General features: G+C 48.4%; 2 protein-coding genes across 2 annotated transcripts; one reads left to right on the top strand and one right to left on the bottom strand.

Moving 5' to 3' along the window:
- Positions 1-22,083: 22,083 nt before the first annotated feature.
- NIP7 (nucleolar pre-rRNA processing protein NIP7) lies at positions 22,084-31,968 on the top strand. The gene is made up of 5 exons (XM_082269614.1): positions 22,084-22,204; positions 23,570-23,656; positions 26,246-26,384; positions 29,169-29,309; positions 31,642-31,968. The coding sequence occupies exons 1-5, from the start codon at positions 22,086-22,088 to the stop codon at positions 31,759-31,761; spliced, it is 606 nt and encodes a 201-aa protein (XP_082125740.1). The 5' UTR covers positions 22,084-22,085; the 3' UTR covers positions 31,762-31,968.
- Positions 31,969-36,799: 4,831 nt separating this feature from the next.
- TMED6 (transmembrane p24 trafficking protein 6) lies at positions 36,800-50,260 on the bottom strand. The gene is made up of 4 exons (XM_082269612.1): positions 49,974-50,260; positions 43,195-43,321; positions 40,778-40,929; positions 36,800-37,094 (listed from the first exon to the last, which is right to left on the bottom strand). Exons 1-4 carry the CDS (start codon positions 50,238-50,240, stop codon positions 36,861-36,863), a joined length of 780 nt encoding a protein of 259 aa, XP_082125738.1. The 5' UTR covers positions 50,241-50,260; the 3' UTR covers positions 36,800-36,860.
- Positions 50,261-50,488: the final 228 nt, after the last annotated feature.

Genomic DNA, 50,488 nt, shown 5'->3' with positions numbered 1-50,488 from the left:
GCTGAGACCAGGGGAGGTGGAGATGAGGGGGTGCTGCAGCTGCACAGAGAGGCACAGGATCTGAAGGAGGAGTTCTGTCCTCCTCTCTGCTGCCGACTGCTGAGACAGGGGGTGGTGGAGATGAGGGGAGCGCTGCAGCTGCAGGAGAGGTGTGAGGCGGGAGGTGGAGGCTATCTATCTACCTCATAAAGCCTGACTGAAAAAGGAGAGAACTGAGCTCAGAGTTACTGCCTCAGGGGAGAGAAAGAGAGCACATGAGGGGGACTAAAGTGTCAGCTCTGCTCAAATGTGCATTTGTGTATCCATATACTAATAAGTTAAGTCAATAAATCTTGTGCAATAAATGTCATACAATTAAATCAATAATTCATCAATTATAATAATAAATTACAAAAAATATTAAAAAAATAAATAGTCCAATAAATGTATGATTATTAGTTTATTTATTTAATATTTTTTTGTAATTTATTATTATAATTTATTATTATAATTGATGAATTATTGATTTAATTGTATGACATTTATTGCACAAGATTTATTGACTTAACTTATTAGTATATGGATACACAAATGCACATTTGAGCAGCGCTGACACTTTATTCACTTGCACTTTAAAGGGACACTCCCTTTTTCTCAGCTGCAGCTTATTTATTATAGATCACATATTTAATTATTTATTTACCACATGCGCAGGTACTCACACCATACATGAGGGGGACTGAATCAGTGAAAGAGCGCCCTCCTGTGATGGTGGAGGTGAACACTAACAGCTGGCAGTGTCCTAGCAACGTCCTAGCAACAATGCAGGATGGGATGATGCCATATCTGGGAGTTTTTCAGTCAGGCTCTGTGAGGTGCATGCATAGCTCCCAACCGTCCCTGATTTCGAGGGACTGTCCCTGATTCTGAACAAAGTCCTTCTGTCCCTCTTTCCTCCTTATTTGTCCCTCATTTTGGTCTCATCTTTATATTTGAAAATAAAATGCAATATTTATATTTAAAAAAGTGTTTCCCAGTGCTAAGACCCCGTTCACACTGGGGCGACCTGTCAGGCGACCTGGTCGCCTGACAGGTCGCCATAGGTCACCTGCCATAGAGTAGCTGTGGACCCGTTCTAATAGGAGCAACAAAAAGGGTCCGGAGCTTCTTTGGGGCGACCTGGAGCGACCTGCATTGACTTCAATGATATGAAGTCCGTGCCGGCCGCTCCGAGGTCGCGGTGTGAGCTGCGCACCGCAACCTGTGAGGTCGCCCCGGGAAGTAGCGTCGCCCCAGTGTGAACGGGGTGTTAACCTTTCATCCAATTTCTAAATTGCTGAATTTGTAAATTTCAAAGCCAATATAAAGGAAAAGAAGTGGAAAAAAAGAAAAAGCACCAATCATTTTTTTTTGTATAATTCTTCTTTAAGGGGGGCGTGGCAGGGGGTGTGTCCTATGCCTATATACATTTGCTAATAGGTGTCCCTCCTTCCCATCTCAGATATAGTGGATCATTGTTATAAAGACCCCTGAAGAAGAGCAAACATACGCAATTATTGAAATATCGAAACGCGTTGGGTCTCTTTGTCCCACCAAAGGTCTCCTCCTGTTTCACATGGTCACATTTCCTTTGCATTATTAGTCACTTCACCTTTGTTTAAGACTCCGTTCACACTATGTCGTATTCCGACTTCGGGGCGACCTGTGAAGTCGTGTGCAGCGCGACTTCGTCGCGACTTGCACGGACTTCATAAAATTAATGTCTATGCAAGTCGCTCCGAGGTCGCCTCCAGGTTGCCCCGAAGTAGTACAGGACCCTTTTTCTAAGTCGGAGCGACTTGTGTCGCTCCTATTAGAACCGTTCCTGTACTACACTATGGGACGCGATGGACCGCGACATGTCAGGCTGACCAAGTCGCAGTCCAAGTCGGATCAGTGTGAATGGGCTGTTATATGAGAACCTATATGTGATGTTTGTACTTTTCAATATTTTGTATCAATAAATTATCAATTTTTTACAAATAAGCAGTTGCCCGTTATAGTCCTAATTAGGGGGTTTTTGCTTCTTGTTCCCATCTCAGAAAGTTGGGAGGTGGGTACATAGATGACATACACAGCAAGGGCAATATTTAACCACTTTACGTCTGCCTGCAGTAATATTACTGCGGCAGAGTGGCTCGTTATCGTCTGACGACGTAGACCTACGTCGCTAGACTCCTCCCCCTTCTCGGCGGCGCGCGCGCGCCGCCGGAGGCTCGCTCCCGCTGTTTTCAGTCACAGCGGGAGTCCGGCCAGGGGAGGAGCAGCGGCGATCGCCGCCGCTCTTCCCCGATCGTCTGGGATCTAGTGTGGAGATCCGCCTGCTTGTGTAAACACAAGCGGGCGGATCTCCTAAGTGACAGGCAGGGTCAGATTGCAGGGTTCAGCATAGCTGGACATCCGATCTGTCCCTGTGTCACTCAGTCACCTCCCCCCACACACGTTAGTAAGCACCAGGCATACATTAACCCCTCCCTCTCCAATAAAATTAACCCCTTCCCTGCCAGTGTCATTTTTACAGTAACAGTGCATACATATAGCACTGATTACTGCAGTAATGTCACTGGTACCCCCAAAAGTGTCAAAAATGTCAGTCAAGGGTCCGATCTGTCCGCTGCAATGTCGCAGTCCCGCAAAAAAAATCGCAGATCGCCGCCATTACGCGTTAAAAAAAACCCACCAAAAATGACAGAAATCTTTCCCTTAGTTAGTAAACGCAATAACTTTTGCGCAAACCAATCAAAATACGCTTATTGTGATTTTTTTTACCAAACATAGGTAGCAGAAAACAAATTGGCCAAAAATTTTAAAAAAAATTGGTTTTTACATCTTTTTTGGGGGGAATTTCATATAAAAAAATGTTAAAAATATTGTTATTTTTTCAAAATAAACGCTCTTTTTTTGTTTATAGCGCAAAAAGTAAAAATCGCACAGGTGATCAAATACCACCAAAAGAAAGCTCTGTTTGTGGGAAAAAAAGGACGTAAATTTCGTTTGGGTACGGCGTCGCACGACCGCGCAATTGTCAGTTAAATTCGCACAGCGCCGAATCGCAAAAAGTGGCCTGGACGTAAGACAGCAAAATGCTCCGGTGGTAAAGTGGTTAAAGAAAACCTCCACTTGGAGACATACAATTGCTGACTACAGATTGACTTCAATACTTCGAGTCGCTGACCTGATACAGGAATGCATAAAGGGAAGTCCAAACTCCTGCCCCTCTATTCTCCTTCCAGGTGACTCGGGAAGCCATCAGATCAGCAGACGGCACTTGCAGTAGAAGAGATGAGCGGTGTCAGGCCGCCTTCTTCTCTCAGGTTCCCGATCGTCAGCCCGCCAATCATTGATCTTTGTCAGTAGGCCAGGTCTGTAGACTGGGAAAGCTGAGAGAGATGTTGTATGGCAGATTCCCAAGTAGTTTATCCCGTGTGACCAACTGAAATAATTGATAATGATGGATAGACCCTCCAAGGAGTCTTCCGGAAAGGTAAATAACACCGCCAACCAGCGTTATCTCTTTACGTATTCCTAACGTTCCACAGCACGGTATAGATACCTCCGCTGGTAGGAGCGTTTTTAGTGAGACCATGCCAGGCCAAAGTGTGATTTTAGGGCTTGCCAGACCACTTTTTTTTTTTTTATTTAAAGTAAAAAATTAAATGTTCGTATTTCCTTGTTTCTCCTTCTACTTGCTTTTCCTTTGGGATCAAAGACTGCCATTGTCACATGCTAATTGTCTCATTTTGAGCTGTATTTTGTTTTGCACTAAAAGTTTTTTTTTCTTAATTTTTGTTGTGGTTGCCCTACGTGGCACTGTGCTGTGTACTGTGTTGTCTTCTTCTTCCTGTATCATGTCTGCAGTCTCTGACCATCTCTTGTATCATGTCCGCAGTCTGTGACCATCTCCTGTATCATGTCTGCAGTCTCTGACCATCTCTTGTATCATGTCTGCAGTCTCTGACCATCTCCTGTATCATGTCTGCAGTCTCTGACCATCTCCTGTATCATGTCTGCAGTCTCTGACCATCTCCTGTATCATGTCTGCAGTCTCTGACCATCTCCTGTATCATGTCTGCAGTCTCTGACCATCTCCTGTATCATGTCTGCAGTCTCTGACCATCTCCTGTATCATGTCTGCAGTCTCTGACCATCTCCTTTATCATGTCTGCAGTCTCTGACCATCTCTTGTATCATGTCTGCAGTCTCTGACCATCTCCTGTATCATGTCTGCAGTCTCTGACCATCTCTTGTATCATGTCCGCAGTCTGTGACCATCTCCTGTATCATGTCTGCAGCCTCTGACCATCTCCTGTATCATATCTGCAGTCTCTGACCATCTCCTGTATCATGTCTGCAGTCTCTGACCATCTCCTGTATCATGTCTGCAGCCTCTGACCATCTCCTGTATCATGTCTGCAGTTCTAAATCCTCTGCACTCTATCCATTGCCTTTAGTTGTGCTGTGAGATGTGTGTTGTGTGTCCTGATAGCATGGCTCCTGTTCTGTTGGAGGGTGTCAGTGGTAGATGAAGGCATGCAGTCTATTCTGAGTGGGACAGATGGGCCCATGTCTGCCGCTATCCGCACACGACACGCCACCAGGCCGGGGGTCTCGCAGGTCGCAGCAGAATCAGGAATTTGACCTCCATGTCGCGCAGCACAGCTGATCCCCGCACCGGATGCTCCAACACAATACCAAAGGGGCAATTAGAGTAAATGAAGCAAGTGCACAGCACACCTGTGCTCCGGGCCCCCGGGGGCCATACAGTCAGAGGAAATTTCTAAACATCCATCTGTGAACATCGCACCATCTACAACACCATCCGCCTCATACTCCACTCCCCCCCATACTGTCATTATATAGTCTCCTATCTATTTGTAGCAGTAAAGGGGGTCATTCACACTCACACCTGGGCCAGCACTGGCCTGACACCAGACAAAGGGATTGCGCTTTATTAACCCTCTGCACTCCAAGAAACACTTTGTAACCCATAGAATATATATGTATAGAATATGGTGATTGTGTGGCTTTTCTAGGAACACAATGTAATAAAAGTCAAATCATCGTCCAATAGGGAAGAGATGAGGATCTTTCACATTCACACCTACAGCAATCCTGAGTCACCTTCTACCTGACCGACCCAGGGACCTCTGTGTGTTATACCTCTACTCCTCATACAGTATGTCACAAAAGTAAGTACACCCCTCACATTTTTGTAACCATTTTATTCTATCTTTTCATGTGACAACACTGAAGAAATGACACTTTGCTACAATGTAAAGTAGTGAGTGTACAGCTTGTATAACAGTGATAACAACCCAAAACACATCTCCAAGATGACCACTGCCTTGCTAAAGAAGCTGAGGGTAAAGGTGATGGACTGGCCAAGCATGTCTCCAGACCTAAACCCGATTGAGCATCTGTGGGGAATCCTCAAACAGAAGGTGGTGGAGCGCAAGGTCTCTAACATCCACCAGCTCTGTGATGTCATCATCATGAGCATAGGGGACGGGGGGGACACATCCCCCCCAGGAAATAATGCGGGGGGGGAGACAGGTATGGTGAAATCCCCCCCCAATTTAGTACTTGGAGAGTGCTGATTACGCTGTAAAAATGTCCAGTGCATTCGGCTTCCGAACACCTACTGTTAGGGTGGGGTTTACGACCCAGAAAGGCACAGATTGGCTGCCTTCTGGGGGCGTAACCTGGGCACAGGAAAGAGCGCTTGGCCACCCCCACCTTCGTGATGTCCTGGCTGTGATTGGTCCAGTCTCCAGCCTGGACCAATCATCATCCAGGACATCCGATCGCTGATGTCGCAATGGGGGCGGTGCCGCTGCGTGCGTCAGTCACCGCTGCTCACCTTCCCGCCGGTTCCCGCCGCAGAGAAGAGGAGAGGCCGCCCGCCGGTTCCCGCCGCAGAAGAGGACGAGGGAGAAGCCGCTTACCTTCACGCCGCTGCCGATAGCCGACCCGCCGCCGCCAGGTAAGTGCATTGGGTTGAAGGGAGCACGCACGCTGGTCTCTGCATTGATTGGGGGACAATGCTGTGGCACTCTGCAATCATTGGGGTACAATGCTGTGGCACTCTGCAATCATTGGGGTACAATGCTGTGGGCACTCTGCAATCATTGGGGTACAATGCTGTGGGCACTCTGCAATCATTGGGGTACAATGCTGTGGGCACTCTGCAATCATTGGGGTACAATGCTGTGGCACTTTGCAATCATTGGGGTACAATGCTGTGGGCACTCTGCAATCATTGGGGTACAATGCTGTAGCACTCTGCAATCATTGGTGTACAATGCTGTGGGCACTCTGCAATCATTGGGGTACAATGCTGTGGGCACTCTGCAATCATTGGGGTACAATGCTGTGGCACTTTGCAATCATTGGGGTACAATGCTGTGGGCACTCTGCAATCATTGGGGGACAATGCTGTGGGCACTCGGCAATCATTGGGGTACAATGCTGTAGCACTCTGCAATCATTGGGGGACAATGCTGTGGCACTCTGCAATCATTGGGGGACAATGCTGTGGCACTCTGCAATCATTGGGGTACAATGCTGTGGCAATCTGCAATCATTGAGATTTTTCATGCACACGCACGCACGCACGCACGCACGCACGCACACACACACACACACACTCTCTCTCTCGCAGTTTACTGAAAAAGCATATACCTGGAGAGTAAAAATGCTGTCCCCCCCAGATTTGTGTGGGTTCCTACACCCTTGGTCATCATGGAGGAGTGGATGAGGACTCCAGTGGCAACCTGTGAAGCTCTGGTGAACTCCATGCCCAAGAGGGTTAAGGCAGTGCTGGAAAATAATGGCGGCCACACAAAATATTCACACTTTGGGCCCAATTTGGACATTGTCACTTAGGGGTGTACTCACTTTTGTTGCCAGTGGTTTAGCCATTAATGGCTGTGTGTTGAGTTATTTTGAGGGGACAGTAAATTTACACTGTTATACAAGCTGTACACTCACTACTTTACATTGTAGCAAAGTGTCATTTCTTCAGTGTTGTCACATGAAAAGATAGAATAAAATATTTACAGGAATGTAAGGGGTGTACTTACTTTTGTGAGATACTGTATATGTGGGCTCAAAGTAGAAATCTATCTGCAATACAATATTATAAAAAGGAGATTTAGTGAAATGACAATTTATACTTTCATCTCCTATCATTGTGACGGTCGGAGGAGTTTGCAGGCCAGTTCTTCACATGTAGTTCTGTGTCTCTGCACACATCCTTTGCTCTATCATTAGGCTTGCATGGCGTCATTGGCACTGATTTTTTTTTTCTTACATGTTTCAGGCCTTGTGACCTAGCACATGCAGGAACAAATACAAATATTCAAACTTCTATAAATATTTTCTGGCACAGCCACACCATAAAACAACATCAGAGGGATCTCCCCCTATGTTAGCCTCTATTGCTCTCTATATACAGAGCCTCTGCTGGGTTGTGTTGGTAGGTGGAAGGATTTCCTCCGGGGTGCAGTGCTGGGAATTGGGGTGTCTCTGGGGTGTGCCGGCTCAGCCTTTGTTTGACCTGGCTGTCATGGTGAGCGGTTGTGTCATTCCAGCTGTCACCTGTGTCACCTTCAATGGAAAGTTCCATCTAATGATCCAAAATGACATCACTTTCATACTGGGGATCATTCTGAAGAAGTAGAGAGGGGTAAGTATTGCACCACTTCAACCAATCAGGTTCAGTCTTTCGAATGGCGCTTATTAACCCCCTCCTTCCCAAGCCTATTCTAACACTTCACTCCTGCATGTAAAAATCTACTTTTTTTTTGCTAGAAAATTTCTTAGAACCCCAAAACATTATATCATTTTTGTTCAGCAGGGACGCTAGAGAATAAAATGGTGGGTGTTGAAATTTTTTATGTCACACGGTATTTGCGCAGCAGTTTTTCAAAAGCATTTTGTTTGGAAAATACAAATTCATAAATAAATAAAAAAAAAAACAGTAAAGTTAACACAATATTTTTATATAATGTGAAAGATGATGTTACGCCGAATAATTAGATACCTAACATGTCACGCTTTTTAGTTGCGTCTGCCCGTGGAATAGCGGCAAACTACGGCGCTTAAAATTCTCCACAGGCGGCGCTTTAAATGCCTTCGCAGGTTACCAGTTTAACCACTTCAGCCCCGGAAGATTTTACCCCCTTCCTGACCAGGCCCTATTTTGCGATTCGGCAGTGGGTGATTTTAACGGACAATTGCGCGGTCGTACGACGCTGTGCCAAAATGAAATTGACGTCCTTTTTTTCCCACAAACAGAGCTTTCTTTTGGTGGTATTTGATCACCAGTGCGATTTTTACTTTTTGCGCTATAAACAAAAAAAAAGAGCGAAAATTTTGAAAAAATAATATTTTTCACATTTTTTTATATGAAATTCCCAAAAAAATGTAAAAATCTAAATTTTTTAACATTTTAGGCCAATTTGTTTTCTGCTACATATGTTTGGTAAAAAAAAAAAAATTGCAATAAGCGTATTTTGATTGGTTTGCGCAAAAGTTATTGCGTTTACTAATTAAGGGAAAGATTTAGGTCATTTTTATTGTTTTTTTTTTAACGAGTAATGGCGGCAATCTGCGATTTTTTTCTTTGCGGGACTGCGACATTGCGGCGGACAGATCGGACCCTTGACTGACATTTTTGACACTTTTGGGGGTACCAGTGACATTACTGCAGTAATCAGTGCTATACATATGCACTGTTACTGTAAAAATGATACTGGCAGGGAAGAGGTTAACTTTATTAGAGATGCAGGAGTTAAATGTGTCCCTAGGGGCGTGATTCTAACTGTAGGGGTGTGGGGGCGTGGCTTTTCATGTAACCACAGAGACATATGATCCTACATAGCAGGATCGTACAGTCTCTGCAGTTACACCAGGGAGAATGACAGGCGGCTTTGTTTACATCAGCCACCTGCCTTTCTCCCTCTCTAGCGGGAGATCTCAAGTGGCCGGCGGACATCGGACTCGCTAGTCACACGCGCGGGGATGCAGGGGAACGAGCGGGGGCGGGAGCGCGCCTCCGGCGGCGCGCGCTCGCCCCCTACAGGCTCCTGGGCGAGCGATGTAGTACTAGGTCACTTTTCCCAGGAGGGGCTGACTGCCACAGTAAATATACTTGCGGCGGTCGGCAAGTGGTTAGAGTCGCACAGGAGGACTGGTGATAGAATTATTCCTCTCGCTCCGACGTTCGCGACAATACCTCACATGTGTGGTGCGATCACCGTTTACATATGCGTGCAGGAGTAACTTATGCATTTTATTTTATTATTTATTTTATACAAAAATTATTTTTTTTACACTTTTTTGTACAAACTTTATTGCTATCACAAGGGATGAACAAAATCCCTTATGACAGCATGGGCTGTGACAGGTCCTCTTTTTGGAGAGATTTGGGGTCTATTAGACTCCAAATCTCTCCGCTGGCCCCCCCAAGCAGAGACCGATCCGATCGGCTGCTTCTCTGGCCGCTGGCGGCCAGGTAAACAAAGGGGTGGAGCCGGAGGAGACAAATACTCATCGATCCCGCTTTCCAGGGTTACAGAGAGAGGGGAACACGACGTCAGTTCCTCTCTCTGTCCCAGGCAGCCATCGCCGCGGGCCGCAACGCGATGGGACCAGAGAGCCAGGGAGAGCCGGCGGCAGCGGTGGAAGTGGGGGGGGGTGGGATCCCCTTTCACCACCCGCAGAAGTGATCAAGTGACTAATTAGCCACTCAGATCACTTCTGATTTGCAGAGAATCGCCGGCAGTGAATAACGGTACCGGAATGATGCCTGTAGGTGGACCCACCATCCTGGTATAACTGACACCAAAAGACATGCCCGTACGTCCTTGGGTGGGAAGTGGGTAATTATAGCATGTACATGCACTTTGCAGAGCATAGAGACCATCTGTGCCCCAAGGAGCTTACAATCTAAAACCTCTACTACTGTCAAGCTGACCATTTTCAGCTCTTTGTGCCCCCAAGGAAATTACAATGTAACACCCCGACTACTCTCATATAGATCATTTGTTTCTCTGTGCCCCGAGGAGCTTACAATCTAACAAAGCAAAACGATATGTGTGGGGGAAAATTAACACTGCACATCACCCTGAACACACCATCCCCACTGTGAAACATGGTGGTAGCAGCATCATGTTGTGGGGATGCGTTTCTTCAGCAGGGATAGGGAAGCTGGTCAGAGTTGATGGGAAGATGGATGGAGCCAAATACAGGGAAATCTTAGAAGAAAACCTGTTAGAGTCTGCAAAAGACTTGAGACTGGGGCGGAGGTTCACCTTCCAGCAGGACAACGACCCGAAACATCCAGCCAGAGCTACAATGGAATGGTTTACATCAAATCATATTCATGTGTTAGAATGGCCCAGTCACAGTCCAGACCTAAATCACATTGAGAATCTGTGGCAAGACTTGAAAATTGCTGTTCACAGACGCTCTCCATCCAATCTGACAGAGATGAGATATTCTGCAAAGAAGAATGGGCAGAAATGTCCTCTCTAGATGTGCAAAGCTGGTAGAGACATCCCCAAAAAGACTCCCAGCTGTAATTGCAGGGAAAGGCGGTTCTACAAAGTATTGACTCCGGGGGGTGAATACAAATGCAGCCACACTTTTCACAGATTTATTTGTATCATTTTCCTTCCACTTCACAATTATGGCCAATTTGTGTCGGTCTATCACATAAAATCCCAATAAAATACAAATATGTTTTTGGTTGTAACATGAGAAAATGTGGAAAATTTCAAGGGGTGTGAATACTTTTTCAAAGCACTGTAGGTGTCAGCCTGTCTGGATAGAAAATGACTGATATTGTAGTGCCATCTAGTGTCTACAAGGGTAATTGCACTAGTCATTTTTTTTTCCACCACTTTTCCCTGAACATTTGCGGACGGATTTGTATTTTGAACTCCAAAAAAAATTCTCATAATTAGTTGGGTTTCATTTCCACTTCACTTTCTAATCCTTTCCCCATGACTGAATCACCATGGAACGGCTTCGGTCAAAGAGAAGCCAAGGCCAGTGCAATGTGCCGGGGATCAGGAGCTCCTCCAAAACACAGAAGATCTGTTTTTGAATAAAAATGAATGGATCCGAATCAATTCAGATTATTCCTTATATGATATGGAATACCGCGCTAAATGAATATAAATTCCCTGTCGCTGCCAGCACTACAATAGACAAAGAATTGTGACCAAATATAAATATAAAAAGTGCAGCACTTAAAAAAGTGACATAACAATGATAATCTCAAAAGACCATATATATAGCATATGGATATAAAGTACTCAGCAGAGGTGTAACTAGAACCTTCAGGGCCCCGGTGCAAGAAACCATTAAAGGGCCCCCCTGACCGGGGCCCTTCCCTTCAAGCCTGGGGCTCTTCCCACTGATCCTGGGGCCCTTTACTCTCGTTGCGGGGCCCTTTCACAAGTTCTGCAGTGGCGCCTTCCTACCATCTTGGGGCCCCCCCACGGTGGTGGAAGGCCAGGACCCAGTTGCAAGTGTGACCTTTCTGATCCTGGAAGTTCACCCACTGGTGTCAGTAGTTTTTATTTTTTGGTATTTTAATTGTATTATTTTTTATCATTTTATTTTTTTACAATGTCACTGACTATGACTCTGTCCATTCAGAAAAGGAAGGAGCTGGTAAATTACATATTTACCGACCCCTTCCTGGGTCTCTATTGTGACACATCCCCTGCAGCAGCCAGCAGGAGAGGGGAGGGAGCACAGTGGGGAGGGGGACCAGGGGAGCACACAGGGGCCCAGAGACAGCAGAACACAAGTGAACTGGATAGGAGGGGCGGCGGGGGCAGCATACAGAGGAACCAATCTCCTCCATTTTCCTCCTGCAGCTACAGGAGAAAAAAGGAGGACAGTGATTTCACTACTTGCTGGCCCCGCCGCCCCTCCTATCCAGGTGTACAGAGGAGCCGCACAGGCCCCCTGGAGCATGGGGCCCGGTTGCAATTGCAACCCCTGCAACCCCTGTAGTTACACCCCTGGTGCACAGTGCTAATACTTAGAAAAAAAGAAAAAATGTAAAATATATATATTGACCTTGCACTCCTCCACCTTCCGTTTGAGAATGCCTCACAGATGCTCAATAGGGTTTAGGTCTGGAGACATGCTTGGCCAGTCCATCACCTTTACCCTCAGCTTCTTTAGCAAGGCGGTGGCCATCTTGGAGGGAAAATATATAATTTATATATCTCAAAGAAAGTCCAAAGAGGTTGTAGAAGTTCCAATGTGATCAAAGTAGTTATGGATGGTAATGATAACAGTCCATATAGAAGACTAATAGGTTAGGATCCACCATCACGGGTATTGCGCTTATCGGATCGAATGGACTCAGATATCATAGTACTGAGCCAATAAGGGATTGGTACTCCAAGTATTGATTACAGAGGAATTAGATCTGATAAGCGCAATACCCATGATGGTGGATCCTAACCTATTAGTCTTATATATGGACTGTTATCATTACCACCCATAACTACCATAGGTGTGAGCAGCCTATTACATTAGGGTGTGAACCCCAAAGCTCAAACACACATTTCAAATTGTATTAAAACATGGAAGGTGTCAGCAGAGCAGTGGACGGTGTCAGTAGAGCAGTGGACGGTGTCATTAGAGCAGTGGACGGTGTCAGTAGAGCAGTGGATGGTGTCAGTAGAGCAGTGGACGGTGTCAGTAGGGCAATGGACAGTGTCAGTAGAGCAGTGGATGGTGTCAGTAGAGCAGTGGATGGTGTCAGTAGAGCAGTGGACGGTGTCAGTAGGGCAGTGGATGGTGTCAGTAGAGCAGTGGACGGTGTCAGTAGAGCAGTGGATGGTGTCAGTAGGGCAGTGGATGATGTCAGTAGGGCAGTGGATGATGTCAGTAGAGCAGTGGATGGTGTCAGTAGAGCAGTGGACGGTGTCAGTAGGACAGTGGATGATGTCAGTAGGGCAGTGGATGGTGTCAGTAGAGCAGTGGACGGTGTCAGTAGAGCAGTGGATGGTGTCAGTAGAGCAGTGGATGGTGTCAGTAGGGCAGTGGATGATGTCAGTAGGGCAGTGGATGATGTCAGTAGAGCAGTGGATGGTGTCAGTAGAGCAGTGGACGGTGTCAGTAGGACAGTGGATGATGTCAGTAGGGCAGTGGATAATGTCAGTAGGGCAGTGGATGGTGTCAGTGGGCCGGGATTGGTGTCAGTAGGGCAGTGGATGATGTCAGTAGGGTAGTGGATGGTGTCAGTAGGGCAGGGGGTGGTGTCAGTGGCCCGGGATTGGTGTCAGTAGGGCAGAGGAAGATGTCAGTAGGGCAGTGGATTATGTCAGAAGGGCAGGGGGTGGTGATGTCAGTGGGGCAGAGATTGGTGTCAGTAGGGCAGTGGATGATGTCAGTAGGGCAGTGGATGATGTCAGTAGGGTAGTGGATGAGGTCAGTAGGGCAGGGGGTGGTGTCAGTGGGCAAGGATTGGTGTCAGTAGAGCAGTGGATGGTGTCAGTAGAGCAGTGAACAGTATCATTAGGGCAGTGGATGGTGTCAGTGGGCCAGGATTGGTGTCAGTAGGGTAGTGGATGATGTCAGTAGGGCAGTGGATGGTGTCAGAAGGGCAGGGATTGGTGTCAGTAGGGCAGTGGATGATGTCAGTAGGGCAGGGGCTGGTGTCAGTAGGGCAGGGATTGGTGTCAGAAGGGCAGGGATTGGTGTCAGTAGGGCAGTGGATGATGTCAGTAGGGCAGGGGATGGTGTCAGTGGGCAAGGATTGGTGTCAGTAGGGCAGTGGATGGTGTCAGTAGGTCAGTGGATGGTGTCAGTAGGGCAGGGGGTGGTGTCAGTGGGCCAGGATTGGTGTCAGTAGGGCAGAGATTTTTTAATGAAGATGTTTTTTAAATGAATATTTTTACAATATTATTTTTTTTTTTTTTACAATTTTTTAGGAGCTCTGTTGGGGGCTTTGGTGAAATATCAGGAGTCTAAGCAGACCCCCAATGTCTCACTTTTGGGATAGAGAAAGGGACTGAGGACAGATATTCCCCCGTCCCTTTCTCTGTAGCCTCAGCTGCATTGGTCAGTGAATGAATGGGAAGTGCTCTGTGCTGCGGCCGGCAGGGGGAATCTGCAACACACAGGGTGATTAGGGTGTGCCCAGGCACACCTGGTACCTCCTGTGCGCACGCCTATGATCACATTGGAACTTCAACAAACTCTTTGGACTTTCTTTGTTATATATGAATTATATGCTTTTATATTTTTCCTCCAAGATGACCACTGCCTTGCTATAGAAGTTGAGGGTAAAGGTGATGGACTGGCCAAGCATGTCTCCAGACCTAAACCCTATTGACCATCTGTGGGGCATCCTCCAACAGAAGATGGAGGAGCGCAAGGTCTCTAACATCCACCAGCACTGTGATGTCATCATGGAGGAGGGGAAGAGGACTCCAGTGGCAACCTGTGAAGCTCTGGTGAACTCCATGCCCAAGAGGGTTAAGGCAGTGCTGGAAAATAATGGTGGCCACAAAAAATATTCACATTTTGTGCCCAATTTGGACATTGTCACTTAGGTATGAGAGAGTGAGAGTGATAACACCAAATTTAACACACGGTTCCCCATTGAGACCTTGTAACACTAACGAGTCACATGACACCGGGGGAGGGAAAATGGCTAATTGGGCCCAATTCGGACATTGTCACTTAGGGGTGTACTCACTTTTGTTGCCAGCGGTTTAGACATTAATGGCTGTGTGTTGAGTTATTTTGAGGGGACAGCAAATTTACACTGTTATACAAGCTGTACACTCACTACTTTACATTGTAACAAAGTGTCATTTCTTCAGTGTTGTCACATGAAAAGATAGAATAAAATATTTACAAAAATGTGAGGGGTGTACTTACTTTTGTGAGATACTGTGTATATATATATATATATATATATCCTGTATATACAGGTATATCAGATCATTCCTTATATTGTTACTTCATTTCAGATGCTTCAAACGTTAAATCTCATCCTGTCATCCAAATGAAACAAATTAATACGAATAAATTTGTTGTTTTTGTTATAATTTATTTTGGATTTGTTGAAATTTGTTACGATTGTGATTCTGAGATTCGGATACACCCCAATATCCAAACAATGAAAATTTAATTTCATCTAAATTTGTAAGGAAAGGATTTGCACGTCTATCTGAAACCACCTTCAGCCTTCTCCACCAATGCAGAGCGAAGGACTCTTAAGCCGGACACACATTATACAACTTTTGTTGTTCAATTTCCTTTAGCTTTACCTTCAGCTATGGAGTGCGAGGGCCGGCCTGATGGCATACAAATTAAAAAGTGTTTAGGTTTTCCCTTATAATACACGGTTTAGGAAAATCTAAAGGAAAGCTGTACAAGAAACATAGGCGTAAGTAGAACCTTCAGGGCCCCGGTGCAAGAAACCATGAAAAGGGCCCCCCGGACCCCTGGCCGGGGCCCTTCCCTTCAAGCCTGGAGCTCTTCCCACTGATCCTGGGGCCCTTTACTCTCATTTCGGGGCCCTTTATTACGGTCCAGCAGTGGGACCCTTTCACAAGTTCTGCAGTGGGCCCCCTTCCTGCCATCTTGGGGCCTCCCCACAGTGGTGGAATGCCAGGGACCGGTCGCAAGTGTGACCTTTGTGATCCTGGAAGGTCACCCACTGGTGTCAGCAGTTTTTATTTTTTGTATTTTAACCACTTAAGCCCCGGAGGATTTTCCTGCTAAACGACCAGGGGGTATTTTGCGATTCGGCACTGCGTGACTTTAACAGACAATTGCGCGGTCGTGCGACGCTGTATCTAAACAAATTTGGAGTCTTTTTTTTCCCACAAACAGAGCTTTCTTTTGGTGATATTTGATCACCCGTGCGATTTTTACTTTTTGTGCTATAAACAAAAAAATAGCGTACATTTTGCAAAAATAACAATATTTTTCACATTTTTTTATATGAAATTCCCCAAAAAAAATGTAAAAATCAAAATTTTTTAAAATTTTCGGCCAATTTGTTTTATGCTACCTATGTTTGGTAAAAAAAAATCGCAAAAAGCGTATTTTGATTGGTTTACACAAAAGTTATCGCGTTTACTAACAAAGGGAAAGATTTCTGTCATTTTTTTTTTTAACGTGTAATGGCGGCAATCTGCGATTTTTTTTGTGGTACTGCGACATTGGGGCGGACAGATCGGACCCTTGACTGACATTTTTGACACTTTTGGGGTTACCAGTGACATTTCTACAATAATCAGTGTTATACATATTCACTGTTACTGTAAAAATACACTGGTAGTGAAGGGGTTAACTTTATTTGGGAGGGAGGGGCTGTGTGTGTCCCTAGGGGCGTGCTTTCTACTGTGATTGGCTGTGGCTTGAGCTGTAAGGACACTGATCAACTTATCTACATACTAGATCCTAGTGATCAGTGTCTTTACAGCGAGGAGAATGACAGGTGGCTTGTTTACACAATCTGCCTGACATTCTCCCTCTCCCCCGCCGATCGCCGAGTGACCGGCGGACATCGGGTCCGCTGGTCACACGCGCGGGGGGGGTCCGTGACCGCGCGGGAGCGCGCCTCCGCGGGCGCGCGCTCGCTCCCCAGAGCCTCACAGGCGAGCGACGTAGACCTACGTCACTCTGCCTGTGAGGGGCCGACTGCCGCAGTAAATATACTGTGAGCAGTCGGCAAGCGGTTAATTGTATTTTTTTTTTTTTTTTATAGTGTCACTGACTATGACTCTGTCCATTCAGAAAAGGAAGGAGCTGGTAAATTACATATTTACCAACCCATTACTGGTTCTCTATTGTGACACGTCCCCTGCAGCAGCCGGCAGGAGAGGGGAGGGAGCATAGTGTGGGGGGGGGGGGGGGACCAGGGGAGCACACAGGGGCCCAGAGACAGCAGAACACAAGTGAAGTGGATAGCAGGAGTGGCGGGGGCAGCATACAGAGGAACCAATCTCCTCCATTTTCCTCCTGCAGCTACAGGAGGAAAAAGGAGGACAGTGATTTCACTACATGCTGCCCCCGCTGCCCCTCCTATCCAGGTGTACAGGGGAGCCGCACAGGCCCCCTGGAGCATGGGGCCCGGTTGCAATTGCAACCCCTGCAACCCCTGTAGTTACACCCCTGACAAGAGAATGATATAAAAGTTGTATAGTGTGTAGCCAGCTTTAGCAAGCAGTCAGGATTCATTGTGTAAACATCCAACTTCAGCCAGATGAATTCTGATTGGTTGCTGAGTCTGATTTATTAAAATGTTATACCTTCTATATGCCCGGAACGCGTCACCCACACCCATCACATTCCCCCCATGAGTTGGTATCTGGTCTTTGGGCCGCACAGACTGCAGAGGAGACCGGACCTCCGGAAACAGACAGACATCTGTCTCTGCGTTCAGCAGGTAGGCGCACTGACAATAGGGACCTTAGCAGAGGTGACATGTGACCCGGGCCCCGGGGGGCCCCGCAGGTCTTGGCAGCATCATGAATGTGACCTTGGTGTCTTACTGCACAGCTGCTCCTCACACCGGATTCTCCACCGCAAGGCCAAAGGGGAAATCAGAGCAAATGAAGTGAGTGCATCGCACACCTGTGCTCCGGGCCCCTGGGGGCCCTTTAAAGGCAGGTCTGGGAGAGGAGAGAGGGATCAGCCGGTGAAAGGTTTCCAGAGCCGCCTAAATACCTCCTCTGAGCATTCCACTATTTCCAGTACGTTGTTTCCTCACCCTCCCCCCTCTCATTAGAAGGTCTCATGGCTCGGCACTCAGCGGGTCAATCCCAACACCTCCACCAGGTGTCAGCACAAGGTGACCCGAGCCTGGCCTGGAAGACCTCCGCTGTGATCATGTGATTGGAAGACCTCCGCTCTGATCATGTGATGAGAAGACCTCCGCTCTGATCATGTGATGAGAAGACCTCCGCTCTGATCATGTGATGGGAAGACCTCCGCTCTGATCATGTGATGGGAAGACCTCCGCTCTGATCATGTGATTGGAAGACCTCCGCTCTGATCATGTGATTGGAAGACCTCCGCTCTGATCATGTGATTGGAAGACCTCCGCTCTGATCATGTGATTGGAAGACCTCCGCTCTGATCATGTGATTGGAAGACCTCCACTCTGATCATGTGATGAGAAGACCTCCACTCTGATCATGTGATGAGAAGACCTCCACTCTGATCATGTGATGGGAAGACCTCCGCTCTGATCATGTGATGGGAAGACCTCCGCTCTGATCATGTGATGGGAAGACCTCCGCTCTGATCATGTGATGGGAAGACCTCCGCTCTGATCATGTGATTGGAAGACCTCCGCTCTGATCATGTGATTGGAAGACCTCCGCTCTGATCATGTGATGAGAAGACCTCCACTCTGATCATGTGATGAGAAGACCTCCACTCTGATCATGTGATGGGAAGACCTCCGCTCTGATCATGTGATGGGAAGACCTCCGCTCTGATCATGTGATGGGAAGACTTCTGCCCTGATCATGTGATTGGAAGACCTCCGCTCTGATCATGTGATTGGAAGACCTCCGCTGTGATCATGTGATGGGAAGACCTCCGCTCTGATCATGTGATGGGAAGACCTCCGCTCTGATCATGTGATGGGAAGACCTCCACTCTGATCATGTGATGGGAAGACCTCCGCTCTGATCATGTGATGGGAAGACCTCCGCTCTGATCATGTGATGGGAAGACTTCTGCCCTGATCATGTGATTGGAAGACCTCCGCTCTGATCATGTGATTGGAAGACCTCCGCTCTGATCATGTGATGGGAAGACCTCCGCTGTGATTATGTGATTGGAAGACCTCCGCTCTGATCATGTGATGGGAAGACCTCTGCTCTGATCATGTGATGAGAAGACCTCCACTCTGATCATGTGATGAGAAGACCTCCGCTCTGATCATGTGATGGGAAGACCTCTGCTCTGATCATGTGATGAGAAGACCTCCGCTCTGATCATGTGATGAGAAGACCTCCGCTCTGATCATGTGATGGGAAGACCTCCGCTCTGATCATGTGATGGGAAGACCTCCGCTGTGATTATGTGATTGGAAGACCTCCGCTCTGATCATGTGATGAGAAGACCTCCGCTCTGATCATGTGATGGGAAGACCTCCGCTCTGATCATGTGATGGGAAGACCTCCGCTCTGATCATGTGATGGGAAGACCTCCGCTCTGATCATGTGATGGGAAGACTTCTGCCCTGATCATGTGATTGGAAGACCTCCGCTCTGATCATGTGATTGGAAGACCTCCGCTCTGATCATGTGATGGGAAGACCTCCGCTGTGATTATGTGATTGGAAGACCTCCGCTCTGATCATGTGATGGGAAGACCTCTGCTCTGATCATGTGATGAGAAGACCTCCGCTCTGATCATGTGATGAGAAGACCTCCGCTCTGATCATGTGATGGGAAGACCTCCGCTCTGATCATGTGATGGGAAGACCTCCGCTGTGATTATGTGATTGGAAGACCTCCGCTCTGATCATGTGATGAGAAGACCTCCGCTCTGATCATGTGATGAGAAGACCTCCGCTCTGATCATGTGATGGGAAGACCTCCGCTCTGATCATGTGATTGGAAGACCTCCACTCTGATCATGTGATTGGAAGACCTCCGCTCTGATCATGTGATTGGAAGACCTCCGCTCTGATCATGTGATGAGAAGACCTCCGCTCTGATCATGTGATTGGATAACGAGGCAACTGGAAGCGGAACTGCAACCCGTCTACTTCAAACTTCCTGCCATTGATTCCGGTACATCAGAAAGCCTCAGTCAGGGGGAGTCCAACTCATTGTCATCACACACGGCCCTATCAGCATTATGGCTGTCCTCAAGGGGCCGGCTGTATCTGTAGGACTGGATTTCCAAAGCACCCCCCACCCATTTACATCAGAAGTCAAGAGCCCCCCACCATCAGAAGTAAAGGGCATGCCCCCCCCCACACATACCCCAGTGTTTCCCCCCCCCCCGGCCCCCCACATACCCCAGTGTTACACCCCCACCCCCCATATACCCCAGTGTTACACCCCCCACATACCCTAGTGTTACATTCCCCACTGTTACACCCCCCTCTCCCCACATACTTCAGTGTTACACCCCCCCTACATACCCCAGTGTTACACCTCCCACCTGGCATCTACCTCGGTGTTACATCCCCCGCCCCTTGGGTTACCACCTCATCCCTTTAATCCAGGACACACATTAATTACACAGCTTCTGGGGCTGATAAGGTGCTAATTACACTCAGTGCCCTATCTGCATTATATCAGCCCCAGATCCTGTGTAATTCATATGTGTCCTGGATTAAAGGGATGAGGTGGCAATCCCCCCCCCCCACATACCCCAGTGTTACATCCCCCGCCCCCCCAACACATACCCCAGTGTTACATCCCCCGCCCCCCCCCCCACCACATACCCGTGTTACACCCTGCCCCCTACATACCCCAGTGTTACATCATCTGCCCCCTACATACCCCAGTGTTACATCCCCCCCCACAAACCCCAGTGTTACATCCCCCGCCCCCCCCACCACATACCCCAGTGTTACACCCTGCCCCCACATACCCCAGTGTTTCATCATCTGCCCCCTACATACCCCAGTGTTACATCCCCCGCCCCCCCCACCACATACCCCAGTGTTACACCCTGCCCCCGCATACCCCAGTGTTACATCCCCCGCCCCCCCCCCACCACATACCCCAGTGTTACACCCTGCCCCCGCATACCCCAGTGTTACATCCCCCGCCCCCCCCCCCCCACCACATACCCCAGTGTTACACCCTGCCCCCACATACCCCAGTGTTACATCATCTGCCCCCTACATACCCCAGTGTTACATCCCCCCCCCACAAACCCCAGTGTTACATCCCCCGCCCCCCCACCACATACCCCAGTGTTACACCCTGCCCCCTACATACCCCAGTGTTACATCATCTGCCCCCTACATACCCCAGTGTTACATCCCCCCCCACAAACCCCAGTGTTACATCCCCCGCCCCCCCACCACATACCCCAGTGTTACACCCTGCCCCCTACATACCCCAGTGTTACATCATCTGCCCCCTACATACCCCAGTGTTACACCCTGCCCCCTACATACCCCAGTGTTACATCATCTGCCCCCTACATACCCCAGTGTTACATCCCCCCCCCACAAACCCCAGTGTTACATCCCCCGCCCCCCCACCACATACCCCAGTGTTACACCCTGCCCCCTACATACCCCAGTGTTACATCATCTGCCCCCTACATACCCCAGTGTTACATCCCCCCCCCCACAAACCCCAGTGTTACATCCCCCGCCCCCCCCCCACCACATACCCCAGTGTTACACCCTGCCCCCACATACCCCAGTGTTACATCATCTGCCCCCTACATACCCCAGTGTTACATCCCCCCCCCCCACAAACCCCAGTGTTACATCCCCCGCCCCCCCCCCACCACATACCCCAGTGTTACACCCTGCCCCCGCATACCCCAGTGTTACATCATCTGCCCCCTACATACCCCAGTGTTACATCCCCCCCCCCCCACAAACCCCAGTGTTACATCCCCCGCCCCCCCCCACCACATACCCCAGTGTTACACCCTGCCCCCGCATACCCCAGTGTTACATCCCCCGTCCCCCCCCCCACCACATACCCCAGTGTTACACCCCACCCCCACATATTCCAGTGTTACACCCCCTGTCCCCCTTTAGGGGGGTGGCACTAATACTGCCCTCCTCCCCCCTCATAACCTCACAAAACTGACCTCTCTCTCTCCCTCCCCCACCACCTCCTCCTTCATCATCACACTCCCCTAGAAAGCTGCCACTGCCCCCCTCTACCATGTAATCTCTCACAGACACTGCGCATGCGCCACCTGGAGCGCAGAGAGCACGGAAAATGTGTAAATAAAAGCACGTGACCTCTCTCTCTGCTGCCCTCTGCTGGACATACCGAGGTATGACAGGCTGTAATCCGTACAGCGGAAGACGATTCACGGCTCCTCCCACTAAACAGGACGGTCTCATGGTAGTGACGTCATCAGTAGGAGTCCAAGCACAGTGTGTGAATCACGTGGAGCGAGCAAAGATGAGGCCGCTGACAGATGAGGAGACCAGAACCATGTTCGAGAAATTGTCCAAATAGTGAGTGTGACCCCCAAATACCGGGAGAGAAGAGGGGGGAGACCGAGGAGAGAGAAAAGAGGGAGGGGGGGAGACACTGAGACCGAGGAGAAGGAAGAGAGGGGGGGACACCGAGATGGAGGGAAGAGGGGACACCGAGATGGAGGGGAGAGAGAAGGGGGGGGGGACACCGAAATGGAGGGGAGAGAGAAGAGGGGGGGACACCGAGACGGAGGGGAGAGAGAAGAGGGGGGGACACCGAGACGGAGGGGAGAGAGAAGAGGGGGGACACCGAAACGGAGGGGAGAGAGAAGAGAGGGGGGACACCGAGAAGGAGGGAAGAGGGGACACCTAGATGGAGGGGAGAGAGAAGAGGGGGGGGACACCGAGACTGAGGGGAGAGAGAAGAGGGGGGGACACCGAGATGGAGGGGAGAGAGAAGAGGGGGGGACAGAGACGGAGGGGAGAGAAAAGAAGGGGGGACACCGAGATGGAGGGGAGAGAGAAGAGGGGGGGACACCTAGACGGAGGGGAGAGAGAAGAGGGGGGACACCGAGACGGAGGGGAGAGAGAAGAGGGGGGACACCGAGACGGAGGGGAGAGAGAAGAGGGGGGACACCGAGACGGAGGGGAGAGAGAAGAGGGGGGGACACCGAGACGGAGGGGAGAGAGAAGAGGGGGGGACACCGAGACGGAGGGGAGAGAGAAGAGGGGGGGACACCGAGAAGAAGAGGGGGGACACCGAGACGGAGAGAGAAGAGGGGGGGACACCGAGAAGAAGAGGGGGGACACCGAGACGGAGAGAGAAGAGGGGGGGACACCGAGAAGAAGAGGGGGGACACCGAGACGGAGGGGAGAGAGAAGGGGGGGACACCGAAACGGAGGGGAGAGAGAAGAGGGAAGACACCGAAACGGAGGGGAGAGAGAAGAGGGAAGACACCGAAACGGAGGGGAGAGAGAAGAGGGGGGACACCGAGACGGAGGGGAGAGAGAAGAGGGGGGGACACCGAGACGGAGGGGAGAGAGGGTGACTGTGTGGGGCCCAGGAAGGTTGGATTACTGTGCGGGGCCCCTGGGGGTGTCACTGTGGGGCCCAGGAAGGTTGGGTGACTGTGGGGCCCCTGGGGGGGGTCACTGTGGGGCCCAGGAAGGTTGGGTGACGGTGCGGGGCCCCTGGGGGTGACACTGTGGGGCCCAGGAAGGTTGGGTGACTGTGCGGGGCCCCTGGGGGGGGGTCACTGTGGGGCCCAGGAAGGTTGGGTGACGGTGCGGGGCCCCTGGGGGTGACACTGTGGGGCCCAGGAAGGTTGGGTGACTGTGCGGGGTCACTGTGGGGCCCAGGTAGGTTGGGTGATGTTGGATTATGATCATTTCTCTCTCTCTCAGCATTGGAGAGAATATAAAGCTGCTGGTGGATCGTCCTGACGGCACTTACTGCTTCCGGTTACACAACGATCGGGTGTATTATGTCAGGTAGGCGGGGTCTATAGAAGACCGATTCTTATTTCTTCTACATGGAACTTTCTTCATTCACGGACTTGTATTTGTTTCATCATTCGAGCGATTGGCTCACTTCAATGGAGGCCCCGCCAGCAGCGCTCACCTTCCTTCCCATCCCCCATTATTCATTGGGAGCAAAGAGAGGAAACCGTGTGTGAAGCCGGCCATAGAAGGATCGAAGTTCAGCAGGGACCGACCGACATTCGATCCATCTGTGGGCAGGCTGGTCTCCCGATCCACTTCTGTACAGTCAGCCTGTCAGGTTTTTTTATGTTTGATTCAACGCTGCTGGCAACACTGATCATTGTGTTCTGCTGGTGAGGAATTCTCTCTGGCAGCCAATGATCGCCCAGTGGGCGGGGTTTAACACTCGATGTGGATGGGAAAATCGGATCATTGGTTGAATGAAAAAAAAGAAAATGCATCATCTCTGACCTGCCTAAGGCAAGCTGTAGATGATTGGATTTCTTTCCTTCCGACTTCTCTCGATTCCCACATCAACACTGACTGACCGCCTCCCACTGAGCTATGGGGGAGGGGCGTTCCCAGCCGGCAGAACACAATAGTTACTGCTAGTGACCGTAGCCGCCGGCAGTAATCGCATGTAAAAAAATCCAACAGTCTGGTTGTAGCCAAGTCAATTGGTGATTCAACCCGGGGTACAACCAGCCTGCCCATAGATGGATGGAATCTCGGCCGGTCCCTGCTGAACAGCCTGAGATTCAGTTCACGTATGGCCAACCAGAGCTTACACAAGGCTGAAGACCCTCCCCCTGATCATGTGACAGCACTGGCTGGTGAACAGCCAATCAGCAGTGGTACTGGGATCACCTCCAGCTTCACTTTTTTTCCCTCTTTTGTTCATTGAAGAGGACAGCTCCAGAATATTCTTGACCATTAGGTTATGCTGCCCCCTGCAGGAGTAGGACACTAGGCAGGATTAGGCTTTACCACGCCTATGGGGCCGTCCCAGGGACGGGATACTCCCACTTCCTGCTATAGGCAGGAATAAGGACCGAGTTCCTTGCTGGGATCTCTGATCCTGCCATTGACCGCTTGCTGACCGCCCACCCCAGATTTACTGCAGCAGGGCGACTCGGCTGCGCAAAATCACAAAGATCGACATGATTTTGTGCACCCGGTCCCGCCGCCGGAGCCGCGCTTCCGCTGTGTTTTTTAGACACGACGGGCCGCGGGAGGAGCGGGCGCGATCGCGCCAGGTTCCCGCATTCGTCAGAGAAACTGACAGAAGACCCGCCTGCTTATGTAAACCAAGCAGGCGGATCTTCTGTCAGACAGGCGGGGAGAGATCAGGAGTTTCAGCTAAGCTACAACCCCCGAGCTCTCTGTGTCTCTCACAGAGCCCCCCCCCCCCCCCCACACACACACAGTGAGTAAGCACCGACAGGCACACATTTAACCCCTTTGATCACCCCCCAGTATTCACCCCTTCCCTGCCAGTGTCATTACTATAGTAACAGTGCATATGTATAGCACTGATTACTGTAGTAATGTCACTGGTACCCCCAAAAGTGTCAAAAATGTCAGTTAGGGGTCCGATCTGTCCGCTGCAATGTCGCAGTCCCGCAAAAATCGCAGATCGCCGCCATTACTAGTAAAAAAAAAAGAAAATTTAAAATTTATTTCCCGTAGTTAGTAGACGCGATAACTTTTGCGCAAACCAATCAAAATACACTTATTTTTTTTTTTTTTTTACCAAAAATATGTAGCAGGAAACAAATTGGCCTAAAATGTTAAATTTAGATTTTTAATTTTTTTTTTTTTTTTTTTGAGAATGTTTTATAGCAGAATGTGAAAAATTATGTTTTTTTTTCCCAGAATTGTCGCTCTTTTTTTGTTAATAGCGCAAAAAATAAAAATTGCACAGGGGATCAAATACCACCAAAAGAAAGCTCTGTTTGTGGGAAAAAAAGGACATACATTTTATTTGGGTACAGCGTCGCACAACCGCGCAATTGTCCGTTAAAATAACGCACTGCTTAATCGCAAAATAGGGCCTGGTCATTAAGGGGGCAAATCCTTCCGGTCTTAAAGTGGTTAAGTGTTACCATTTTTTTTTTTTTTGCCACTAAAACTTTATTTATATCACTTAGAGAACAGAATGTCCACTGAGTGACATAAACCCTTTGTGACCGGTTCTCTTTAATGAGACGTGAGGTGGTATAGTACCTCCCTTCCATTGAAGCTAATAGAGGGCAGATCACGCTCCATTAGCTTCCTCCCTGTCCACAGCTGCCAGGGAAAGTGACAACAGGAAGTGATGTCACACACGTTGTTTCTGTTTTTTTTGCAGCTAGTGGGATTCAGAGGTCTCCCTCCCCTCCACCATGCAGGTCCCAGGCATGCATGGGGGGAGAGTGGAGTCTGGGGGGGGGGGCATGAGGTGGGAGTTGTACAGTTCGGGGGGGGGGGGGGGTCACAGAAAGCCAACTTGTGGAAGTGTGACTCCCCGCTCCCACCAACCAATGACATACGGCAGTGAAGGGGTTAAATCTTTCCTTTATTCTGATCCCGGAATTCTCCGATCGTCTCGATTTGCAGTGAGAAGATTTTAAAGTTGGCGACAAACATCGCCCGGGACAAGCTGGTGTCTCTGGGGACGTGTTTCGGGAAGTTCACCAAGACGCAGAAGTTCCGCCTTCATATCACCGCTTTGGATTATCTCGCTCCGTATGCAAAGGTAACGGCTTATTGACCACAGAGCTGGCAATCAGTGAGTGCAGAGTTCACACAGCTCCAGTTAGAACCAACCTTGCCAGAAATCCGCTCCTACACTGCAGGGGGGGGGGGAGGAATCTGTGCTCCTACACTGCATGGGAGGGGGGGAATCTGTGCTCCTACACTGCATGGGGGGGGGGGGAATCTGTGCTCCTACACTGCATGGGAGGGGGGGGGGGAATCTGTGCTCCTACACTGCATGGGGGGGGGGGGGGGAAATCTGTGCTCCTACACTGCATTGGGGGGGGGGGGGGGGGAGAGAATCTGTGCTCCTACACTGCATGGGGGGGGGGGAATCTGTGCTCCTACACTGCATGGGGGGGGGGGAAATCTGTGCTCCTACACTGCATGGGGGGGGGGGAATCTGTGCTCCTACACTGCATGGGGGGGGGGGGAAATCTGTGCTCCTACACTGCATGGGGGGGGGGGAAATCTGTGCTCCTACACTGCATGGGGGGGGGAAATCTGTGCTCCTACTGCATGGGGGGGGGGGAAATCTGTGCTCCTACACTGCACGGGGGGGGGGGGAAATCTGCTCCTACACTGCATGGGGGGGGAAATCTGTGCTCCTACACTGCATTGGGGGGGGGGGAGAATCTGCTCCTACACTGCATGGGGGGGGGGGGGGGCAATCTGTGCTCCTACACTGCATTGGGGGGGGGGAGAGAATCTGTGCTCCTACACTGCATGGGGGGGGGGAATCTGTGCTCCTACACTGCATGGGGGGGGGGGAAATCTGTGCTCCTACACTGCATGGGGGGGGGGGGAATCTGTGCTCCTACACTGCATGGGGGGGGGGGGGGGAAAATCTGTGCTCCTACACTGCATGGGGGGGGGGGAAATCTGTGCTCCTACACTGCATGGGGGGGGGGAAATCTGTGCTCCTACTGCATGGGGGGGGGGGGAATCTGTGCTCCTACACTGCACGGGGGGGGGGGGAAATCTGCTCCTACACTGCATGGGGGGGGAAATCTGTGCTCCTACACTGCATTGGGGGGGGGGGAGAATCTGCTCCTACACTGCATGGGGGGGGGGGGGGGCAATCTGTGCTCCTACACTGCATTGGGGGGGGGGGGAGAGAATCTGTGCTCCTACACTGCATGGGGGGGGGGGGAATTCTGTGCTCTACACTGCATGGGGGGGGGGGGGAAATCTGTGCTCTACACTGCATGGGGGGGGGGGGGAATCTGTGCTCCTACACTGCATTGGGGGGGGGGGGAGAATCTGTGCTCCTACACTGCATGGGAAGGGGGGGGGGGGGGTTCTGTACTCCTACACTGCATTGGGGGGGGATCTGTGCTTGTACACCGCATGGGGGGGGGGGGGGGAGGAACAAGAATCTGTCGGCCACTCCATGGGGTGCCCGCTCTGAATTGGATGATTTGCTGATCTTTTCCTTTTATGCAAATGTGTCTTTTATTTAGTTGATTTAGCAAACCATCTGCACTCAGATGTTGGCGCCTTCTCTTGTTTACTTTTATACTGTATGTACATTAGATTACTCAAGACCTGGTTCAGAGGAGCCGCAACCGTCCAATAGGTGCTGATACACTCACCGCCCTCTTTATTAGGTACACCTTGCTAGTAGCGGGTTGGACCCCTTTTGCCTTCATTCTTGGTGGCATAGATACAACAAGGTTTTGGAAACTTTCCTCAGAGATTTTCCTCCATAGTGACAGGATAGCATCACGCAGTTGCTGCAGATTTGTCGGCTGCACATCCATGATGCCAATCTCCCGTTCCACCACATCCCAAAGGTGCTCTATTGCAGTGGTTCTCAAATCCGGTCCTCGGGACCCACTAACAGGCCAGATTTTAAGTATTACCTTGGGGGATGCAGACTAGAATACTGCAATCACTGAGAAGCAAATGAGATCACCTGTGATGTAATTTAGTTATCTTGCAAACCTGGCCTGTTGGTGGGTCCCGAGGACCGGATTTGAGAACCACTGCTCTATTGGATGAGATGTGGTGAGTGTGGAGGCCATTGGAGGATGGTGACCTCATTGTCATGGTGAAGAAACCAGTGGTGAGATGATTGGAGCTTTGTGACATGGTGCATTATCCTGCTGGGAGGAGCCATCAGAAGATGGGAGGAGCCATCAGAAGATGGGGGCACTGTAGTCATAAAAGGATGGACATGGTCAGCAACAATACTCAGGTAGGGGGTGGGGTTTATACCACTAAAGGGGCCCAAAGTGTGCCAAGAAAATATCCCCCCACACCCCTTTACACCACCACCAGCCTGAAATATTACCCCCGTCCCCCCTTCCCCCACACTATTACACCACCACCAGCCTGAACCATTACCCCCTCCCCCAAACCATTGACACCACCAGCCTGAACCTTTCCCTCCATTTTCTGTAATCCTGAGAGATGGTTGTGTGCGAAAATCCCAGAAATACTCAGAGCAGCCCGTCTGCCACCAACAACCATGCCACGTTCAAAGTCGCCTAAATCCTCTTTCTTCCCCATTCTGATGCTTGGTTTGAACTTCAGCAAGTCGTCTTCACCACGTCTACTTGCCTAAATGCACTGAGTTGCTGCCCTGTGATTGGCTGATTAGCAATTTGTGTTACCAAGCAACTGACCAGGTGTACCTAATAAAGTGGCCGGTGGGTGTATAGTGACTTTTATTTGAATTTTTACCTTTCCTGCACCCATTTTTATATATTGTTTAATATTTCGCCATAGTTTTGTCACCATTCAGGTGTGACTCTGATGACGTATTTCCTATCTCTGACAGTACAAGGTGTGGGTGAAGCCAGGCGCTGAGCAGTCTTTCTTGTATGGAAATCACGTCCTGAAGTCGGGTCTGGGAAGGATAACGGAGAACACGTTCCAATATCAGGGAGTCATCGTCTATTCCATGGCCGATGTGCCGCTGGTGAGTCTTCCTTCTATCTTCTCTGTAGATTCGGGTCATGTGATGAAATGTGAGTGGTGCAGGATTAGGAATTGTGTACCCCTCCCCCTCATTGTGCCATCGCTAAGATGTAGGCTGACACTTCAGAGTTTATATGAATCCTAATGAGGAACTTCTTTCCTCCCCTGTGATGTGACAAATATTCCACTGAAAGCGTTTTGTGATCGGGTCAGAAATTAGAGCTGTCCTATATCAGATCCTCACCCACCTCCTGTCTGATTACCCTCCCCCCTCCTTATTCTGGGATTACAGAATGATTAGCATTATATTGTAGAGATGGAAAAGTAGGAAAGTCTGAGCAGTTTGGCAAACTCTTCCGTCTCCCATATCTACAGTCAACAAGCAGTCCTGTATCATGTCTGCAGTCTCTGACCATCTCTTGTATCATGTCTGCAGTCTCTGACCATCTCCTGTATCATGTCTGCAGTCTCTGACCATCTCCTGTATCATGTCTGCAGTCTCTGACCATCTCACACATTTTTGTAAATATTTTATTCTATCTTTTCATGTGACAACACTGAAGAAATGAGACTTTGCTACAATGTAAAGTAGTGAGTGTACAGCTTGTATAACAGTGTAAATTTACTGTCCCCTCAAAATAACTCAACACACAGCCATTAATGTCTAAACCGCTGGCAACAAAAGTGAGTACACCCCTAAGTGACAATGTCCAAATTGGGAGCAAAGTGTCAATATTTTGTGTGGCCACCATTATTTTCCAGCACTGCCTTAACCCTCTTGGGCATGGAGTTTACCAGAGCTTCACAGGTTGTCACTGGAGTCCTCTTCCCCTCCTCCATGATGACATCACAGAGCTGGTGGATGTTAGGGACCTTGCGCTTCTCCACCTTCTGTTTGAGGATGCCCCACAGATGCTCAATAGGGTTTAGGTCTGGAGACATGCTTGGCCAGTCCATCACCTTTACCCTCAGCTTCTTTAGCAAGGCAGTGGTCATCTTGGAGGTGTTTGGGGTCGTTATGTTGGAATACTGCCCTGTGGCCCAGTCTCTGAAGGGAGGGGATCATGCTCTGCTTCAGTATGTCACAGTACATGTTGGCATTCATGGTTCCCTCAATGAACTGTAGCTCCCCAGTGCCAGTAACACTCATGCAGCCCCAGACCATGACACTCCCACCACCATGCCTGACTGTAGGAAGACACACTTGTCTTTGTACTCCTCACCTGGTTGCCGCCACACACGCCTGACACCATCTGACACCAAATAAGTTTATCTTGGTCTCATCAGACCACAGGAGATGGTTCCAGTAATCCATGTCCTTAGTCTGCTTGTCTTCAGCAAACTGTTTGCGGGCTTTCTTGTGCATCATCTTTAGAAGAGGCTTCCTTCTGGGACGACAGCCATGCAGACCAATTTGATGCAGTGTGCGGCGTATGGTCTGAGCACTGACAGTCAGACTCCCCACCCTTTCAACCTCTGCAGCAATGCTGGCAGCACTCATACGTCTATTTCCCAAAGACAACCTCTGGATATGACGCTGAGCACGTGCACTCAGCTTCTTTGGTCGACCATAACAAGGCCTGTCCTGTTAAACCGCTGTATGGTCTTGGCCACCGTGCTGCAGCTCAGTTTCAGGGTCTTGGCAATGTTTTTATAGCCTAGGCCATCTTTATGTAGAGCAACAATTCTGTTTTTCAGATCCTCAGAGTTCTTTGCCATGAGGTGCCATGTTGAACTTCCAGTGACCAGTATGAGAGAGTGAGAGCGATAACACCAAATTTAACACACCTGCTCCCCATTCACACCTGAGACCTTGTAACACTAACGAGTCACATGACACCGGGGAGGGAAAATGGCTAATTTGAATATTTTCACTTAGGGGTGTACTGACTTTTGTTGCCAGCGGTTTAGACATTAATGGCTGTGTGTTGAGTTATTTGGAGGGGACAGCAAATTTACACTGTTATACAAGCTGTACACTCACTACTTTACATTGTAGCAAAGTGTCATTTCTTCAGTGTTGTCACATGAAAAGATAGAATAAAATATTTACACAAATGTGAGGGGTGTACTTACTGTATGTGACAAGTTTATTGCACTCCAGCTGTGAGTGGAGAGAATAAGAATGACTTCACATAATACAAAGGCTTCTGTGAAGAGAAGGATGTAGCTTAGTTCTGTGATTCAAAGAAATGCAGACCACCATGAAAGCAGCATTTTCATAAAAAAAAAAAAAAATCGGAATTATAGCTGTTTGTAGACATAATCAGGGATTGGATAACCTCTGTTTTTTTTGGTGATGATGATTATAATGTCTCTCTTTCTCCACACAGGGCTTCGGTGTGGCCGCAAAATCCACTCAGGAGTGCCGGAAGCTTGACCCGATGGCCATTGTGGTTTTCCACCAGGCTGATGTTGGCGAGTACATCAGACACGAGGAGACGCTCACATAAGCTGCTGTTGGTGGACTGCCAAAGACTTTCTAGATCAGAGGGCCGGTCAATGACACTCCCACAGCCAATCGCATCACAGGAACCAACGTGGTGACACGGTGGACATGCTCAGTATAAGCTGTGGCCTGCTGGAGGTCAGAGGTCACTCTGCAATGTTCTTTATGGACCATTTTTCAGCTGTCTATGGCCTGGTCTTGCTGAAGGTCACTCTTCTTTATGGACTAGAATTCTATTTTGTATTCAATTTCCAGCAGTTCTGTTGTATTAAAACCGACAGAATGAAACTTTAATATGTTCTCCTGTCCCAGGAGGTTTATTTTATGTTCTACTTTGCTGGTTTCCACAGTTGATCTCCCTGAGTACAGAATAATGGCTCCTGGTGCACAGCCCATGACTTCGTACCAAAGCAAATGTCACCAGCAATAAAATCAGTGAAGGCTCAACCTGCTATGGCCATTGTTCCTTTGTTGACCACACCACTAAGTTGTCACTTCATTGCTGCTTCCTTACTAATAACTGAAATATCTTAACCACTTCTTGCCAAACGAGGGACCTGTATGTTTTTTTGAGGAAGTGGTTGTACTGGGATGATGCCTGCAGCTTGAGGAATCACCACCGGTACCGTTTTTTTTTACAGCGCACGATCTGCTTTCATGTGATCACAACCGATGCAGCTGGGCCGTTATCGTAAGCAGTGCAAGTGGACACGTCCCCTGCTCTGTCCAGGTCTCCCGTCCCATCGAGAGACCAGCTGGTACGTCCGCCGGCTGGCCAGAGACAAACTAAGCTGGAATTGGCTTCTATCGGGTCTCAGATGTAGTAACCCGGAAGCGACGTCACTTTCTGTTTACTCAGCAGCCAACTGCGCCAAGTTTAAAAATCCAAAGGCGCAGATTTTGGCGTTTTGAAGTGCAGTGGAGGGACTTGGTGTCTTTTAGACCCCCCGATCCCTCCATAAAGAGTACCTGTCACTCCTATTACTGTCACATCCCCCCCGATCCCTCCATAAAGAGTACCTGTCACTGCTATTACTGTCACATTCCCCCGATCCCTCCATAAAGAGTACCTGTCACTGCCTATTACTGTCACATTCCCCCGATCCCTCCATAAAGAGTACCTGTCACTGCCTATTACTGTCACATTCCCCCCCGATCCCTCCATAAAGAGAACCTGTCACTCCTATTACTGTCACATTCCCCCCGATCCCTCCATAAAGAGTACCTGTCACTGCATATTACTGTCACATTCCCCCCGATCCCTCCATAAAGAGTACCTGTCACTGCATATTACTGTCACATTCCCCCCGATCCCTCCATAAAGAGTGCCTATTACTGTCACATTCCCCCCGATCCCTCCATAAAGAGTACCTGTCACTGCCTATTACTGTCACATTCCCCCCGATCCCTCCATAAAGAGTACCTGTCACTCCTATTACTGTCACATTCCCCCCCGATCCCTCCATAAAGAGTACCTGTCACTGCTATTACTGTCACATTCCCCCGATCCCTCCATAAAGAGTACCTGTCACTGCCTATTACTGTCACATTCCCCCCGATCCCTCCATAAAGAGTACCTGTCACTGCCTATTACTGTCACATTCCTCCCGATCCCTCCATAAAGAGTACCTGTCACTGCCTATTACTGTCACATTCTCCCCGATCCCTCCATAAAGAGTACCTGTCACTGCCTATTACTGTCACATTCCTCCCGATCCCTCCATAAAGAGTACCTGTCACTGCCTATTACTGTCACATTCCCCCCGATCCCTCCATAAAGAGTACCTGTCACTCCTATTACTGTCACATTCCCCCCGATCCCTCCATAAAGAGTACCTGTCACTGCCTATTACTGTCACATTCCTCCCGATCCCTCCATAAAGAGTACCTGTCACTCCTATTACTGTCACATTCCCCCCCGATCCCTCCATAAAGAGTACATGTCACTGCCTATTACTGTCACATACCCCCAATCCCTCCATAAAGAGTACCTGTCACTGCATATTACTGTCACATTCCTCCCGATCCCTCCATAAAGAGTACCTGTCACTCCTATTACTGTCACATTCCTCCCGATCCCTCCATAAAGAGTACCTGTCACTCCTATTACTGTCACATTCCTCCCGATCCCTCCATAAAGAGTACCTGTCACTGCCTATTACTGTCACAAAGCATGTTTACATTCCAGATAAAATCCAGCATGTTCAATGAATCCTGAGAACTGGTCAGCTTGTTAACAGATTCGGCTTGCGTGGTAACATCAGACATGGACTCCGCCCTATGCGTTTCATTGGAGTTGACATCGGGGACATGTATCCATCGTAGGAGAGTCCATCTGGTTCCCCGCATCCAATTCGCATAACAGGATAGTGTGACCGGCTTTTAATGGATCCGGTTCACCTATTTTGCACCATTAGTGGGCCGCAGCAACGGCCAATTTTTGTGCGGTCATCAAATTTGAGTGATCGGCATGTTGGAAATTTTTTGAAAAACGATTTTCATTCAATGATGGGAGAATCGTGTGAGAAATATATTCGAAAAATAAATCCACATGATTGCAAGAAAAGAGAATTCCCAGAAAGATTCTCAGCCACGAAAATTATTTTCTGTAGCAATATGGAGGTGAAATTTAAGGCTTGGTTGGTCTAATTTCAAAATCAATGGTGACGCCATCAAATCAAAGTTTCTGATTTTCAAAATAAAATTAGCTCGAAATTCAACCCATGTATGGCCAGCCTAATGAACCATTATTAACCCCTTGGTGCTTCCACACCCACGCAAATATACGGCCTCTTGTTGTCCGGGCCTTAGCGCAGAGAGTCCGCATATATGCATGAGTTGTGGTCAAAAGCGCTGTGCTAACGTCTAACTGAAAACTTACGATGGTTGCATGCGAGTGGGAGTTTTAGGATGACGTGACAGCCAATCACGGTGGTCACATGATCTTAAACCTCCTAAAAAGCCGGGAGGCACCGGTGTGAAGAGGTTAATAAAAATAAGAAAATTGGCCACTCGCATGATATAGGAGTAAAAGTGACTGTAATATACATAGATGTTCACAACTCCTATCGTGAGTGGCCAATTTACTTTATTAATAAAGATTCATTATACTGCACTTTGAATGCGCCCTCTGGTGTTGACTTGCAGAGTGCACAATCTATTACCCTTTCGTAAATCCACTGCAATGACTAGACTGGTACAGAACAACCAATTGGAACGTCACACCTGGAGCCTTACAGGTCCCTTTCTTTTCTACAGGTGAAGACATCTCCAATGTTGGCACACCAATAAATGTAAAAAAAAAGATCGCTTATAAAATGTTTATTAGTAAGAATATTCGGTTTTATGGGAAAAGGCACAGCTTGGAGCAGATTATTGATTGGTGGGACAAATACACGGGTACAATGAGCATGACTTGTAACAATTGGGCAGTGTACAGGCATCAGGACTTAGACTAGGGGTGTCCAAACTTTTGTAACAAAGGACCAGTTTACTGCCCTTTAAACTTTAGTGGTGCTGGAATGTTACCTCAGTGGGAGGCATAGCGCCCCCGTCGGTGGTGTCAGTGGGAGGCATAGGGCCGCCGTCGGTGAAAGGCATAGCGCCCTGTCGGTGGTGTCAGTGGATGGAATAGCGCCCCATCGGTGGTGTCAGTGGGAGGAGTATCGCCCCATCGGTGGTGTCAGCGGGAGGAATAGCGCCCCGTTGGTGGTGTCAGTGGGAGGAATAGCGCCCCATTGGTGGTGTCAGTGGATGGAATAGCGCCCCCGTCGGTGGTGTCAGTGGATAGAATAGCACCCCGTCGGTGGTAGCAGCGGGAGGAATAGCGCCCCGTCGGTGGTGTCAGTGGGAGGAATAGCGCCCCGTTGGTGGTGTCAGCGGGAGGAATAGCGCCCCGTCGGTGGTGTCAGCGGGAGGAATAGCGCCCCGTCGGTGGTGTCAGCGGGAGGAATAGCGCCCCGTCGGTGGTGTCAGCGGGAGGAATAGCGCCCCAAGGGGCAGATAAAGACAAGAAAAGGGCCACATCTGACTCAGGCTGCAGTTTGGAGATCACTGACTTAAACCATTCTACACGACCATCGTCACCCAGAGAGGTTTTCCAGCATAGAGAACAAAAATTGCCAAATAGGCCAGAAGGGGAAGAGGTGGGACTTTGAGTGATGCCAGAAATCATGTAATCAATAGGAACAATTTTTTATTATATAAAAAGTTATACATTTATTAACAAGAGTTAAAACATCCCCATAAAGTGGGACTCAAATGACAAAGGGTTGAAACAACTACCTAAACAGTAAAAACCCATGTAGCGCATCACGGCCTGGGCCTGACAGTGTTAGTGCACCACAGGGTACAGTCCCATTGGTTCTTGTCCAAAGTTCCAATGCATTTCAACTTTTACAAGTCTTCTTCAGGGATATGCTGGACAATACGAGAATACTGATATTTCTGAAATATTATAGCATATATTCAAAACAAGTATATATGTTATATTCTGATATATACAGGTTTTATTTTCAGAAATATCAGTATTATCCTATTGTCCAGCATCTCCGTGAAGAAGACTTAAATAAGTTGAAATGCGTTGGGGCTTTGGACAATAACCAATGGGACTGTACTCTCCTGTGCACTAACACTGTCAGGCCCATTCTGTGATGTGCTAGATGGGTTTGATTGTTTATGTGGTTGTTTTAACCCTTTGTGGGAATGTTTTAAGTCATGTTAATACATTTATAACATTGTTCCTATTGATTACATCATTTCTGGCATCACTCAAAGTCCCACCTCCTCCCCTTCTGGCCTATTTGGCAATTTTTGTCTATCTATCAGGGACGGATTCCTCCTCTTCATTATTGATATGGCCAACAGTTAGATTGTTCTCAATGCTGATATTCGCAACAATCTCATATTAACTGTAAACCAAAAGATTCTCAATGACACCACTGGTATGTACACGTTCCAGTATACTGATGAAGTTTGTTGGGATGAGATCTGTGCTGATGAAGTTTGTTGGGATGAGATCTGTGCTGATGAAGTTTGTTGGGATGAGATCTGTGCAGCGGAGTTCCCTGATTGCGTTGTGTATCAGCGCTGCGTTGTGTCCTGTCAGCACCGCGGCTTCTGCGTCTCTGTGGTGGTCTTGACATTGAACAGGCGCTTCAGGAAGTAGAGCTGCAGGACCCCGGAGATCACGATGAGGATGCTGGTACCGGCTGACCACCAGTTCACATAGTTGTAGTTGGACATCAATCTGTAGTAATCGGAGCCTCTTCTCATGCGGGCAAAAGTATAATAGCGCCACATGTGCAGGATGCGGCCCAGCACCACCTGAGAGCTCGCCTGAAAAGAGAACATTGTAAGTTAGGAGCTGGGAGTCCGTCCAATGCTATGCTGACAATTCACCCCCCCCCGATGGGATCCACAACTTTTTAAAGGGGAAACCAGAATAGTATATAATCAATCTCATACTTTTTAGACTGCATGCTAATTTTTTAATTAATAATATGTAAAGCAATGTACACTAAATTACCAAAAGTATTGGGACGCCTCTCTATATACACAATACTACCAAAAGTATTGGGACGCCTGCCTTTACACACACATGACCTTTAATGGCATCCCAGTCTTAGTCCGTAGGGTTCAATATTGAATTGGCCCACCCTTTACAGATATAACAGCTTCAACTCTTCTGGGAAGGCTGTCCACAAGGTTTAGGAGTGTCTATGGGAATGTTTGACCATTTTTCCAGAAGAACATTAGTGATATAATCACCATGTATAAATACATAAGGGGGGATACAATCTCCATGGATAAATACATAAGGGGGGGGGGGGATATGATCTCCATGTATAATACATAAGGGGGGATATGATCTCCATGTATAAATACATAAGGGGGAAATGATCTCCATGTATAAATACATAAGGGGGGGGGGGATATGATCTCCATGTATAAATACATAAGGGGGGGAAATGATCTCCATGTATAAATACATAAGGGGAGATATGATCTCCATGTATAAATACATAAGGGGAGATATGATCACCATGTATAAATACATAAGGGGGGGGGATATGATTTCCATGTATAAATACATAAGGGGGAAATGATCTCCATGTATAAATACATAAGGGGGGGGGGGATATGATCTCCATGTATAAATACATAAGGGGGGATATGATCTCCATGTATAAATACATAAGGGGGGATATGATCACCATGTATAAATACATAAGGGGGGGGGATATGATCTCCATGTATAAATACATAAGGGGGGATATGATCACCATGTATAAATACATAAGGGGGGGGGATATGATCTCCATGTATAAATACATAAAGGGGGATATGATCAGCATGTATAAATACATAAAGGGGGATATGATCAGCATGTATAAATACATACAGTAAGGGGTCCATATAGTGAACTTGGTGTTGAGTTATTCACTTTAAGGTCATCACAGAGGATAAGGGGGCACGCTTTACATCTAGAGGAAAAGAGATTTTTGTCTCCAAATATGGAAAGGTCTCTTCACAGGAAGAGCTGTGAATGGACTCCCTCCAGGGGACAGGAGCTACACAGTACATCAAAGTTGCACAATTGCTTTGTCCACTCCACCACTCCTGGGCTTGGAAGGACCTCACCTAGGATCCAAATGGCTTACGTGTTTCGAGGTGAGTACCCTCTTTTTTAGGACCAAGCGTTTTGGCTCTAAGGAAGCTGGCATGACCCGAGAAACACGTAAGCCATTTGGATCCTAGGTGAGGGCCTTCCAAGCCCTGGAGCAGTGGAGTGGACCAGCTGATTGTGCACATTTGATGTGTAGCTCGTGTCGCCTGTGAGTAGATTTTACATTCTTTTGAATACTGTAAACTGTTTTAGAAATAATGCGCTAGGCTGTTGCGCCTTCTCTGGAGAGGGCAGCAAGGCCTCTTATGTATAGAGCATCCCCTGCTGGCTATAGATGGTAAATGTGAAAGATTTATTTGCACTATTCAATATTTACCAAATATAAAAAAAGAGTTTTTTTTTTTTCTTTTTACACATTTAGATGTAAAGTTAAATTTAAAATGAAGACAAGACACGATTCCATGCAAACCCGTCCTGACAGAAATAAACCCATGGTGACCTTCTGAAAATGTTAGTAAGGACCCATTCACAGCAGCCTGTAGCCCAAACCTCTGTTGCTTGCACACTAAACTGAAGTGGTTTAGCGTGTGGTGGGCACCAGCATTTGAACTGCAAAGCCATGTGGTGGGGTTGGGGTGGGGGGTGATGTAAATTTGATCACATCACACATTTGTTTTTTTAATGAATGGAACTTTATGTGAAGTGAACAAAGCAAGGCTATGCAGGGCCATCCAGAGCGGTGCGATATTATGCATGTCTTGCAGTTACCTGTGTTTATCCATGAGGAAACCAGCAGGCAAATGCAGAGCGGGTGAACGGCCCTCACCTGGCTGGGATGCGTTGCAGCATTTTAATGCCTAACGCGGCACAACTCAATGAATGAAAATGTGGCCCTGCAGTGAAAATGGGGCCACCAGCATAAAGTCAGAAGTCTTCATCTGCTTGTCTCTAGAAGACATCTGTTGATGAATTTAAACAATTGCAGGTAAAAGCACAAAACATTATTTTAAATGTTTACATGCAGAGTTTTATCTTTCCATATATTTTTTTGTAGCTGCCAGGGGAGGAGGAAGGGGAATAATATAGAGCAGTGGTCTCCAAACTGTGGGCTGCGGGTCAGATGCGGTCCTTTGCTTACCTCTGTCTGGCCCCTGGGGTATTTTCTCTCCTACTGATATGAGGCATTATTCCTTTCACTGACACCAATAATGGGGCACTATTCCTCCCACTGACACCAATGATGGGGCACTATTCCTCCCACTGACACCAATGATGGGGCACTATTCCTCCCACTGACACCAATGATGGGGCACTATTCCTCCCACTGACACTAATGAAGGGGCACTATTCCTCCCACTGATACCAATGATGGGGCACTATTCTTCCCACTGATACCAATGATGGGGCACTATTCCTCCCACTGACACCAATAATGGGGCACTATTCCTCCCACTGACACCAATGATGGGGCACTATTCCTCCCACTGACACCAATGATGGGGCACTATTCCTTCCACTGACACCAATGATGGGGCACTATTCCTCCCACTGACACCAATGATGGGGCACTATTCCTCCCACTGACACCAATGATGGGGCACTATTCCTCCCACTGACACCAATGATGGGGCACTATTCCTCCCACTGACACCAATGATGGGGCACTATTCCTCCCACTGACACCAATAATGGGGCATTATTCCTCCCACTGACACCAATGATGGGGCACTATTCCTCCCACTGACACCAATGATGGGACACTATTCCTCCCACTGATACCAATGATGGGACACTATTCCTCCCACTGATACCAATGATGGGGCACTATTCCTCCCACTGACACCAATGATGGGACACTATTCCTCCCACTGACACCAATGATGGGGCACTATTCCTCCCACTGACATCAATGATGGGGCACTATTCCTCCCACTGACACCAATGATGGGGCACTATTTTAACTCCTACTGGTCGCAGGCAATATGTAACTTTTCAATCCCCACTGACCACCAAGCCTAAAGCATTGTTTACTCCCAATGGCGCAGGAGAATTTTCTACTCTCGATGGTCACAGTCCGGTCCGTCTGAAGTCTGAAGGACAGTAAACTGGCCCTTTGTTTAGAAAGTTCGGACAACCCTGCTCTAGATTGTCACTTTAGTGATGGCTCCGAGTCTGCTGTGGTTGATGACCCTACATCCACGATGGCGGCACCCAGTAGCAGGCTTGAGGATGTCTACAGAAAGGTGGCTTTTCCAGGTAAATAACATGCCTAAAATTCATTAAACTCACATATAATCAACCATATGAGAAGATTGTTTTTGAAATGAATGGTCTGGTGACAGGGTCTCTTTAAAGAAGAACTCCGCTATAGACCAGGGAAGGCAGAACTCACCTCAATGGTAGCTAAGGTGTCGTTTAACTTTTTATTGTGATTTTCAGGTACGTGCTCAGGTCCCTCACCATCATGGAACACCCCAAAGTTCAGGTACACCTGGGCTGAGCCGAAGTGGTTCTGCCAGTTATTAACACACAACTGATAGAATCCTGTGAAGAAAGAGGGAAAGAAAACTTCAATATACAATAATTATACTGGAACAGACGGAATCCCACCTTGTACTGTATCTTCCTGTTCTTCACTATGACATATATAACTGAGAACTGATTGTGAGTTCGGTCCCTTTCACATTTGTGCTACTTGTCCTGCGACTTGGGACTGCAAAGTCACATGACAAGTCGTCCGCTATGATTTCCAATGAGTACCATTCAGATCTGTGCTACTTCACGTCGCAGCGACTTCAAAGTAGACACTGCACTACTTTGGTCCGACTTTGATGCGACTTGAGGTCCATAGACTTCAAGATTACACAGGCATTGCTTGTAGTAGCGCGACTTTCAGGTCGTACCAAGTGTGGATACAACTGCACTAACAAATATTAAATGAAAGCAAAAATAGCTGCCAGCACATCAACTTTCATCAAGTTGTTATAATATACAGTAAATAGGATACAAAGTGCAGTGCTAAGTAATAAATACATTGTTACCAATATATCAAAAGTGCAACCTGTGTGAACATTACTCTAAATCAGAGGTGTCCAACCTGAGTCCCTCCAGATGTTGCAGGACTACATCTCCCATACTACTCTGTCAGCTAAGAGGCTGGCAAGGGAGTATGGGAGATGTAGTCCTCCAACATCTGGAGGGCCGCAGGTTGGACAACCCTGCTCTAAATGGTAATCCAAACAGAAATTGCTGAAAATCTAAAAAGTAAATCATACGAAGAGAATGTCATGAAGAATCCAAACGATGAACTGTGAATCTTCCAAGATAGTACATATCATATAATGGAAGCCAAGTGAAGAGCCCACACCAACAGGAAGGAGGAATAGATGTTTGCTCACCGGACTCCGTGGACCCAGGTGCCTTATAGCAAGTGGGTCTAACATGTTAAAGCGGAGTTCCACCCTGGATTTTTTTTTTTTTTTAAATACCCCCGGGACAGTCAGGGCTAGTGCATCCCACAATGGCTAGCCTCTGATCTGTCCCGGGTAGCACTTACCTGTTAGGACAAATACTTACCTTGAAAAAGTCTTGTCCAGCGCTGCCATCTCAGGTGTGGGCAGCTTGAAGCCAGCGCGTCCTCTTCCGCCTTCTTCGGTCCCATGATGCCCTGCGCCGGCCCCGCCATCACTTCCGGGGCGCGCGCGTCATCCGTCCACAGCTTCTGGGCATGCCCAGAAGTTGTTTAGAAGGGGATGACGCGCGCGCCCCGGAACTGACGTCGGGGCCGGTGCAGGCGCAATGATTCCTGGGAGCGATGACGTTCAGCTCCCAGGAATCATTGCAGAGCCAGGAAGCGACGGACCGCGGCCGAGGGGAGGAAGAAGGAAGTAAGGTAAGTATATTTTCTTCGCTACGAGGTAAGTAAAAAAAAAAAAAATGCGATTAGCCATTTGTTTTTCAGGTGACCCGGAGCGAGAAGATGGAGGTAAGTATAAAATGAGGGTGGAACTCCACTTTAAGTATTAACCCACAGCTCCCACGGTATGTGATGGTCTGGATACAGGTAATCACACTTGTGGCAATAAATCACTGGGGATGGATGATCCTCCTGATCCATTTTCCTGCTGGTCTCTGCCCATGATGACCAAAGCTCACTACTCTCTGTTCTGACCATATGATCAACACTGTTGGGCAGAGACCAGCAGGAAAATGGATCGGGAGGATCAGTGTTGAGCTGCCTTGCATAACCCAAAGGTGCATCCTTAACCATCTTGTGGAGGAACTTAGGAGGTGTGGAAGTATTTGGAACTATCATTATCCTTGGACTGAGTGCGTTTGACCTGGTGCCTGTTACCATTGGAGATATCGCATATCCAGAGTTTCATGTCTGACTTGTGCCCATTTGACCTCTCTTAATCGGGGGTCAAAAGTTCCGGTAAGGAGACATCTCCACTAGAGCACATGGTTTCTGCACGGATTTGGGATAGGAAGTTCTGTGGTGTTTGAATTCCTTTCTTTTTCACTAATAACTGTTTTTTCACGCCTATATCTATGGACTTTTTGGACTTTGGTTCTTATTAAGCTCCTATTAAGTTCGAATGCATTGATATATTGTTTTGGCGCTGTACACATTGGTAATTATCAGGTCGGATTTACCCATGTACTGGCTGCCTCCTAGAGACTAAGCGCAGCTATTCCTGTTTTCCTTCTTTGTTAGTACATGATGATGATGATGATGATGATGATGATGATGATGATGATATGAGCCTCCAGATTCATTTCTTTTCTATGGAAAATGAGAACTCTTACCCGTCTCCTTGGTCATGAAGTTGATTTGTCCGCGTTCATCATTGGCGGTCTCAATCAGAAATCCCTGCGGGTTGTGGACTGAGGCGGACACCTTCCTGTCCTGCATGACTCCAGATGTCCATTGAACCTGCAGGAAAGCAGAACGGAGTCGGTCACACCGAGTCTAGCTGGCATCAAACACAAGAATTTTATTATGCTACAATGTATTAAGATCATCCTGTATGTCTGTAGCACCATCCTCTAATATTGTTCTATAATAAACAGTTTGTTAGCAATACAGAACATGCAAACAAGAGAAAAAATAAAAAAACAAGGTCCATACTTACAGATCACAGTCCAATAAAGAACAGGGACCGGTAACGGAAACATAGGTGTGCACAGCCTATGGCATTAGGCTGTGCACCCCAAAACTCAAACACACACGGCTATCTCTGCAGCCTCAGCTGCACTGGACAGTGAATGAATGGAAGTGCTCTGTGCCGAGCGGCTTCCTGTTCATTCACACACTGAAGCTTAGTAAGTAAAACACTTTACTATGCTTCAGCTATGAATGAACTTAGTGAGTGAATGTGTTCATTTAGAAAAGGAAGGGGCCAGTAAATGACATATTGATTAGCCCCTTCCCCTGCTCTCCTTCCTGAAACATCCCCCGCAGTAGCCGGGGGGAGACAAAAGGAGGGAAGCCAGCAGCACGGCAGGGGGTGAAACACAGGGGTGAGCCCGAATGGTAGGAAAAATCGGCACCAAACAGAGCGATTAGGGTGTGCCCACCTATGAAAGGTAACCTATAGTAAAAAAAAAAAAAAATATGAAGACAGCCACTGATGATTGTTACTTGCAGAAATGCTATCCTCGAGAACTCACTCATCCATGTCTTTATGGACCTTGCTTTGTGCACTGGTGTGCAGTCATGTTGGAACAGGGAGGGGCCATCCCCAAACTCCTCCCACAAAGTTGGGAGCATGAAATTGTCCAAAATGTCTTGGTATGCCGACGCCTTAAGAGTTCCCTTCACTGGAACTAAGGGGCCAAGCCCAACCCCTAAAAAACACCCCCACACCATAATCCCCCCTCCACCAAATAATTTGGACCAGTGCACAAAGGCAAGGTCCTTAAAGGCATGGATGAGTGAGTTTGGGGTGGAGGAACTTGTCTGGCCTGCACAGAGTCCTGACCTCAACCCGATAGAACACCTTTGGGATGAATTCAAGTGGAGACTGCGAGCCAGGCCTTCTCCTCCAACATCAGTGCCTGACCTCACAAATGTGCTTCTGGAAGAACGGTCAAACATTCCCATAGACACTCCTAACCCTTGTGGACGGCCTTCCCAGAAGAGTTGAAGCTGTTATAGCTATGAGGAGGTAAGTAAAACCTTGGACAGATGGGTGGTTGTGGATGTGGTATACTTGGACAGAGGGGTGGCTGTGGACATGGTATATTTGCACAGAGGGGTGGCTGTGGACGTGGTATACTTGGACAGAGGGGTGGCTTTGGACGTGGTATACTTGGACAGAGGGGTGGCTTTGGACGTGGTATACTTGGACAGAGGGGTGGCTGTGGATGTGGTATACTTGGACAGAGGGGTGGCTATGGACATGGTATATTTGCACAGAGGGGTGGCTGTGGACTTGGTATACTTGGACAGAGGGGTGGCTTTGGACGTGGTATACTTGGACAGAGGAGTGGCTGTGGACCTGGTATACTTGGACAGAGGGGTGGCTGTGGTATACTTGGACAGAGGGGTGGCTTTGGACGTGGTATACTTGAACAGAGGGGTGGCTTTGGACGTGGTATACTTGGACAGAGGGGTGGCTTTGGACGTGGTATACTTGGACAGAGGGGTGGCTGTGGACGTGGTATACTTGGACAGAGGGGTGGCTGTGGACGTGGTATACTTGGACAGAGGGGTGGCTTTGGACGTGGTATACTTGGACAGAGGGGTGGCTGTGGACGTGGTATACTTGGACAGAGGGGTGGCTGTGGACGTGGTATACTTGGACAGAGGGGTGGCTGTGGACGTGGTATACTTGGACAGAGGGGTGGCTGTGGACGTGGTATACTTGGACAGAGGGGTGGCTGTAGACGTGGTATACTTGGACAGAGGGGTGGCTGTGGACGTGGTATACTTGGACAGAGGGGTGGCTGTAGACGTGGTATACTTGGACAGAGGGGTGGCTGTGGACGTGGTATTCTTGGACAGAGGGGTGGCTGTGGACGTGGTATACTTGGACAGAGGGGTGGCTGTGGACGTGGTATACTTGGACAGAGGGGTGGCTGTGGACGTGGTATACTTGGACAGAGGGGTGGCTGTGGACGTGGGATACTTGGACAGAGGGGAGTCAATGGGGCAGTGCTGCAACCACGGGCCAAATGCTGGGCTCACGGTTATGGTGTAGAAGTCCCATTGCAAACTTCTGATTAACAAAAGAAAAAAAAAACACACCCAATGGGCATTAGGAAGCAGCAGGATTGGCCCCTGAACACCTGACAGCAGCTTCTTAGCCGCTCTCTAAAATGCGATTCACTGTGGATCACTTTTCAAAGCAAAGTTTGAAACTAGTCCCAGAGCAGACTCACCAGGAGACAGCCCCTCACCCCTAAAACGGTACAACAATACACCAGAGGCTCAAACATCACCTTTAAAAAGTAGGTGAAGGTGTCAGGCATGTGTCTCCACCAAATACATAAACCCCTCTGTTTTAGGTCTCTCTCATAATAAAGAGACCAAATACTACTTCTCTTTGAATAAATTAGCGCAGGCCGGTCTCTGTTCTGGGGGACGGTTGCAGGACACGTCTGGCTGGGGGACGGTTGCAGGACACGTCTGGCTGGGGGACGGTTGCAGGACACGTCTGGCTGGGGGACGGTTGCAGGACACGTCTGGCTGGGGGACGGTTGCAGGACACGTCTGGCTCTGGCTGCAGGTGGAGGTCACCTTGCTGCAGGTGATAACGGCTGCTGAGAAAACTTTGGGTTGGCAGCAGATGTTGTGTTCCCAGCAATATCATCGTCAGCACAAACTTCTACAGAAAAGGTTTCTTCCTCCTTTACAGTTCCACACCACTCGTCCTCTACGTGTCAGGTCAGAGAATTTTCATTTAGAGACTGAAGAAAGCGACATCCCCGGGGTTCTCCTAACATTGCAATCAAATCCCAACGACTGCAAGTGGCTTACTGGGGAAAAAAACAGAAAAAGAAGATCTGGTTGCTGTAGATCAGTGATCTCCGAACTGCGGCCCTTTTCTTGCTTTTATCCGGCCCTTGGGGCACTATTCCATTCACTGACACCAACGAAGGGGCACAATATCTCCCAATGACACCAATGATGGGGACAATTCCTCCCACTGACACCAACGATGGGGCACAATTTCTCCCAATGACACCAACGATGGGGCACAATTCTCCCAATGACATCAACAATGGGGGACAATTCAGCCCAATGACACCAACGATGGGGGACAATTCATCCCAATGACACCAACGATGGGGTACAATTCCTCCCAATGACACCAACGATGGGGTACAATTCCTCCCAATGACACCAACGATGGGGGACAATTCCTCCCAATGACACCAACGATGGGGGACAATTCCTCCCAATGACACCACTGATGGGACACTATTCCTCCCAATGACACCAATGATGGGGGACAATTCCTCCCAATGACACCAACGATGGGGTACAATTCCTCCCAATGACACCAACGATGGGGGACAATTCCTCCCAATGACACCACTGATGGGGCACCATTCCTCCCACTGACATCCACGATGGGGCACAATTCATAGCCATGAAACCAACGATGGGGCACAGTTCCTCCCACTGACACCAACAAAGGGACCCAATGACATCAATGATGGGGCACAGTTCCTCCCACTGACACCAACAATGGGATACAAACAGTAAGAAGTAACACACAAGTTATATGGGTTGAGGGGGTTCAGGGAGAAGGGAAGCACTAATTCAGATAATGACTTATACATGTGGTTGAGGTACATACATAGTGACAGAAAAGATATGGAGATGTTCAATCTCCTTTTATAGGGTATTAGGAGTTGTAGTGGACAATTTGACACTCACAATTATCTAGAGCAGGGGTCTCCAAACCTTCTCAACAAAAGGCCAGTTAACTGTTCTTCAGACTTTAGGGGGCCGGACTGCGGCCAGTGGGAGTAGAAAATACCTCATCATTGGTGTCAGAAGAAGAAATAGTGCCCCATCATTGGTGTCAGTGGAAGTGGGAGGAATAGTGCCCCATCATTGGTGTCAGTGGGAGGAATAGTGCCCCATCACTGGTATCCATGGAAGGAATAGTGCCCCATCATTGGTGTCAGTGGAAGGAATATTGCCCCATCATTGGTGTCAGTGGGAGGAATATTGCCCCATCATTGGTGTCAGTGGGAGGAATATTGCCCCATCATTGGTGTCAGTGGGAGGAATATTGCCCCATCATTGGTGTCAGTGGGAGGAATAGTGCCTCATCATTGGTGTCAGTGGGAGGAATAGTGCCCCATCATTGGTGTCAGTGGGAGGAATAGTGCCCCATCATTGGTGTCAGTGGGAGGAATAGTGCCCCATCATTGGTGTCAGTGGGAGGAATAGTGCCCCATCATTGGTGTCAGTGGGAGGAATATTGCCCCATCATTGGTGTCAGTGGGAGGAATAGTGCCCCCATCATTGGTGTCAGTGGGAGGAATATTGCCCCATTGTTGGCGTGAGGCCTCCACTGGTGGTGTTAGTGGGAGGAACAGTGCCCCAAGGGCAGGATAAAGGAAAACAAAGGGCTGCATCTGGCCCCCAGGCCACAGTTTGGAGATCACTAATCTAGAGAACATGGGATCAATGCCAAAATATTCACCAGGAGGGGCACCATATCCTATCTATTAGTTAAAATTAGTGGGGGGGGGGGGGGGGGGAGACAATTTGCACTTTATTAGTACCCCTAGCACCAATATATACATTTTATTAAAATCTTAACTCTCATTTAGGTTTTGATGACCCCTTTGGGGAGCTTCTATGACAGCCTTACTCAACCCTTTTTACCCCCAAAAGGAACCATTGCCATAATTTTCAGGTCTCAGGGAACCCCAGTTAAAATGAGTCTATTGATGGTCTTTGGGAAGTTTCATCCATTGGTGGTGGTCAGTGGGAAGAATGGCACAGTCATGGCTCTGTCTCTGCCCAGAGGTGTTTGGTATGGAACTATGCAGGCACCATCACATGGGAGGTCAGTTAACCACAGCTCAAGAAGCCCCTTACCACCTCTTGAGGAACCTTCGTTAACAATGGCTTTGTGGAGCTTCTATGACAGCCTCTTGAACCTTTCCTGGTTTCATGGAACCCCAGCTTATATGAGTCAATTGATGGTCTTTGGGAAAAGTCCCATCCATTGGTGGTGGTCAGTGGGAAGAATGCTCCCCTTACAGTCATGGCTCCGTCTCTGCTGAGAGGTGTTAGATTTGGAACTGTGGAGGCACCATCACCTGGGAGGTCAGTTAGCCACAGCTCACGATGCCCCTCGCCACCTCTTAAGGAACCCTGGTTGAGAATGGCTGTACCATAGGTTATCCAGTAAGACCATATTTGTTTGACGGAGGTGGGTCTACCGTGATCCAATGCCAATAGGAGCTCCATGTACACAATGTCACTTAGAACACATACCTACTTGACCAGTTATGGTGCAGATATCTTGCCAAAAAGTAACTCTAGTGGCTAAAAGGCAGTGACTCAATTTAGACAAAGACCCCGGTAACCTGGATAAGAGGACAAGTGCCAGTGGGAAAACACATCTGGTTATAGGCAATATCAGTAGTGTCCAAACTATGGCCCTCCAGCTGTTCAGGAACTACAATTCCCATTATACCTAGTTAGGTCTATGAATGTCAGAGATTTACAATGCCTCATGGGAATTGTAGTTCCTGAACAGCTGGGGGGCCGAAGTTTGGACACCCCTGGGCTATATGGTCCCACCCAGAGGCGTAACTAGAACCTTCAGGGCCCCGGTGCAAGAAACCATGAAGGGCCCTCCGGACTACTGGCCGGGGCCCTTCCCTTCAAGCCTGGAGCTCTTCCCACTGATCCTGGGGCCCTTTACTCTCATTGCGGGGCCCTTTATTACGGTCCCCACAGCGGGACCCTTTCACAAGTTCTGCAGTGGGCCCCCTTCCTGCCATCTTGCGGCCTCCCCATGGTGGTGGAATGCCAGGGTCCGGTGGTCGCAAGTGTGACCTTTGCTATCCTGGAAGCTCACCCACTAGTGTCAGTAGTTTTTATTTTTTGGTATTATATTTGTATTCTTTTTCATCATTTTATTTTTTTACAATGTCACTGACTATGACTCTGTCCATTCAGAAAAGGAAGGAGCTGGTAAATTACATATTTACAGACCCCCTTCCTGGTTCTCTATTGTGACACATCCCCTGCAGCAGTTGGCAGGAGAGGGGCAGGAGCACAGTGGGGGGGGGGGGGGGACCGGGGAGCACATGGGGGCCCAGGCCCCCTGGAGTATGGGGCCCGGTAGCAATTGCAACCCCTGTAGTTACGCCCCTGGTCCCACCATATGTGGAGATAAGTGCTTGAGGCCGAAAAATATAAAAGACATTCAATTCTATCACCAATGCCTATCACAATAAGTGATGTACAAAAGCAGATGTTACATTGTATCCCCTACTGGAATATTAATCGATAATCAATTACATTTATCTTACTTATACCAGATGTAAATCAGATCCGTTGTTGAATAATGTAAAAGTACAAAATGCTGGAGACATTCACTTACCTCGTATCCAAAGTAGAAATAGCTGTTTTGATGGGCAAAGTGGTAGAAGCATTCTGTGCCAGCCGGTCCCACCAAGATGGCGAAGTCATAGCGGTCAGCTCCGCGGAATAAGGGCTGGGAGTTGGCGCTGCTCAGAGGTTCGGTTTTCTGCGGCAAGCCTTGGAGGAAAAGGGACAAGAGGAGAAAAGCTGCGAGGAGCATGATGTGTGCGGGCCGAGGGAGAGACGACTGAATGCTGGAGGATCCCAGAGCCACCTCAGCAATCATTAACCAGAGAGGGGCAGCACCAACCAACCAAGACTCAGCAAAGAGGCCGCTTACAGCTGTGCACAAGAAGTAGACTTACAGTGTAAGGAAATACATTCACTAAAAACTCACAAGAGCTTTAATAGGTTAACAAGTCAGATCTCATACTCAATATTCCTTATATCTGCAGCTTTTATTAAAATATGAACTACCATGAAAGGTCCATGTCCAGGTACTTCCTGTAGGTGATGATTCTTTCTTCCTGTCTC

Source organism: Pelophylax lessonae (genome assembly GCF_965119305.1).
Source record: "Pelophylax lessonae genome assembly, chromosome: 10".
Classification (NCBI taxonomy): domain Eukaryota; kingdom Metazoa; phylum Chordata; class Amphibia; order Anura; family Ranidae; genus Pelophylax; species Pelophylax lessonae.
The sequence above is the reverse complement of the archived record's forward strand: the minus strand, read 5'-3'. Positions and strand labels throughout refer to the sequence as shown.

Excerpts from the sequence above, each read along its gene's own strand:
- NIP7 (XM_082269614.1), top strand. The coding sequence starts at position 22,086 with ATGGTAGTGACGTCATCAGTAGGAGTCCAAGCACAGTGTGTGAATCAC. Across the intron at positions 26,385-29,168 it reads ATCTCGCTCCGTATGCAAAG|TACAAGGTGTGGGTGAAGCC; the intron begins GTAACGGCTTAT and ends TATCTCTGACAG. Across the intron at positions 29,310-31,641 it reads CCATGGCCGATGTGCCGCTG|GGCTTCGGTGTGGCCGCAAA; the intron begins GTGAGTCTTCCT and ends TTCTCCACACAG.
- TMED6 (XM_082269612.1), bottom strand. The coding sequence starts at position 50,240 with ATGATTGCTGAGGTGGCTCTGGGATCCTCCAGCATTCAGTCGTCTCTC. Across the intron at positions 43,322-49,973 it reads ATTTCTACTTTGGATACGAG|GTTCAATGGACATCTGGAGT; the intron begins GTAAGTGAATGT and ends GCTTTCCTGCAG. Across the intron at positions 37,095-40,777 it reads ACACCTTAGCTACCATTGAG|GCGAGCTCTCAGGTGGTGCT; the intron begins GTGAGTTCTGCC and ends TTCTCTTTTCAG.